Genomic DNA, 72,089 nt, shown 5'->3' with positions numbered 1-72,089 from the left:
GTTTTTTGGTTTATTATGATTGATCTGTTATGACTTATAAGTGATCTTGTTAGCACCTATATTTTTTTAGTAATGTTTACCTTTGATTGAAACTCTAGGTTGTCAAGGATTTGGACCTAAGAGAAAGACACATGGGGGATCTTCAAGGCCATCCTTATCGTGAATTAGCAACAACTAATCCCATAGGTTACGAGGCTTTGGAGTCTAAGAATGATGATCGAGAGCTCCCTGTAAGTACATTACAAGTCAAATGGTTAGCATTAAATTCCTAGATTGTACGTAATGAGATTTCTAGCTAGTAACAGCTGAAGAACATACTTTGGATTTGACTATCTATTTTTTTTTTTTTGAGAAATATGAAATGAGAGATGCTCGATTAGAGAACTCAAAATTATAGCTGCTTTAAGATCAATTAGATCATCATCCATTTGGAAAAAAAAAATGCTAAGATGAACTGTTATAAATATCTGTAATTGTGTGTAGAGTGATAGCAAAATTCAAATTATGTATGTTTCACTCATAAAAAAAATTATGTATGCTCTATGATTCTTTTTTATGTTTTTATTTATAAGATTTAAATTTAAAATTATATGTTTATTCTTTTTTATAAGATTCAATCTATAATATTTTTTATTAATTATTTTTAGATTAAAAATACTCCTAATTAATCAAGAGAGAGGATGTACTGACAAATCATTACTATTCCCATACCTAACTCTTCCTTCAATTTTGTTTATTTCTTCTTATAAGACTCTTTTTAAGTTATTTTTTTCATTAATTATTTTTTTATTTTATTATCCTTAGTTACTTTACAACAAATGTTATGTATTAAAAAAATAAATGAGTTATCTCTTGTCAAGAGTCCCAATAATTTTAAGAGTAATTTTGAAAAAATAACATCTATTGTTAATAAATTTAATGTTATTAATTATATTAATTAATTTTTTTAAAATGATGTGAATTAGTTAAAAGAGTTTTATATATATATCTAAGGAAAGAAGAGAGAGAAGAATATTAATGACAAAAGTTAGTTTTAGAAAAAAAATGTAAATTTAAGATAAATTTATTATTATCAACTAAATTAATTATTTTTCTTTATTGATGAATTAGATAATTGAGTTTTATAAATAAAAAGAAATAGAGGAAATATATAATTTAACGATATATATACCGTTACGTGCAGGGTGGTGGAGAAAGTTTTGTTCAACTGTTTGAACGCTGCAAATCTGCGTTGCTGAAAATTGGAAGAAAACATAAAGGTATATAGGCTACTCTACTAGTGACAATCCTTCCGCATATCATGACATTATGTTTTTGTGATTCTTTTATTTATTAGAAATGAGAGGATCAGATCCTTTTAGTATTTTTTTTTTATTTTGATCATGATATTGGTGTTAAGAATTCATTTGTTTATAGATGATTAATATGAAATTCTATTTTTAATCAAGTTTTTTTTAATTATATTTTTTTATCTAAAAACTTTAATTTAAGACTTTACTTAAATAAATTGAATCAAAATCACTCAAATCAATAATTTATTGATAGATCTTTTTATCCAATAAATATACAAAGATCAAGAAGATAGTTTATCCAGCTTTTATATTGAAGTAAAACTTTAATCGATTAAGTACCAATCATGAATCTGTCCCTTTTCCAAAGTCCTTCCACTTGCGCCATGAAAAATAAGAAAAGGTCCCTCCACTAACTGCTACATTAGGCTGATGCTATCATTATTAATTGCAGGGGAGCGAGTTGTTGTTGTCACTCATGGGGCATCCATCGAAACTCTTTACAGGTGGGCCAATGCAACAGGAAGGTATAAAGGGAAAATAGACAATGCATCCATCGCTGTTTTTCGCTTGTACGGTGAGGATAAATGGACCTTAAATATGAAGGGTGATGTTAGCCATCTGTGCCATAATGGATTTCTGCAACCTGGTTTTGAGGGTGACACAACTACTACTTAGGTTATAATTTGTGTAGTTTACCATCCAAAAAGTTAATAAAGTTTCATAGGATGGAGAAGAAAGGGATATCAGGAGGTGTTGCTACATATGGTTTTGGCTTATATCACGTGGGAAATTTGTTAAATTGATGAAAAAACATATCACAAAACAAAACAAAAAAATATCATAAGACCAGAGAAAAAATTACACAAATCTATTTAACGGATCATCATCATTATATCCACATAGTTATATTATCTTGTTAACACAATTCAAATCCTCAACCATACATTCATTACCTCAATTTGTTTAACATGATTTCAACTCTCATTTCTATATTCATAATCTCATTACAAGTTCTTTTGGCTAAACTTATAAGCTCTCCTTTCCCATGACCCCACTATCTAGGATCGATTATATTATGTCACCTCTTAAGCAGATAATAATATATATCTTGTAAAATCTAAACAAATATACATCATCACCGATAAAGAGAAGGATAAAGATTCCTAAACCACTTTCCAATCATTCACCTTAAAAAACTGTTTATGTTTTTTTTAATAATTACACTATCAATCTAAAACAAAAGTTTTATAAATACATTCATTCATTACATACTTAGTTAATTTAAATTTGATAGTTGGATAGGTAAATAATCATACCTTGTTAACTGAGATAACAAATATTTAAAATTAAAACTAAATAGATAATATTTTTCTATAATAGAGAAGTTTGAATTACACTACTCCTCTTTTGTAAGTGAATTGTGACATTCAAAGTTATTACAAAAATTCAGTAAATAATTTACTTAAATAGTATTGGACTTGATATTTTTAAGTTATATATAGTTAAAGATTTGAATTTAACTAACTAGAGTGTTGGGTGAAAATAGACTAGACTTTAATTAATCTGACTTACATTATAATTATTAATCCTATATTTAACCTATTTATTTATTACAATTTATTTTTTAGAAATTAACTTGATCTATTTAAAAGTTTGATTTGACCTCAAAATCATTTACATGACTGTTTTATTGAAGGTTCATAAAGAAGCCACTAAATCTATAGGTCTAAGTAGGCCAATGAACATAAATAAGCAAAGGAGCCTACCAAGCTTATTAATAATGTTGATATTAATAATATTATATATATATATATATATATATATATGTGTGTATATGGATTTTCTAACATATGTTAGTATCTAGCATCTTTTCTCTTAAAAACATAATTTTCTTTATTTAAGCCAATATAAATAAAAGGGTAATTATAATTCTATTTTTTTAAAAATAAAATTAATCCAAAATCTCTTTTTCTGTCTACAGTCATTACTCCTCACCATCCAAAATTCCCGTTAACGTTTCCATCTTCTTGTTGTTACGCTTCGCAGAGAAAACTTGAATTCAACGAATGCAGTCTCAGTGGGGCTTAAACGTTTCGACGATAGCATCGTGTGCAAAGAGAGGACCATATAACTAGAATCTCGTCTAGGTTCAACGCCAAACTCAATACCCGTGAGAGCAATTTTATTGAACGTTTCTAGATTGTGGAATAATTTTAAATCTGTTATTTTAGGGATATAATTCCTGACTCAGTTGGGCACTTGCATTGAAATTTTGAGCAGGTATAATATGTCTTTGAGATCCCTAGAGCAATGAGGGATTTTGATATAGGTTATTGGGCTCAAAAACTCTTCTTCACTAGATCTATCATTGTACATGTTTTGAAGATCTTTAGTATAGAGGTTGAGTTCCTCCTAAGAACTTTCAAGAATTACTTACATTTCAAAAAAATTAAAATTTTTTTAATGTCTCTTCTTAACTAATTGATAAAATATATTTAAGTAGAGTCCAATATAGAACCCACAAAAGTGACTCAAAAACTGAAAATACTACTAGAGAAAAAAAAAGAAAAAATTCTTATATCTTATTAATATGTAAACCCGTGCAATGCATGAGAAATTAACATCTTATTTTTATTTCAAGATATGTAATTTTATCTTGTTTAAGATAAATATAGAGTATCATTTATTAGTATGTAAATTTATTAATTATTTATTTTAATATGTATTATAAAAAAGTACTATATAAATTTTAATAATATTAGTGAAATTAAGTATGATGATGTTTATTTTCATGTTAATATTGTAGTGATATTTGTATTTATAGTATATACATATATATAAATCGATTGTTCAAATGATAATTTTTAAATATAAAAGTTGTATAAAAATATTAATGATTTTTACAAATAAGATTTGACTGTACAGTGGTGTGAACTGATCTTGTCTCATATAGTAGTCTCAAATAATAGTATCTCAAGAATATTTGTGAAAATTTCTTCAACTAAAATTTAAAAAAAAATAAAATAAAATTAAGAATTATTATATTAATATTGTATTGATATCACTTGAATATTATATTGAGCACTTAACATCTAAAAATATTTTTTTAGAGAAAATAATTGCTAACAACTACTTGAATTAATTAATAAACATTTTTAATACCATATTAAATAATTTTAATTATTAAAAAATAGACTTATTTTTTAATATAATAAATATTTATATTTCAGTTTTTTTTATAATAATAATAATAATAATAACCTATACCTATACCAATATATAAAGGAAATACAACTTTGAATAACTCTTTTGGGTCTCAACATTTTTTAGACCATTTTATCCTTAATAATATTAAAGTAGCAACAATAATTAATCATCTTTAATCTTTATTTTTTTGAAATCCTTATGTGTACCACCCTCTTACCACTCTCCACTATTTCAATTTATATCTTCTCTTTCATTTTGATTTACCCAACTATTTGTATGGCACAATTATCTATTTATACAAAGGGGATACAACTTTGTGTAACTGTTTTTGGTCTCCACATTTTTTAGACCATTTTATCCTTAATAACATTAAAGTAGTAACAATAATTAATTATTTTTAATATCTGTATTTTTTGGAATCCTTTTGCAGATTTACTGTTGCCTCTCACTTCTATCCTAATAAGTTAGTTTCTAAACCAACCGACTAACCAAAACCAGATAATCACCTACTAACTACTCTCCACTATTTTAATTATATCTCCTCTTTCATTTTGATTTATCCAACTAATTGTATGGTACAATTATGTATTTATACCCAAACGAGAAATTGGGAATGAGAATAATTAAAGAAGGGTTGTTGTGGAGGGGGGAGGGGGTGGACAGTTACCCAGTAGAGTTGACTTTTTATGCCATTACAAATGGTATAAGTACGGTACAAAGTCCCAAGGAATTAATTTTTATTCCCAGTTTTTTTAATTTTTTTTTTTATCTAAAGTGTGTCATTCATTGAATAAAATTTAGAAATTATAATTAAAAATTATTATAATATACTAATTTTTGACACAAATAAAATTTTTCATGTTTAAAAGTAATTTTATAAATATATAATAATATATGAATAATTTAATGAAAATCTTATAGGGTGATTCCTCCATCCAGGGTTGTATCTGTTGCTGGAGAGGTCATAATTGTTCTGCTGTGGTTGATTTTGCTGCTGAGGTTGAGGAGGTCTATTGTAAATATTTGCAGCATAAGCTTCAGGCTGCTCAATTGCTCCAGGTTGCTGCATGGAAGGGCAAAGGTCTGTATGGTGGTCAGTAGAGGAGCACAAACCACAAACCCTTGCGACAGGTACAGATTTCTGATTCAAGGCCAGCTGGGTTACCAAGTTAACCAATGCATCCAGTTTGCCTTCAAGCTTCTTAGTTTCAGATGATGCAGATGGGCTTGTAGCTACCTCATGCACTCCTCTAATGACTATGGCATCATTTCTGGCGCTAAACTGTTGGGAGTTGGAAGCCATCTTCTCAATTAAATTTCTGGCTTCAGCAGGAGTCATGTCTCCAAGGGCTCCACCACTAGCAGCATCTATCATACTTCTCTCCATATTGCTGAGTCCTTCATAAAAATATTGAAGAAGAAGCTGCTCCGAAATCTGATGGTGAGGGCAACTGGCACATAGTTTCTTAAATCGCTCCCAGTACTCATACAGGCTCTCTCCAGTGAGTTGTCTAATACCTGAGATATCTTTCCTGATGGTTGTGGTCCTGGAAGCAGGGAAAATTTTTTCTAAGAATACTCTCTTAAGGTCATCCCAGCTCGTGATGGACCTTGGAGCAAGGTAATACAGCCAGTCCTTTGCCACTCCCTCTAATGAATGAGGAAAAGCCTTCAGAAATATGTGATCCTCTTGGACATCTGGGGGTTTCATGGTGGAGCAGACAATATGAAATTCCTTCAAATGTTTGTGCGGGTCTTCACCTGCAAGGCCATGAAACTTTGGAAGCAAATGAATCAGTCCAGTTTTAAGAACATATGGGACATCCTCATCAGGGTATTGGATGCACAAGCTTTCGTAGGTGAAATTAGGTGCAGCCATTTCCCTTAGAGTCCTCTCACGGGGTGGAGGTTGTGCCATGTTCTCAGAATGTGCAAAATCAGAATGCTCATAATCAGAATGCTCAAAATTATAATGCTCAAGATCAGGATGTTCAAAATCACCAATAACAGAATGCACAGATTCACCAGTAATGGAATGCTCAGAATGATCAAAAGGTATAAAATGATGCCTAACTAATCTATGAAATGTCCTATCTATCTCAGGATCAAAGGGTTGTAAGTCAGATGGATTGCCTCTAGTCATACACTACATTCAGCATGCACACAACTAGTTGCCTTATCATGTAAATAAAGGTGTAGGTTTGAACTACAGCTACCCTCAAATGATATCCAAATGACTTGAAATTTTGTGAGAAACCTTATAAAATGGTGAGAAGATAGCACAAAAAATTTCAGACAAAAATTCAAAGTCTAACTATGAAAGCTAAAAATGGTAAGTTAAGAAAAATAAGTGAATAAAACTTGAAAAATAAAAAACTTTTGACAGAATCGCTTTTTTTGGACGATGGAGACCTCAGCGGGCCTATGGCCGGCTGCCATGGCGTAGGAAATTTTTTTCTACCCCAAATGCATATATAATATTTGCGATTCTGATAACCGGAGCAAAAGTTATGGCCGTTTGAAGTTTTGACAAACACAAAATTTGCTAGTTTTTTGGAACTTTCAAATCTGACCAAACTAAAGGCTCTAGCTATTTTTCCCACAAAATATGGATTAAAAGAAGTTACAACAAAAAAATTCAGCCAAAAATAACAACCCTAGCTACTAAAACGAAAAATCTCAAATAATTCAGCATGGGTGGTCGCTAAAATCCGTCTCTAATTGATTTCTACTACTACTCTGTTTTGCCGCAAGCACAATCTTCACAGCAAAACACCCAAGACTGAAACAGGGGAAACACTTAATGGGAAAATTGAAACAGAACACACATTAAACAAAATACCAGGACACTAAACAACACTAACACACATACTACCACAATACTAACAATTTAAACATAAAACACGAAAGGATTAAACACACAACACTAGCTAGCTATTATGAACCTTTGGACACTGCTCCCCGGCAACGGCGCCAAATTTGATCGAGGCCGTACCCGAATCAAATAAACATGAAAATGCAGTAACTAGGAAGTGATCCTAGGTCGTTTCCCAACGAGCAGTGACAACCCAAATGTTCATAATATACTTGCAGTAACAGTAACGATTGGTGGGGGGGTTTGGTTGTTTGGTAATTAAAGAGCAGAACAAGTAAACTGGAATACGAAACTACAAATATTAAAAATGGGTTGTTTCCTCTGATTCAGAAGCCATTCTCTTATCCTGGGTTATAGAGAATTCGTCCCTAACAGTCAACCACTTAATCCAGCCCTATTTCAATTTACTAAGCGAAAATCAACTTAGGGTTTTCAATACGTGATTAGGCACCACATACACCAGTTAGCCCTTCGTCCTTTAAGCATGAACGCAAGTTAGGCTCAGAGGAAATTAATCGAACACGGAGCGTGCACTGATTAATATTCACGAAATTGGGATAACTGGTGAAGGGAAAACTGCCAGGAAACCACATTACAAACGAAACCTCAAAGAGAGTTGGGCTTCGTCCTCAAAAGGAAACAACACCAGAAAATCTAGCCTTCCATGGATTCAAACAGAAAACGCAAATGAAACATGAAGCAGAAACGTAAATGAACAGAAACGTAAATGAACAGAAATGTAAATGAACAGAAATGTAAATAAACAGAAACTTAAATGAAAGTAGAAGAAGAAGCAAGAATGAACTCGTAATTAGAAGCAGAAAACGGAAATTTGCATTAAGAACGAAAACTGTAACAAGGGAACAGAAAAACGTGAAAACCTAAAGCCAAAGCTCTGAATAATGAAAATAGCATAATAGAATGCCTTGCACGAATCCCAAGGCTACTATTTAAAAAGAGTCACTCAAAGTCACTGGGCCCTATTACAATACTCTGGCCCAAAATGAAATAAACACTGAACAACATAAAATAAAATTGCGAAATTTCCTAATTAGAAATTAACTAAGGTAAGCGTTGCTTTATTTGCCCTCTTCAAGTCCATAACCAAAATCCGGATTAAGCCCAATGTTTCATTAATTCCTGAAATTAGATTAAAAACATCAAATTAGCTAAATGAGCCCAAATAATAAAACTGCCTGATTAATTGACAATTAAGACCAATCAGTAATTAAAATGGTGCAAAAAGGGTTTAGAAAATAGAAGAAAATGATGGCACATCATTCTTCCTTATCCCTCTTATCTTTCATAGTTAGTTGATCTTTGGCCACCTGTGAAGGTGTTTGAGGATGCAACACAAATTTAGTGCCAAGATGGGTGAAGGTAATCTCATTAGTTAGGCCATTGTAAATGATCTTCCTATCAAATTGCCACAGCCTTCCTAAAAGAATATGTCCTGCCTCCATGGGAACTATATCACAATTAACTTCATCCTTATATGTCCCAATGGAGAAAGGTACCTTCACTTGTTGGTTAACTATCATTTCCCCTTGCTCATTGAGCCATTGAAGTTTATAAGGTTTTGAGTGGGGAATGATAGTGAGGTTCAACTTGGAAACTAATCTTGTGCTACAACAATTGCAGCAAGATCCACTATCCACAATGAGAGAACAAGTTTTATCTAAAATTTTGCATCTTGTATGAAAGATGTTCTCTCTTTGGAATTGAAATAGATCACAAGATTGACCTCCAAGGAGCCTTCTAACCATAAAGAGGTCACCTTCTTCATGGGGGTAGACTTCCTCACTAGACTCTTCACCCCTTACTTCATCTTCACTTCCACTAGAGGAAGGGCAAGAAGTAGTCTCCTCTTGACTACTATAAATGTCTTGACCCCTCATGATCATGGTTTTCTTTGTGGGGCATTGAGAGGCAATGTGACCTCTCCCAAGACATTTGAAGCATTTAATGTTGCTTGTCCTTTCTTGGTAACTAGTCTTAGGGGTGTATTTCTCTATGGTCTTACCCTTATCTTCCTTGGGTTTTGAAGGTGCAGCCCCAAAAATTCCATGGGCTTGGTCCTTCCTTGGATAAGAGTGAGAGCCAAAAAGATTTTGAAGAAGGCTTTCTTTTAAGTTGTTGCTCCACTCTTATACAGAGTTGGACTAGCTCATCTAGGTCCCTATATGGAAGGAGTTATTTTCTCTCTTTCATCTTGACTTATTTCTTCCACTCTTTTTTTACCTTTTTCTTTTCTCTCTTGTTTTTCTTTCCACAACTTAAGGGATCTCAACTCATCTAATATCTAATACAAGGGGTCCTTAGGAGTAGAACCCTCACCATTAACACTAGATGAAGAATGAAGACTCATGTTGGTTCCTAAGCTATGGTTCTTTCTTGTTGCCTAAAATAAGAGTGTAAGAAATGAAGACTCATGTTGCAAGAAATTAAAGTGCAAGAAATGCAAACTAGGCAGATCCTAAGAGTGTTTGGATGACCTCATTTAAGGTTCCCAACAAAACACTCACTATCCTAAGGCAAAATTGCCTAAAATTATTACACACAAATGGAAGTAGGGTGACCTATTGGAGGCTCCCAACTTACTTCCAATGAAAGGCCATTTTGTTACAAAAGTTGAAAACAAAGCAAATTGTCAATTACAAAATTACAAAAAAAAAAAGTCCTTAATTGTGGTGGCTATTCTCTCTTTGGTGTTTAACTCAATTTGGAGTGCTTTTTAGTCCAATAGCTCTTAAGGTGGTTGGCCCCTTGCTTCTTGACTCAAATTCTTCAAGGTATGGCACTAATCCTCTTTTCCAATTCCCTATATGGCAACTCACAAGCAAGGAAACAAAGAGACAAGCAATAACCAAAGACAAAAAAAAAATGAAATGAAAGCTAAACCAATAGATTTTTAACAAGACAAATTTTAAAGGATTATTCAACAATTAAAGAAATGAAAAGCACACAAAATCAAGCTAGGACTCAAAGAGAAACCTAGAATGGCTCTAGAGTAGAGTAGAAAAACTAAAAAGAAAAAAAAAGACTCAAGAAACCTCTAGTTTTGGCACTTGTTTTCCCAATAATTTTCAATTGAAGTTTCAGAACTAGGATTGGTATAAAATAGGCACCAATTATAGAACAAATTTTGAGCCAAAACAACAAGCACACTTCCCTTTCACTTTTTTTTTCCTGGACACTGATTTTTCTGCCAACTTGTGTGATTTTTCTTATTTTTTACTTTAATCCAAATTGCTTGGTTCTTTTTTTATAATTTTGGTCCAGATGTCTAAAACATTCAGTAAATATTTCATCTCAAAAAATGTAGTGACCAATTCCCAGTAATTTATACAAGTTCGTATGTTCAAGCTGCCAACACCAGTGATTTCAACCTAGAAATCAAGAGTAGTGTTTATGTTGCTTAAGGCTTGGGTAGTTACAATTTGTGTTTGCTTATGCTCAATTATCTTGAATAACACAATTCAAGAGAGCTTAAGACTTATTTGATTCACAAATCCAGCCACAACTCAGCACTACAACTCAACTTCATCATAGGCATCATGTAGGAAACTCAGAAAAAAAAAAAAAAAAGTTCAACAACAAGACTACTTCTAGGAATTGATTTAGAACATGTTATGAACTAAATAACACGCATGAATTAGACTCAAAATTCAAAAGATAGGCTAATAATGACAAGAATACATGAACAAATGTATCTAGAATTCAATCAACAAAATAAAAATTCAACACAAACTTAGAACATAATGTGACAATTACTATGACTAAACATGACTCTAAGACAACATGAATTAAGTGATTTACACTTAGAATTTTGTGTTTTTTTTCTAATCAATATTTTGGAAGAAAATTTAGATCTAAGGTTCAACACAAGAATATTATGAATGAAAAATGATAGAACCTAAAATCAACACAAAAACATGATTCAAGAGTAGATCTACAAAATTTGAACCATAGAAATGCAAGAACAAGTGTAGATCTAAGATTTGATAGGTTTATTTTTTTGAATCTACTCTAAACAGCACCAAACCACAAGACAATGGAGGATATACTTGGAGACTAAGATGAAGAACAAGGACTTAAAGAGAATTCACCGAACAAAAAGATAGAGGAAGCAAAAGAGCATCACCTAGATGAAGATGCTCTTGATACCACATGATGTAAGCTCCATTGGAGCTTGTAGGCCTAGGATCTTCTTCATCAATGGATTCCTTTTCTTCTTGGAAGATGAATGGCAGCGGAATGGAGAATGAAGAGAGAGAGGAGATGCCACTTCAAGGAGAAGTTGTGTCTAGAAGATGCTCACCACCATAGGAGGCCATGAATAAGAGCTTAGAGGAAGAAGGAGATGAATGAAAGGAGAGGAAGAGAAGAGCACGAAATTTTGTGCTCTAAAAAAGCTCTGAAATCTGAAGTTTAATATTCAAATGATCAAAGTTCAAAAATTGCACACACATGACCTCTATTTATAGCCTAAGTGTCACACAAAATTGGAGGGAAATTTGAATTTCAATTCAAATTTCACTTGAATTTGTGGAGCCAAAATTTCACTAATTATGATTAGTGAATTTTAGTTATGGTTCAGCCCACTAATCCAAGATAAATTCCAAGATTCTCCACTAAGTGTGCTTAGGTGTCATAAGGCATGTAAAGCATGAAGGACATGCACAAAGTGTGACTATATGATGTGGCAATGGGGTGTAGTAAGCAAATGCTCACCTCCCCCTCTAAAATTTAATTGGATTGGGCTTCTACCAATTCAATTAAATTTTATTTCCCAACACACACATCAAATGTTCACTTAGTGCATGTGAAATTATAAAACTACCACTAATACATAAACTAGTCTAGGTGCCCTAAAATACAAGGGCTGAAAAATCCTATATTTCTAGGGTACCCTACCTACATTATGGAGCCCTAAATACAAGGATCAAATATAATGACATCCTAGTCTAATATGTAAAAAAATAATTGGTCCCAACCTTGGCCCATGGGCTCAAAAATATACCTTGAGGTTCATGAGAACCCTAGGGCCTTCTTCAGCAGCTTTAGCCCAATCCTCTTGGAGCCTCTTGCTCATGGCTCTAGTGACTGATCCCTTCCTAGGGAGGATTGCATCACTTCATGACTATTATGAAGGAAGACATAGGTCACATCTTAGACCTCACTCCCATAGGAGAGAAAATTAAAGAAAGCCTCAAGAGGCTAACATTAACCTCCCATACTTCCATAGGAAGCACAATGTAGAGGCTTACTTAGATTGGGAAATAAGGGTAGAGCAAAATCTTAAAAAAAAGTCTACTTTAAAATCTTATGGCTCTCATTCTTATCCAAAGAAAGACCAAGGTCTAGGCATCTTAGGGGCAGCACCTTTTAAGCCCAAAGATGATAAGGGGAAGACAACAGAAAAGCAACCCCCTAAGGCTAGTATGCAAGAAAAGACTAGCCCTATAAAGTGCTTGAAATGTCTTGGAAGAGGACACATTACTTCCCAATGCCCCACCAAGAAAACCATGATTATGAGGACTGAGGAGCCAAGACATTTATAGTAGCCAAGATGAGGCTACTACTTCACCTTCCTTTAGTGAAAGTGAAGAAGCAAAAGGGGAAGAATCTAGTGAAGAAAACTACCCCCAAGAAGAAGGACAACCTTTAATGGTTAAGGAGGAGTGTAAGGAGGTAAGTGTCTCCTCCAAGAGGTTACCTAAGAAGGAAAGGCATTTTGAAATAAAGACAAATATTAAAGAAATTTCTCCTCTTAGACAACCTCCACATTTTCTCCTTTGTAAAAAGACACTTGCTAGCATTGCCACACCTCTTGGGCTTGAGTTTATTCCTCAAGTAAAGGAGTTATTGGATGAGGGTTTGGTTCATAAGAGCTTAAATCCTTGTGCTTTGTTGGTGCCTAAAATAGGTATTATTAGGCACCAAATCCCTAAAATAGGTGATATGATGAGTGTGTTGAGCGGTGCAACCCTCTTTTGTAAAATCACTCATGCGCCCAACATCTTCAAGATTCGTGTAGATAGGGACTCATTAGGTAGGTTTGTTCTTATTTTTAGTTTCAATACAAACTTAGGTGCTCATATGGGACACCTTAGGTTTGGCGTACTTTTTGGTAGGAATAATCAACATGAAAATACAGAAAAGGGTATGTTTTATTGCATTATTTTCTTTAATTTTTTAAATAGTAATCAAGGGGTTCCCATGAAAATTAAGAGAATAAAGATCATTCCTGAGTGGCCCACTCCACCAAGTATAAGGAAAATTTAGGGCTTCCATGACTTAACAAAATTTTACAAAAGGTTTGTCCCATATTTTTCTATACTTGTAGCACCACTCATTGAGTTGGTGAGGAACTATGTTCCTTCATGGGAAGATGCCCAGGAAATGGGTTTTCAGACCTTACCTTACTTCAACATACCAAACACCACTAATATATATGTTTTGTTCTTTTTATAGGTGTTGATGAAAAAAGCCCAATAGAGTTTCAAGAACCTCGGGATTTGAGGTCAAATCCTTTTCAAGGGAGAGGGAATGATGCAATCCTATCTCGCAAGGGCATTGGATAGAAGACTCCAACTAGATTGACCCAAAGATGCAAGAGAAGGCACTAGGGTTCTCATGAGCCTTAGGGTAGATTTCGGGCCCATGGGCTAAGTATGAGCCCACGTATCTTTGTATATATTAGATTAAGGTTTCATTATTTTTGGGCCTTGTATTTAGGGCTCCATAATGTAGGTAGGGTACCCTAGAAATGTAGGATTTTTCAGCCCTTGTATTTTAGGGCACCTAGACTAGTTATTTTATTAAGGGTAGTTTTGTAATTTCACATGCATTAAGTGAATACTTGATGTGTGTGTTGGAAAATAAATTTAATTGAATTGGGAAAAGCCCAATCCAATTAAATTTCAGAGGAAGAGGTGAGCATTTGCTTGCTACACTCTATTGCCACATCATATAGTCACACTTTGTGCATGTCCTTCATGCTTTACATGCCTCATGACACCTAAGCACACTTATTGGCAAAGTTCGACTCCTCAAAACTAGTCCATGTACCAAGAGAATGGAACAATCGAGCAAATTTATTGGCAAAGTTATCTAGCATGAAAAAAGCAAGGAACAACATGCCAGTCATCCAGGAAACCATTAATGGTCCAAGAATTGATGACTTGGAGATATGTACGATTATAGAGGAAAAGTTATGGATGACTCCCATAAAGGCATATCTAGAAGAAAATGTGTTGCTTAAAGAGCATGATGAAGCAAAAAAACTTTGAATGGACGCAAGTCGATACACTGTTCTTAATGGCTGACTATTTCAGAGAGGATTCTCGTTCCCTTTACTCAAATGCCTAACAACACATGAGGTAGAATATGTCATCAGAGAAGTGCACGAAGGAGTTTGCAGTACTCACATTGGGGGGAGAGCTTTAGCAACCAAAGTTTCCAAGGTAGGATATTACTTGCCAACACTAAAGGGGGACTACATGGTATTTGTGAAAAATGCGACAATGTCAAAGATACGCCAACTTACACAAAGCATTGCCAAAGAACCTACATATGGTATCAAGCCCTTAGTCATTCCATATGTAGAGAGTGGATATCTTGGGTCATTTCCCTCCTACTTGGGACAAGTCAAGTTTTTTATAGTAGTTGTGGACTACTTTACCAAATGGGTAAAAGTGGAGCCAGTCACATCAATCTCAATAGGCAGGGTGAAAAAGTTTTACTGGAGGAAGATTATATGCAAATTTGGGATCCTTGTAGCAATTGTCTCAGATAATGGAACATAGTTTGCAACATCCCAAGTGGTAGACTTTTGTTCTCAATAAAAGATAAAGAAAATATTCACGTCAGTGTAGCATCCCCACACTAATGGGCAAACAGAGTCAACCAACAAAGTTGTGCTAGAGGGAATAAGGAAGCGCTTAGAAGAAGCTAAGGGGAGATGGGTTGAGGAACTTCCCCAAGTCCTATGGTCGTATCATACAACACCACAATCTTCTACTAGAGAAATTTCATTCCAGCTCTCATTCGGAGTTGATGTTGTGATATCAATAGAGATTGGGGAGCCATCCCCTAGGGTTGACTTCTGTCTACTAGAAAGAAATGAATAAATTTTACAGATCTAACTCGGTTACTGCAGGAAGAGAGAGAGATGGCCCATGTGCGGGAAAAAACCATTAAACAAAGAGCCGCCAAACGATACAACGGTCGACTAGTCTCAAGAAGCTTCAAGAAAGGCGATTTAATACTCAAAAGATTGTTAAAAGATGCCTCCACCAACAAGTTATCACCAAATTGGGAGGGTCCTTTTAGGATCCAAGAAGAGATTTGAAAAGGAAACAAGTCCCTGGAATCTGGAACTCAAAAAACCTCTGGCAATACTATAGTTGAGAAGCGCAATAGGATCCATTGTGACTTCTTTATTGTTAATTTTTTTTATCTTAATTTTCTATTTCTAGCCCAAAAAGATAGATGTATGGACCTAAAAGTGTCAGTTTCTTGTAAGCACTAATTTTGCAGGGACATAAACACCTAATGAAAAGGAATTTTAGGATAAAAAAGCAATTTTCCACCAACGATAAAGAGACCTATGCAAAATTTATAAACAACTCTTGGGAAACCCATAAAAAGGACCCACGAGTGTAGGTTGGCATTATTGCCTCCTCGAGCACCAATGATAAAATGATCCTGTGAAAGATATAAAAAACTCCCCGAAACCCTCCTGAAAAAGACCCGCACGAAAGTTATAACCAAATCTTGGGCACCATCCTTAAAAAGACCCGTGAGTGTAGGTTGACATTATGGCCTCCCCAAACACCAACAATAAAAAGACCCGTGCAAAAGTTATAAACAACTCTCGGGCACCCTCCTTAAAAAAACCCATGAGTGTAGGTCAACATTATGGCCTCCCTAGGCACCAACGAAAAAAAGGCCCACGCAAAAGTTATAAACAACTCTCAGGAACCCCTTTAAAAAGACTTGTGAGTGTAGGTTAGCATTACGACCTCCCTGAGCACCAAAGATAAAAAGACACGCACAAAAGTTATAACAAACTTTCGAGCACCCTCTTTTAAAAGACCCGTGAGTGTAGTTCGACATTATGGCCACCCTGGGCACCAATGATAAAAAGACCCATGTGAAAGTTATAAACAACTCTCGAGTACCCTCCTTAAAAAGACCCGCGAGTGTAGGTCGGCATTACAACCTCCCTAAGCACCAACGATAAAAAGACCTACACGAAAGTTACAAACAAACTCTAAAAGAAAACCAACTAAATCTTGTAAGCATTAATTCATTCACGTGTTCATTTTAGCAATGACTGATTTTATTAGAGAACAAGGAAACCAACTACGTCTCATAAGCAATAATTCATTCACAAGTTGATTTTAGCAAGGAGTGATTTTACTAGAGAACAAAGAAATCGAGTACGTCTTGTAACAGCCCGCCTCATCGCTACGATATCACCACTCTAAACCATGTAAATTTCAATGTTTTTAAATGAAAACTTTGTTAATTTGCTTATGAAAAATGAGAGTAAATTTTTTTCGCGATGTACATTCACCAAATAACACACAATTACTTAAATATATATATATATATATATATATATATATATATATATATATATATATGTATTAACTCATTACACATCATTCACATAACAGAAAGTAAATTAGTTCATACATATAATTAAATCTATGATATACACCCTCAATTAAAAAAAAAAGAATTATAGAACCAGCTACAGAGGAGTTAATTAACAAAACACAACTCTCTCCCAAAATAATCCCAACATCATCATGTTGGCTTGGTGGCTCCACAAAAGAATCTCACTTTGCATACTCTAATGTTGTTTGTCTGCTCCCATGAATGAAGGTTCGTGATCATCACAGGTACCAACCACACGGTACAAAAATTGCAAGGGTGAGTTTATTATAAAAGAAATTAACACAAAAATCAAATAACCACGATTAGTAAGAAAACATTAACAAATACCATAATCATACACAAACATCCATTACTCCAACATACACTCAACAAGTAGTCATCATTCGTCCATAGTTCCAATCAATCATGCTCAATATGATGCATGCACCTAACTTCAACTCTGAAATGAAATATGGTATCATTGGTCAAGAAATAGCCTAAGCGTGTCCACATGACACTCTCACTTAGGAACTAGGTAGTAAATGTCAAGGTCACCTTGTCATGCACAGGCAACTCCCCCTCCCCCTCCATGATGATCAGCCTAAGTCTCAAACTGAGTGGCATGCCCCAAGTACAAGTATTCCCCCTCATGAGAAACTACAAGTACATACTAACAATTTTTATACTATTTCCATGCAATATGAAGTGAAACATAGGCACCATCAATGCACTGACCGTGGATAATTAAAGATTTTAAGCCATCCCCCTTCAGAGATGCTTAAAACTCTTTAATCACTTTATTTCCCCCATCAGGGATATCCATCATGGTCACAGCACCCCCCATGTACATACACAACATACATTATCACAATGGCATTTTCAACATCTCATCTCAATGTCATTATCAACATCAACATCAACATCAACATCATCTCATCTCAATGTCATTATCAACATCAACATCATATCATCTCAATGACATTATCAACAACAATAACATAATCTCATATCAACATAATCGTCAATAACAACATCATCTCATATCAATTATTATCAATATCATCTTCAATAGCAACATCATACTCTATCAACATTATCATAAACATCAACGTCACCTCATATCAATTAATATCATCAATAAATCATATTCCGCACACACATACATGTATAGTTCATGCCTAAGATTCACACTCCTTAGGTCTTTAGACAACACAAGTCTAATAAGAATAATAATGTCATTTATCAATAACAAACGCATCGCATCCCATTAGTCAAAAATATTGTTTTTCTTGAAAACCATCATGCAACAGGGATAGGCATACATCCCTATAGTTTGGTTCCCTGACCCCAACTACGGTATCAAAAGCTGTAAATTATAATAAACTCTCATCATCTATCGTGAGCTCTCCGTTAGTTCTTCTTTCCGTCATTCAGAGACCTCTCTCCTTCATGTTCATCAATCCAAACGCAACGTTTTATATACCAAATCAAAGGAAATTTAGTATAGATTTCGAAAACAAGGTTAATAACAACATTCAGAGTCAATCACCCATGTCTAAACATAAAGGGCTAAAGGGTGTTTTGGATTCTACTAAAAGGAGACGTCATTTTGAAATTTTGATCACGCCAATGTGACCGGGGTTCAGTGAAAGTCACGAAGATAACCTCAATTTTATAAAAATATAACTTTTGCAATGTCTCATTTTCAAGGGTTTTTCAAAGGAAGTATAAAAACACCCTATTATAGTACCCAAAACACAAGAGACACTAAGAGAAACTCAAACTAACTAGGAGAAAGGCTTAGAAGTCAACATTACCTCAGAGAAGCTATGAAAGAAAGGATTGATGGATTTTTCTCCATCAAATCATTAAGGTGGATTCTAAGGATTCAACTCCAATTAAAATGTTCCTCTTGGTGTGGTGGTTCGGCGGCAAGCAACGACGGCTCGTGGTGGCCATCAGTGGTCGTGGGTGGTGGAGGAGGAGGTGTTAAGGCTTGGGTGGGTGTTTGGTGAGAAAAAGAGTGAAAAATTGTGTTTTTCACACTGAAGAACATATTTATAATCTGTAGATCTTGCTTAGCGAGCTCGTCTTGCTAAGTGGGAGTCCACTTTTGGCACTAAGTGCAACTTTCCACTTTTAGCACAATTCCTCTCGAGTTGGGATTTGCGTTGAGTGCAACAATTTGCACTGAACGCAATTCCTCTTGCGCTAAGGTGACAATTCACGCTCAACGCAATTCACTCTTAGGTTGGAATTGTGCTTAGTGCACTTCTCGTGCTAAACGAGAGGTCAAAAGTTGTCATTTTAAAAATCCCAATGGTCAAACCATGGGGACATATGTTAGGAATCTACAATAAAATTGTGAAGATGATCCAATGGTTAACGAATCTATGATCATAGTTTTACCGGAATTTGATGCAATCTTCCCTGGAAGGGACTAGTCACCAGAGCCATGAGCAAGAGGCTCCAAGAGGACTGGGCTAGAGCTGCTGAAGAAGTCCCTAGGGTTCTCATAAACCTCAAGGTAGATTTCTGAGCCCATGGGCCAAGGTTGAGTCCACTATTCTTTGTCAATATTAGAATAGGTTTTCCTTCTTTTGGGCCTTGTATTTTGGTCATTTTAGGTTTATAGGGTACTCTACCCTACAAGTTAAGGGTACCCTAGTAGTATAGGGTTTTAGCCTTGTATTTCAGGGCATTTTGAGTAGTCTTTGTAGTAGGGACTTTTTTTTGTATTTTCATGTATTTTGGCATAGGGGTGAGCTTAGCTATTGGAGGGGTGTGAGTAGCTAAGATTCATTTGGCCATCCTTTCTTCCTCCTAGGCCAAGCCCAACTTGTCTGCCTTCCTTCCCAAGGAAGAAGTGCAAGTTCCCCCCCCCCCCCCCTTCCCTCTTTCTCTAGCTTCTGAAGGAAGCTTTCTTCCTTGCTTCCCAAGGAACCTACCTTCCTTGCTTCTCAAGGAAGCTTCCCATGTGCTAGAATCACACCTTCCATGCTTGTGACATCTAAAGGGAATATGCTAAGATACATTTGACATATTCTTGGAATATTCCTTTTAGATTCACATGAAATGAAAATGAAATTCAAAAAGTTAGTGACCTAGGTTATAAATAGAAACATGTGTAACACTTGTCGCAACTTTGATGAATGAGAAACTTGTGAGACACACTTCAAAGTTCAACTTCTCTCCCTATTCTCCTTCAATTTCCACGCTACTATCCCCCCCCCTTTCTCTCATTCTCTTCCTCCATTGAAGCTTCCTATCCAAGGCCCTTTCTTGGTGGTGAAGCTTCTCCTTCCATGGCTTATTCTCTATTGGATGGCGCCTCCTCTCACCTTTTCTCCTTTATCTTCTGCTGGAATTCCATGGTTGAAATTCACCATTAAAGGACCTTACTAAAGTTCAAAGATCCAGCCTCCATAGAAGCTTTTCAAGCAAGCTTCCATCAGAATTGGTTTAGGTAAAATTTGAAATCTCATAATTTCAACTTAGGTCAATAAAACTCCACATAAGTCAACATCCACATCAAGCAAATCATACATGACTAGTTCACACCATACCTCAACACATTCAAGTTAATCATATAATCAAATAATACGATAAATACAATTAAACATTGATTTATAGTTAGCAAAATTTTAGGGCGTTACACATATCATAAGGAATAATTCATTCACAAGTTGATTTTAGTAAGGACTGATTTTATTAGAGAACAAGGAAACCAACTACATCTCATAAGCAATAATTCATTAACGAGTTGGCTTTAGCAAGTACCAACTTTACTAGAGAACAAGGAAATTGACTACGTCTTATAAGCAATAATTCATTCACGAGTTGATTTTAGCAAGGATCGATTTTATCATAGAACAAGGAAACCCACTACGTCTCAAAAGCAATAATTCATTCACAAGTTGATTTTAGTAAGGACCAATTTTATTAGAGAACAAGGAAACTAACTATGTCTCATAAGCAATAATTTTTCCACAAGTTGATTTTAGTAAGGACTGATTTTATTAGAGAACAAGGAAACCTACTATGCCTTGCAAGCGATAAATCATCCATAAGATGATTTTTAACAAAGACCAATTTTATCAAGAAACCGACTAGGTCTCATAATGATATTAAACTCTTGCGAACACAAACATAAAAAAGAGAATGGGACATTGGCGCAAATGCATAAATAAATTAGATTTTATTTTATATAATGGACAAGGATATGTTACTCAACTAAATTACAAATTGATCAAGCCTACAAGAGTTCCATTCTTAGGAACTATAGGATGAAACCATAAAGGATGAGCAAGATGGATTGTCTAATCAAGTCTGCTAGAGCTGTCACAACCCCAACCGCCATCCTCGATCAAGCTTATAAGAGAAGGAGAGAGCACAACAACAGCAATGATGTGGTTGAACTTAGTCGGCCAAGCTATAGAGCAAGTTGGTCATGCCATCAACACAGTCAAACAAGTGCAAGAGCAGGATTAGTGTGTTGGATAAGGATGACTTCCAAGAACCTTATGTGAGGTTCGCTTCCTGATTTCATCCATTCACACCAATCCAGCATGCTCCCGAGTTTTTCCAGCCCTACCTTCCCTTCCCAGAAGTTGCCTCCTTCGTCAACTCCAAGTTGCTTCCACTTTAGCCTCTCAACTCAGTTAAGATGACGTTGCAGCCTTCCAAGCAAAGCAACAGACCCCCGCTATTACATCTCGAAACCATTCAGATTGTCAAAGGGTCTGCACAAAGAAGGATAACAATGCTGACTCAACCCCACCACACTGAAAAGTACCAAGAAGGGCAGATCCTCTAGTCCATGAGGAATCTCTCACAACCCACGGACTACCACTGACAACCCTAGGATTGTGGTGGACCACCACCTTGCACGACTGCTTATAACCTCTCAACGCAATTATGCATGGAGATTGCTTCCAATGTTAGCCACTCAACCAGTTAAGGGGTTAGCAAACATCCATACCCTTAATTGATTCGAGAGACTAACTTTGATAACCACCTCTGGTCTACCACACCACTCATGACACCATAAAAGAGTATGGTAGAAAGACTGAGGAAGAAATGGGAACAAGAGGCACACTACGATTTATATGCCCTAGTGAACAAAGGTTACCTAAATACGCCAACAATCTCGCCCAATAATGGCCAACCCATATTTATGGGGCAATAAATGTGCATTCAGGATAATGGTCAAACCATACAAAATGCACAAGAAAAACATCAAGAAAAATTAATTTTATTGTCAAATTGTATATACAAAAGAATAGCAAGGAAGCGCGAGCTAACCAATCAGGATGACATAAACTTTGTAAGTATATAAAAGCGAGAAAACTACTAGTTGGAGGTGCTCACAAGCCCACATTTGTACATAGGTGATACAACTTACATGCAATAACATAATTTAAATTATCATAGTCATAATTGTTCAAATTCAACACTTATACATCAATGGCATAAATATGCAAAAAAGACACATAATAGTCACGATAAAGAAAAAACAAAGGAAACTACAAAAATTGTTTTGGGGAGTTGGAGGGGGAGTGTATTCCTTAACCAATTGGTCGTCAAAGACTTTGTTGAAAATCTTGACACACGAGACATCTAAGTTAGCGTAAATGTCTCATATCTGTGACATGTTAGAGATAGGGGGAGCAACATGAACAACTTGAAGACTAAAGCTTGAAGCATGGAGAAAAGCTTGAAGATGTTTTGTCTTTTGCATGCCCAACTCCTTTGAGTGGCATTTGTATTGGTTATTATATTGAATGTTGCATCTTTGTCCATATCATATCTTTTGTGCATCATGCATCATCATGAGTAAGTGAGAAGAAAAATTTCTAAGTTAGAAAAGTTTCTTCAGAAGGAAAAACTCTCCATTTTAATCGATTGCAGCCTTATCATAATCGATTACACGAGTTGCCTGAAGCTTGTAGAGTTATGTCTCGTATCAGTTTAATTGATTACAACCTTATCATAATCGATTACACAGTTATTTTTGAGACAATGACTGATTTATTTTGGAGTCTCTGCTTTAATCGATTACCGTGTGATATAATCAATTACTTCTCTTTCTATAAGTGTTTCAGAAGTGAACAAGAACACTTTAATCTATTACTTTGAGTATCTAATTGATTACATTGTTCTTGAGTTGTTTCTAGGTTTTGGGAAGAACACTTTAATCGATTAAAAAGATAATCTAATCATTTATTCATTGAATTAATCGATTACCTTGAAGATTTAATCGATTACAGGCGGTTATAACTGTTTTCTCTATAAATAACCACACTGTGTTCTCTTCATAACATAACAAAATAAGCTTCTAAGTGAGCTAAGATCATGTGTTGTTATTAGTTAAAGAAAGAAGAGAATAAGAGTGCTTAGAAAAAGTAGCCCACACCTTCTTTTGATTGTGAAGATCTTTTGTGATAAGTGAGTTGTGTCACTTTCTTGAGTTCAAGAAGAACACCTCTTCAGTCAAACAAGGTTTTGCGGAAAGGATTGATCAGGTTGTGTCTATCTTTACTCTTGGTTTTCGTGTATGGTTTTACACATCTTTTTGTTTGTGCATGAATCACTTAAGGCATGCTAGAATAGGTGTTTCTAGTTTAGGCTGAGGGTAGGTTTCTCTTAGGCTCTTATTCACAAAGGACCATAGTGTTGGGTGCCTAAGTCTCTAATTCCAAGGTGGGAACTATAGATTGGTTGTGATTGCCTGTAAGGATTCTATATGTATAGTGAAAATCTAATTTTGGTTTTGAATTAGATAATTGGATTAGCTTCTCTAGTGATAGAGAGTGAACCAACATAAAAAGGTTGTGTACTCCTTTTCTTGATGTGATATTTATCTCTCATTCTAGTCTTAATCAGTTTTTGAAAAGGTTCAAGAATATATCTTTGTGAAAGAAAAAACTTTAATGAAGGATCTCGTGTAAAGGATGGATTGATTAAGTATTGATTGAGTTCGATTTATTGAAGTTTTGTGATACAATCCATACAAAAGAAGTTAACTCTGGTTTTAAAAGTTCATTTTGTTTTGAAAACCAATTCATCCTCCTCCCCCTCTTGGTTTGTTCAGTACCATAATCTTTTTCATGAAATGGCTCACTCAAACCCCATTTAAAACTGCTCAAAGGTCATCACACCAATATCCGACTCCCATTTCTCCAACATGGCTTTTAGTGCTTCCACTTCTTTGTTGTACTCCCTAGCCTACAATTCAAAGCCATTCAGGTCCTTTGTTTGAGTTTCCAAGGATGTCTTATAATTCTCCAAAAGCATCAGCTAAGACTTCACATCCTCCAAGTCTTTTTCGATAACTCCCTTAGCCACCAGGGTTTGTTCCAACTTCTTAATCAAATCAGTGATTGACCCTTCCTTCTTGATTAACTATGACTTCACCAAACCTACATCTTTCTTGGCTTGATCCATAAATCCAACCAATTTCCTTTTTTGGTCGTCCCAAGGGCTATACTCTTTCTCAATCCAACACGACCTATTAGCTGACATGGTACTAAAAAATTCTAAACCTTTGCAAGTGTAACGACCCGCCTCGTCGCTACGGTATCCACACTCTAATATTAGATAATTTCAATTTTATTTATTTATTTATTTATTTATTTATAAAAAGAACTCCCTTAATTTTTGCTTATGAAAATAGAAGTGATTTTGTCACAACATAAATTCATCTAACAACACGCAATTACTTAAGTGAATATGCATAATTACATAGAAACAATAATTTGGTACATGTCATACACATAATGAAAATTAAATATGTTCATATATATAATTAAAATTCCAGTTTTACATCTTTAACTCAACAAAATAAAACTTAAAAACCAACTACGGGGGAGTTGATTAAAAAACACAACTCTCTCCCAAAATAACGCCAACGTCATCACGTCGGCTCGGCGGCTCCTCACCAGAATCTTACTCCCTACACCCTGCCACTGCCATTCTGCTCCCACGAACAAGGTTCGTGATCATCACAGGTATCAACCACACGATACAAAATTGCAAGGGTGAGTTTATTATAAAAGAACCAATACCAATTCCAAATAACCACAATTAGCAAGGAACATAGGCAAACATGATAAGCATACACAACAATCATTATTCAACACTCATATCCAACAAATATTCATCATTCACATCCAACAATTACTCATCATCCATCCATGGACCCAATCAAGACTGCACAAAATGATGCATGCACCTGACTCAACACTCAGATGCAATGTGGTACGTACCAACAACAACCAAATATCAGGAAATAGCCTAAGTGTGTCCACACGACACTCTCACTTAGGGAACTGTGCTGAGTTTGTCGAGACCACCCAGTTGTGCACGTAACAGCCCCCCTCCCATAGGTGATCAGCTTGGGAGCCCAAAGGTGTTCCCTACCAGGTGACAGCCCCCTAGTACAAAGTACACTTGGCCACAGTTACTCTATTACGGCCAAAAGTAAGTGTCAAAGACCATGGACCAATTAAAGCACCTAAGCATCCCCTTAGGAATGCTTAGATTCTCTAACCACGCTAGTTACCCACGTCTGGGCCATCCGACAAGGTCAATGCACTCTACCCCCCAGGACATACACTTCATACGACGTATGATCGTGGCCAAAAGCTAGTGCCAAAGACCCTGGAAGGTCAGTGCACAGTGCCCCCCACGATCATACACAACATCCAACGTATGAACGTGGCCAAAAGCTAGTGCCAAAGACCCTGAAAGGTCAGTGCACAGTGCCCCCCACGAACATACACAACATGCACATGCCAATGCATTTCCAACATCAATCAACAAATCGTATTTCCATGTCATTCACAACATAAATATCATCTCATCTCAATGACGTTATCAACAACAACAACAACCTCATTTCATATTCACATATTCATCAATAATAACAATTCATGTTGACATGGTCTTTATTAACAATGTCATCTCAAATCAATATCATCATAATTATCATTATCATCAAATATCAATTAAAATCCTCAATAGCAACATCAACAACAATTCAAACAAACACAACAATATCATTTCCACACGCACGGTCTTCAAACAACACATTTCAAACAACCAAAACAATATCATTCATCACAATACACAAACACACACACACACACACACACACACACACACACACACACACACACACACACACACACACACACACACACATATATATATATATATATATATATATATATATATCGCATCCCATTAGTTAAAACATAATTTTCTTTGAAGAAAAATCAGCATGCAACAGGGACAGGCAGATATCCTCGTAGCTAGGTTCCCTAACCCTAACTATGGTGTTAAAACGGTAAATTTTATAATAAACTCCCCTTACCTATTGTGAGCTACCCCGCGGATTCCTTGTCGCGTCACTTGAAGATTCCTTTTTGTCCTTGCTCGTCGATTCCACGCAAGCCTCTACTATGCCAAAACGAAGGAGACTTAGTATGGATTTCAGAAAACAAAGCTAGTAACAGTGCTCTGGGTCAAACACCCACATCACTACATGAAAGAGCTGAGAGCATTTAGGGTTTTACAAAGGAACATCATTTGGAAATTCCGACCACGCCAATGTCACCGGGGTTCAGTGTAGGTTACGAAAATAACATGCATTTCATGAAAGGATAACGTTTACAAAGTCTCTTTCTCTAAGGTTTTTCAAAGGAAGCATAAGACATACAATGGCGGTTCCAAAGTCAGAAAAGATGCAAAGACAAGATAAAACTAACAAGAAACAAGCGTAGAACCATGGTTACCTCGAAAGAAAACGAAAGGTCAGATTAGGGTTTTGTTCTCTACCGAAACCGCAAGCCAAGTTGGAAGATTCCGCTTCGGTTGAAGGGTTCCTCTCGGTGTGGAGAACAACGATGGCTTGTGGTGGCTAATGGTGGCTGTGGGTGATGGAGAAAGTGCTTGGAACTTTAGAAATGGATTTGGAAGAAAGAAAAAAGAAGAAATGGCGTTTTTCCTAAGCTACACGAAAGCAAAGGCTGAAATGCTTAAATAAGAGATGCTCCCGGGAACGGAAGCTTCTAGCACACTCCAGACATCTTCTAAAAGATCGCAACGGTTAGATCATGGAAAATTGTCTTGTGAAGTTGAAAACCAAATTTCGAGAAGATCCAACGGTTAACGAAGGCTGGGAAGCGTTTTTACGGAGAAGATCCTCTAGAAGCTTCATTAAGAGACTTCTTTGAGAAGCTAGATCCTTATCTATCCACACCCCTCTTTTAACTAAATTAACCTCCTTAAAAATAATTACGGATGAAAATAACGCAAAAAATAATCAAACATCAAACATAATTACTAATAATATATAGATCTATATATCAGGGTGTTACAGCAAGCCCCCATAAGACTAATCTTCTTCAGTTGTTCTTCATCACTAACAGTGGTAAAGTACTCATCTATCACCTTTTCTCGGGGAAATTTCATACTGGAAACTAATTTCATCTCTTCCTTGAGTGACACTTGGTACAGGACGTCAAACACCTCAATTAGAGATGACACAGGTGGAACTGAAGGGAAGAAAAGTTGGGTTTGAACTAGATTAGGAGTAGATTGATCGATAGTCAAGTCAATGTCTATGAGACCTATTCTTAAGTCCTTCTTTGTACACTTGGGTAGCTAATTCTCAAAAAGAGGCTTAGGGGCCATAAAAGCTGGTTTTGAAGCGTTGTCAGGTGAAAAAGGAGCAGAAGACCCAATCGAAGCAGCCTTCTCAACTTCTTGAGTCATCAGTTAATAGCATAGGACAGGACAACCTTTCATGCCTTTAACATGAAAGAATCGATCTTTCAATGATTTGATGTTGTCGGAATAAGCCACCAATAGACCTTGGTGCAGACAACCACTTAGAGACACCTAACCCACTTTAGGATTTTAACGAATGGAAAAGTAATAGAAAAATACGTTAATAGTTGAAGCCCTATCCAAACCCTCACAAAAAAGCTCAAAAGATCGGACAAATGCCTAATCGTTGGGACGAAGTTGGGTTGAGGCACAATTAAGAGAAGATAGGACAAAACATTAAAAGTCACTTAAAGGAAAAACTATTTGTATCCTCTTAGGATTAATGTACATGGATTAAACCCTTAAAACCTTCTTGTCAACCCAACTATAACCATGGCCATCCAAGACCAGCGTCACACCCCCGTCATTCTCCCCACCATTTGCCCCGACTTCCAAGTCAGACAAACTGTCCTCATCTCCAAAATGCATGACTCCCAGAATGCAGTCTTTGTCAATGTCGACATCGTCATCATGACTTCAACTTCACCATCGAAAGCATTAGTGACACCATTAGACACAAACTCTCAGTCATCCTTATCCACCCTTATCTCCAGAAAAGCATAGTCAGATTTATGTGTCTAGCACATTCTGAAAACACAAAGAAGCGAAGAAGAAAAAGGGAGAAACACTAGTGAGTAGAACAAGATAGCAGACAAGACCCACATATGAAAACCAATAAATAATGGAAAAAACGATTAAAAATAGCATGGAACATTACCTATAGAGGACTTCTTCATATTCTCTTGAGCAACAGAAAGAATTGAACTTAAACTCAAAAGCTTCGCAACAATAACAACATACATAAAGTGGTGGATGAAGAAGAAGAAGCAATAATTACCCTTTTTTTTTATAGCTCAAAGCGATAGCAAGTCTAACAACAAAACATATGAGGAAATCTAATGGTCACGAATAGATTCGACAAAACAATCCAACGGTTGGGGAAGAGACAATAGATGATCGTATGACACTATTAATCATTACATCACATATTTTCACACCAATGTGGCGCATGAGGCACACACATAACAAAGCAGCACGCTGCGCACTTCGTTGCCAACTCAAATCGTGAGGCGACGTAATCAATAAGGATGTGACATACTCTAGGACAGGACATATTGGTACACTTAACATGTTCAAGAAAAGTGAGCCTAGCCGATCAACCCCTCTTAACTCAAAATGACATGACTCCTACAAAATACCACAACTCATACAATGCGACATAACCTCCCTACTTCCAATGAGACAGTAAAAAAAGTTGTACATTGGCTATGATAGATGTCTTGGTAACATCGATTAGGCGACTCGTTCTTAAGCATTTACACCATTTGGCTCAATGCTTGAAGGGTTGTAAAATGTCCCAGATAGATGTCCCGATAACAACGAAATGAAGTCATTGGATGACTTGCTCTTAAGCATTTATGCTATTAGGCTCCATGCTTGAAGGGCCGAATACTATTTGAAATGGGAATCCCAAGATGCTTTCCTTAGCAAAAGGACACTTATGTTTGCCTATGCCACAAAAGATTCGGGATGGCTAGCTAGTCATGACTCTCGTCACTACCAAGTAAATGAAGTGATACTCGACTCGTGCTATGATCAAGAAAGCGGACGATGGAAAGTACAGTGCAGGGTAGCACCGTAGAGATGTGGTGACAAGGTTAGGGGATACCCGCGATCTGACTTGTCAAGGGTATGAAGGGGACCAGATTGAGGATGCACAGAGGCGTGGCAAAAAAAGGACTAATGAGCTAGTCACACGTGGACAACAATGTTAGAGGACATTGTGCATAAATAGAGATGAGCTGCATGGCTCACCTTAGGTTTATGGTTAGACAAAACTAGGGGAAACGTTGATGTTGGCTTTGAGCTAGAGCTTTTCACCCTCTCTCCCTGGTGTTCTTTGACGTGAACAACCTCCATTGTGAAAGATTTGTGGATTTTGAAACTACCATTGATAGATCATTGTAAAATGTAAGCCAAGATTTTAGAATAATCCATTTGATAGCAATGCTATTGGTTTGAAACATATGATTAACCATTTAGCTCAAATCAAAGCAAATCATTTGATTTGAAATGTATAAGTAAAAAAATGTTTGGCTATTAGATGTATGCATAAAAGATATAACAAATCAACAATTAAAATAAAGAAAAAAAAATTTAATATTGGGAGATTTTGTTGGAGATCTATTATAATAAATTGAATTTAATGATGAGAGAATTTCTACGAGAAGATCTTAGCTTATATTCCCAATCAGTAGGGGTGGGTAAGCGGGCCAACCCGCCCCGCATAAGGCCCGCCCGCATAAGCCCGCATTGGTAGTGGACCGGTCCAATCCGCCCCGCTTCTTACACGGACCAAATAAATTGGTCCGTCCCCACCCCATGGACCCCGCGGGTCAAACGGGCCGGTCTGCGGGCCTAGTTTTAAAAGAATTTTAATTTTAATAAAAATATAATACAATCAAATTAAGTTCAATACAAATGTATATAAAATCTCAATAATTAGTCAATTACATCAATAAAATAAATAATGTCTTAACAAAAGAAAATCCAAGCAATAAATCTAAAATATGAAATTTAAACATCTCCAACAACAAATGATTTTATATTTGAAGTAGCTTGAGCCTTCTCCATCTCCATATTTTCATCTTCTTTTTCTAAAACTCGAAATAATAATAAATATTATAATAAAATCAAGTAAAGTGATTAAAAGACAATAATTGTTACATATTATTTACCCTGCATATCAAATACTAGTAACCAATTTTTAGTATATATTGTCAACAAGAAGCCTAGTTCGATATTTGTTAAGCACACGTGAGGAGAAAAAAATGTTCTTAGCCTGCTACAACTACTAAATATGATATGAGCTATTTTTTATAATAAAAATATATTGAAATATCTTTAAAAATATTTATTTAACAATTATTTTTTGGCTTAAATGATAAGAATTGATATTTTTTATTTATGACTTTCAGATATGAAAATGATAGATTAAAAGAGAAAAAGATCGAGAAAATATCAAAAAAGAAGATTTTTAGTGAGTTATCACTTATCTTTTTTATCTTAATCTTTTATTTTTGTTATCTTTTATTTTTCTTATCTTATCCTTTTTTATCTTTATCATCTTTTAATTTAAATCTTTTATTTTTATCTTTATATCTTTATCTTACCTAATATATTTCTTTATCTGTTATCTTAAAAAAAAGTTTAAAGTGAAAAAGAGAAAATCAAACCTAATATAACTGGATCAAGATTACACAAATTAAACCTAATGCGGGCTACGGATAGCCCGCGGACCTCACGGGCCAAACCCGCAAGTCTGCAGGTTAAGCGGGACAGACCCAAAAATATGACATAACCATGGATCGTTTAAAAAAATTGGTCCGTAACTCACGCGGACCGCGGCTCCGCTGGTCAGTCCATAGACCTGAGCCCGTTTACTCATCCCTACCCATCAGTCTCTAATTATAAGAACCTTTGAACTAATTCATGTCTCTTAAGAAAAATAGTTAATTGAGATAATCATGTTAAATCTGTCAATAATTATGCTATCATTTCAAAATTACTTTTTTCTTATCTTTCTATCCACTTAATTTTTTTAATTAATATTTGGAGAGAGAATAAGTAAATAACCATGTGTAGGAAAAAAAATAATGAATGGATCTAAAAATTAGAAAAAAAATAGGGACAAACAAATTTTAAAAAATAATCTTATAATTAGGGACAAAAGAAGTATATAAATATAAGAGGAATGCTGATGACTCATTTTTAATAAATTGAAAGAAGTAAAATCTACCAAAATTTGATAAAATAATTCATTTAATAAATTCAGGAGAGAGAAACATTACTAAAACCTATCAAACTATGTGAACCAAATAACCAATCGTATTAAAGGAGTGTTGTTATCACTCCTCTAAATATAAAGATCAGCGAAAACAAGCGCAGCTTCATTGTTTGACTCTGACTCACTCGCTCGCTCCCTCCCTCAGAAACCATGGCCGAATTTGCCATCAACAACAACAACAACGGTTCCCATTCCAGGTTCCCTCCTCAACTCTTCCTTCGATTCTTCATGTCCATGCTTATGATTCTAAACACGAAAAATAAAATAATTACTCATTTACAGTATCAACATTCCCAATTGAACGAATTTCTCACTTTTCTAACCATTCATTCTCAAATTAATTGGTAACCTTATGATGTTGCTTATAGCATTAACAGCCCCCATCCTGATTATGCGGAGATTGTTGTGGTGCGTCATGGCGAAACAGCTTGGAATGCTACTGCAAAAATCCAGGTGCTTTTTCTCTCCCACCAAATTGCATTTGTTCCATACAACAGAAATTCAAGGATTTAGGTTTTCTAATGAAATGCTTTTTGCAAAGGAAAGTAGAGTAGCATTTCCGTGTGATGACTGAATTACACTTCTAGATATAGAATGGAAAAAGCAATTCATGATTTTCATGTGAAATGGAATATGTTTCTTACTTCAATATGAATTTTGGTGATGTTAAGTGTTGTACCTAATTTGTGTTTGCTATGGTTTTTTTGGCTTCTGCAGTATGTGTTTTAGTAGTTTAAGTGCCTTTTTCTCTAAATAATTTAATGTAATGGATAAAATATTTATTAAACTCCAACACCTATGGTGGTTTTTCCATTACACTAAGGCAATTTAGTATATTCATTAGATATGCATATCCCATCTGTGGGACTAATTTCTGATGACTACTTGGGTTGGGGTTAACTTCAATATAACCTGGACAGTAAAAAGATGATTTACCATTTCTAAAAGCGTTGGTGAAATTGAAACGGGGTGTACCTGGCTTCACACTAGCACAGCTCATTCACTTTTGGATCTGGCTTCTCTGTTGTCCCTTTCCAAGCTATCCCTGTGCTGCCCATTCAAAATGACGTCGCATAACAGTTGTGTTAATATTTAATATGTGATTCAATTTTAAAAATCATGAAAATGGTATTGTTTCAAAAGGGCAGCACAGGGACAGCAGAGAAGCCAAGTCGTTCACTTTTATGGTATAGATGGAGTAAAAATACTTTAAATTGAAGGAATAAAAAATCTATCTTTGCTGTAAAAATACTGTCTTCCCTGTAATTTCCATCACTTAGCTTTAAGACTCCTTCTAGGCTTAGTTTTGCATGATTAAGATTCTCGTATAGGGGCTTACTGCAGTACATTATTGAGAAGGTGCTATATGGGTAGCTTATTGAAAACATTATCCAAATTCCAAACAAATTATAAACTTCTGGTGTTTATCAAAAAGATCTTGTATTTTTTTTTTGTCCTGAAAATTATGTAAGCTGTCCTAAAAACAAAGATACAGTGTTTATATCCTAAAGTTACAAACTTCTGCATTTGTAGGGAACAATCAAAGTTACATGCTTGTAAATAACTTTTTAAGATAAAATTATAACTTTTTGAACTAGTATTGTGAGTAACTTGTGGATGTGCCATAGTAATGACAATATGCTTTCTAAGTCTCCTAATCCTTCTACAGTGATATAAATATCTGTCACCTATGTGTTTATATTTCATAAATTTTTTTCTTGTGCATTATTTCTAATATATGTGGTGTGGCTCCTTTTGGAGTTTTCAGCCTTGGTATGTTCAAATTTCGCTCATATGTAAACAGGGGCACCTGGATGTTGAATTAAATGAAAATGGAAGACAGCAAGCAGCTGTAGTAAGTTGTGCTTTTTGCATTCTTTCATTTCTATATACAATTCAAGACAGTGACCTTACATTACAGTTTTTGTTTTCATTTACATTACATTTCTATTTATGCCCTTGTGATCCTAATTTCTGTAAATTTTACAATTGAGGTGGCTGATAGACTATCCAGGGAACCTAAGGCCTCTGTTATATATTCTTCTGACTTGAAACGGGCTTTTGAAACAGCACTGATAGTTGCATCCAAGTGTGGAGGGATCGAGGTTTGAACTTAAATCCTTCTTCGTGTTGCATATTATTGATTCAACTGTAATACGTTAAGAGCATATTAATGGTTTCCTTTTTACCATGTTCATAGCTTAAAGTCATTTGCTCATTTGGTTTATAGGTTTGCAAACTTTTTTTGTCTTTTATCAGTAACTGGACTAGAGGTTGACTATGCTTGAAGTAATCTTGTTGTCGCTTAGTAACTATGAAGTAGTACACAGAGATGAGTTATTCCTTTTCCTTACATGGTGTTGAAATTATTGGGTTGAGATAACTGGATTTGACTTATCTAAATTGACATTGTGTAATGTGAGAAAGTAAGGGAATATCCACCCTTGATTTGAAGTGGATTAAATTTGTGTGGTACTTTAGTTCACATCAAGGGTGAATACACCCTTTTACACTTTGCACATTTTCTCACTTTAGAAGAGTTAAATCCTAGATAGGGAAGGAGGAAAAGTGAATAATGATTCTGAATAATAGGATGTGTGATTGAGACATAGTGTGTTATGATATGATATAAAATACTATTCTGGTGGTTCTGTTTTTACTCATAATTTGATCAAGTCTTGGTGTAGTATTACTAGTACATGACCAAACTCACTAATACAATAAGGTTGCAAATCTTAATTAAATAAGAAAATAGGTCAGGAAACATAATGAATAGGGAACAACCCCTAAAGTTGCCATGTCAATTAGATTACTAATTGATTCCACTATATAAAGATCTACTAAGATGTTGTATACTTTAAAGATATTTTAAAATATTCTTTGATTCTTTGATATATACTAAGGAAATGCTGAGATGTTTTGTAGACATTCTAACTGATAGCAGCAAAAATACTTAATTATACTGTAATTGAATATTTGGGAGAGAGAGGGAAAGAGTATCTCATTTTTTAGAACTGAATCAAAAGGAAGAGATCTTGGAGCTCTCATTTTTTTCTATTCTTACTGTAATTTAATATTTGGTAGAGAGGGAAAGAATATCTCATTTTGTTGAACTGAGTGAAAGGGAGAGATCACGGGGCTCTCAAAACTCCCCTAGGCAATTTCTGTATTCAGTATTCATTCTTCTCCAAGTTCTGGTACAACTCTGAACTGCAATTGGGTTCTTGAATAAAATTCATTTTTTTTTTCTATTCTACTGGTTCTGGTGTTTATCCATTTCTTAATTCTACTCATTATAGCATTTTTGACCTATCATGTATTTTTTTTCCTAACAATATTTTCCTTTGGTTGAAATTTTAGGTTGTCAAGGATTCTGACCTACGGGAGAGACACCTAGGGGATCTTCAAGGCCATGTTTTTCATGAAATAGCAAAAACTAATCCCACAGCTTACAAGGCTTTTGTGTCTAAGAACGAAGATCAAGAAATACCAGTAAGTTTCATAGAAACCAACTTGTATGCATGGAATTCCTTGACAATAAAGTACTAATGTAAAGAGTGTAAATTTGGAGTAGGCTACCTAGGAAAATTCTTCAAGTTCAGTTGGGCTTGTCCAAAGAATTTGGAAGAAGACGAGTATAACTGATGGCTCCCTGAAATTGCATATATTTGGCTGCATATGGAACTTGAAAAAGCAGCCGAAAGATGTCATATACCATATGGCATAGTAAAATAAGAACAATAAATACTTGGGGTAGAGAACTCAAGCAATGATTGTTTAAATAATGGTTAGATCATCCATTTTAAAAACTCTAGACATGCTAGGAAATCTTGTGAAGTTTGCTTTTATATTTAGATGTAGAACTTGCTTATTTATCCATCTTCTAATTGCTTTATTTGTTTCATATCGTAAATATATCTTTGCCAAGTAGTCTTGCTTGTACAGTTGTATCTTGGAATGACCTTTCATCACGGATGTTTTCCTGTTCAGATGTGTCATGAACTAAGTTATGAGTTACAAATAGAGAGAATTGAGATTATAAAGGTAAAGGCTAGGCTCAGTTTATTTTAGAGAAATAATCACTTATTTTTATCAACTCGCTAAGAGAGCTTTTAAAAAAGAGAAATGCTAGGAACACACTTTTTTTTAACACATTTTCTTATTGGTTGGAATTAAAATGATAAAAATTTGTGGATCCCACATCATATTTAATGATTTTCTCTCATGATTTTGTAATTTTCAATAAATTATAACCAATCAGAAAGTGTGTGTTGGAAGGAGTATGTTAGATAGTGTGTTCTTAACATCCTCTTTAAAAAAGAAGTGGTTATTTCTCTAAATTAATCACCAAACATGGGCTAATACCTGTTGCTTAATCCAGAAACAGAGATACATATATGTAGATAATTGCTTCTTAAGACTTGATGTTTGTCATTCAGTTTATGACTTTGGCTCTGTTTGTTTTCTTTGCTTAACGGAGTTTCACATTTCACAAGGTAGAGTCACAATTTTCAAGTCAATCTTTCCTAATGCAAAAATTCCCTCCAGTGGGCAAACTTCGTTTGACTCCTGATGCAAACAGATACTTTATAAATACATTGAATGCCTTAAATTTTGCATATACATAACATTGATCCATATACAAATGTGCAGGGTGGTGGAGAAAGTCTTGTTCAACTTTATGATCGCAGCACATCTGCATTGCTTAAAATTGGCTTAAAGCATAAAGGTAGGCTACCAGTGAAAGTCCTTCCATCATGACATATCATGGACGTTATGTTTTCCTAATTTATCATTGGTTTGATCTGAGATCTTTTTAGCTCATGCAATAACCTCATTTAGATAACATAGGGATCAAAATCCTCTCCATTTCTTCCATTACTATAGTTTTGGGAAAATAAATGAAATGGAGATATGTCACACATAATAATGGAGAGTATCATTTATTTCCCGAAAGCATGGTAGTGGAAGAAATGGAGAGGATCTGTTTCCATAACATAGGCATAACGTGTTTTTTTTTTTGTAGATGTTGTATCTCTTTTCAAAGTCCACTAACTGCTACATTAGGCTGATGTTAGCCGTGTTAATTGCAGGGGAGCGAGTAATTGTTGTCTCTCATGGAGGATTCATCAGAGCCCTTTACAAGTGGGCATGCCCAAATGGTAAGCCTGGGAAGGTACTCAATACATGTGTTAGTGTTTTTCACTTGTACGGTGAGGACAAATGGACCTTAAAAGTGTGGGGTGATGTCAGTCATCTGAACGAAACTGGATTTCTAGAGTCTGGTTTTGGAGGTGATAGAAATTCTGGTTAGGCCATTGTTTCCTATTTAAGGTAATAAAGGTTTGATTGTTTCCCATCCGAAGTTAATAAAAGATTAGAGAAAGAGCAGAAAATGGATATTAATCAGTGGTGCTAAATATGATTTTGGCCCCTATTTATGTTTTGTATCTTAGCATGCAAATATATGGTCACCATGTAAGGATATGCCTAAACTATTTAATTTTGTGGAGGTGATGTCAATCTCCTTTATAGAATTGTTTCTTTTAAAATCTTTTCGAAGCTTTCATGGAGTGATGAATGTAATGATACACTTTTCATGTTAGTATTTTTAATTTGTATATATCGGTAAGCCTTTTAAACATCCATAGCATGCATGACTACAAACGATAGAAGTTTGAAGGCTCGTCAATGTCATACACAAGATATTGTCTATTTTGATTCTGATGGGTTTTCATGATTTTATCCTTTAAAAAGCGTCTAAATGGGAAAGAGAATAGTGTTTATAAATTATTTTTGGACTCAATTTCTATTTAATGTGAGATTTTTTGTGGAATGGAATAGCCTCTCAATGGAGGCTAAGGGACCAGAGGGTCTTACAGCCTAATGTGTGGCTTAGGTTCAGTTTTAAATTCTAGGGTTCATGTTCTGCCTATGTTTATTGCATTGTTAGGCTCATACATTTGAGGTTTCTGATTTGGCTTTCACGAACTTTCATGGTTTTTTTCCTTTTAAAAGACGTATTGGTGGATTGAAAAGGGAGTGTTTATAAATTACGTTCAATTTACCACTTTTGGTGAGATGAAATAATTTTAAAATATAATTTGCAAGCTATTACTTTTGTAGTGATTCATTGAATGAATTTGTAATCCCTGTTCATAAGTGAGTGAAAAATATATCCTAATAATATTATGCAAAAATTATAGTAAGCAATTCCCAGTAGTCTTAACTTTGCATGTTAAATTCCTACCAAGTTTTTTAATTCTGGACAACGCTCCCTAGTAAGCTTGTTGGACTGAAAAAAAGGATCTAGCTAGTGTACGAACTGGGAAAATTCAAGTGGGTCCAATCTGTTCATGTATATAAGTAGATATGACAATGGGACGGACTAGGGATGAGTCTTGTCTCCCCAATCTTCAATCCTGACTCTCCAACATATTCTCATACTCGTACCCGATACCCGACGGGTTAAAATTTATTATCTCATCCCCGTATCCGTTGAGTATCGGGTATCCCCGACCTCGTCCCATACTCTATTCAAATTAGAAAAATAATTTTTTTTGTGAAGAAAATATTAAAAATTTGATTTTAGAAAAAATAAATTGATTGTTAAACATTTATTTTTAACTACTTATATATCAATAAATTTATAATAGCGCATGTGTCTACAAAAATCATTAAGAAAAGAATATTAAATTGTGTAAAAATTCTAAAATAAAATTAACTAGTAATAAAAATTATAGGCATTTTGATTAATTATGCAAAAATTCTAAAATTTTTAAGTGGCGGGGCGGGTTTGGGTTCAGGGTTGGGACAAATGTAGAAATCCCATACCCGTACCCATATCTGACTTTTGTATATCGGAAAAATCTAAACCCAAACTCATACCCGATCAACTTAGGTATTACCTGTCAAAATCGAGACGAATTCGAACAGGTATACACGGGTACGAGTTTTCTTGCTATGTCTATATATAAGTCAATGAGGAGAAGTCATATGCAAGGACCCAAGCAAATAAGGTCTATATGCTGATTTCAACCAAAAACAAAATCGTGAAGTCTTGAAGTACTATACACCAAAAAAAAAAAGGCAAATTTCCTGCATGGGGTTACTTTTAGAAACATTTTCTCGAAATGGGTCTGTTTCTAAAGTAATCCCTGCATGGTGCTCTTTTTTACGTAGAGACCATGCAAATCGCAGGAGGGATTGGCGCTTTCGTTCTCGACGCGACAGCTGGCCATGGTGTCGCCAGCTTCAATGGCGTGTTGCAGGAGCTTGGACTCGCCAGTTTGACTGGCGAGTTGAGGGGTGCGCAGTTCCTAGGTGCAGGCTATTTCCAACGCTGCAGTCTGCAACCTGCGACGTGCAGTTCCTAGGTGCAGGGTGTCGCCAGCTCCAATGGCGTTTTGGTTGGACAAAAGCGCCAGCACGAGCAGCGATTTGCGTTGCTTGGGGTTTTTAAATCACCCCTCCCCCGTAGACCATTCACGCGAGAAAAAGATAGAGAAGAGAGAAGCTTGGTGGTGCGCTTGCTGGTGTTGTGAAGAAGGATTGTTGCTGTTGTGGTGTTTGTGTTTGAACAAATTTCTTCAATTCTAATTTTTCAGTAAGTTTATTTAATTATTTTTTTATTTTATTTGTATGCTGATGATAATTATAATTTTATTAATATGTGTTATTAGTATTTTTATCTTAAGTTAGTTTTAGTTAGAATTTATAATTATAATTTTATTAATATGTGTTATAGTTTTTTTATGTTAAGTTAGTTTTAGTTAGAAATGATAACTTTAATTTAATTTGATAATTTAATATGTGTTATTAGTTTTTTTTATCTTAAGTTAGTTTTAGTTAGAATTGATAATTATAATTTTATGAATATGTGTTATTAGTTTTTTTTTATGTTAAATTAGTTTTAGTTAGAAATGATAAATTTAATTTAATTTGATAATTTAATATGTGTTATTAGTTTTTTTTTATCTTAAGTTAGTTTTAGTTAGAATTTATAATTATAATTTTATGAATATGTGTTATTAGCTTTTTTATCTTAAGTTAGTTTTAGTTAGAAATGATAAATTTAATTTAATTTGATAATTTAATATGTGTTATTAGTTTTTTTTATCTTAAGTTAGTTTTAGTTAGAATTGATAATTATAATTTTATGAATATGTGTTATTAGTTTTTTTATGTTAAATTAGTTTTAGTTAGAAATGATAAATTTAATTTAATTTGATAATTTAATATGTGTTATTAGTTTTTTTTTATCTGAAGTTAGTTTTAGTTAGAATTTATAATTATAATTTTATGAATATGTGTTATTAGTTTTTTTTTATGTTAAATTAGTTTTAGTTAGAAATGATAAATTTAATTTAATTTGATAATTCAATGTGTGTTATTAGTTTTTTTTTTATCTTAAGTTAGTTTTAGTTAGAATTTATAATTATAATTTTATGAATATGTGTTATTAGCTTTTTTATCTTAAGTTAGTTTTAGTTAGAAATGATAAATTTAATTTAATTTGATAATTTAATATGTGTTATTCGTTTTTTTTATCTTAAGTTAGTTTTAGTTAGAATTGATAATTATAATTTTATGAATATGTGTTATTAGTTTTTTTTTTTTTTATCTTAAGTTAGTTTTAGTTAGAATTGATAATTATAATTTTATGAATATGTGTTATTATTTTTTTTATCTTAAGTTAGTTTTAGGTAGAATTGATAATTATAATATTTGTTATTTATTTGAAATTTGGAGACTATGTGTAATTTTTATTATTAATTTTATTGTATTATATTTTATTGTGTAGGATCAATGGCATCTTCGTCATCATGCGCATCAAGTATACAAACGAGGTCTGGTCCAATTGAGGGTGACGTTTTGTGGATGCAACCCGAGCATGTTTCAGAACATGTTTGGAATGGAGAAGCAGACAAAAAACTACACATCAGACGAGCAGTGCCGATGTATCAAGGTGAAGAACAAATACCAGAGGAAATTGTTCCTCTGCTTCGGCAATGTGAGTTTTATTGGATAATTAAGATGGGATACCTAAAGATAAATGCGGCCTTAATTAGTGCGTTCGTTGAAAGATGGAGGCCAGAAACCCACACGTTTCACCTGAGATGCGGAGAGGCTACCATTACTCTCCAAGATGTGTCAGTCTTATTAGGTCTTCGTACTGACGGGACACCACTAATTGGTTCAACAAATCTTGATTGGGCCGACTTATGTGAAGAATTATTAGGAGTCCGACCACAGGAAGGCAAACTTGAAGGCAGTGTCGTCAAATTAAGTTGGCTGACTCACCATTTTTCTCGCATAAATATTGATGAGGGTAACGTTGAACAATTACAAAGGTTTACCCGTGCGTGGATCCTTCGATTCATAGGAGGTGTCCTCTTTGTTAACAAAAGTAGTAGCAGAGTTTCCTTAAGGTACCTACAATTTTTACGTGACTTTGAACAGTGCAGCACGTATGCGTGGGGACCTGCCGTGCTTGCGTATTTATATAGAGAGATGTGCAGCGCCACCGATTACAAAGTTAAATCAATCGGAGGTATGTGCATCTTAATCCAAATGTGGGCATGGGAACGATGTACCACTTTAGCTCCAAAGAGGACGCCTCCCGTCATAGAAAATAAACCACTCGAACACAGGTTTGTCATTTAAAAAATTAGATTTGAATTAAAAATATTTAATGATGGAACGTGTTGACAATGATGATTTCATTTTTATTGTAGGTGGCTGCGACGTGGAAATCAGCATATTGGCAATGATGATCTTAGAGTTTTTCGTCGCAAATTGGATATGATGAAATGACATGAGGTAAGAACATCGTAATGTAATGGTTAAATGAAATTTTAATATGTAGCCACTTGACTGAAAATTGACAAGTGTGTTGTTATATGCAGTTTGTCTGGGACCCATACACAGCAACTGTGATGGCAGTGTTGCCTCCAATTTGTGTGGTTGGAAGTGTAGCCTGGTTTGCGGTGGTGCCACTGATTTGTTTCCATGTTGTTGAGTGGCACCAACCCGATAGAGTTTTACGACAATTTGGATTGCAACAACTCATTCCCGGGTGTCCTTCGCAACCGCAGAATCTCCATGGCATAACACTCAAAGGAAAACAAGATGAGAATTGGTTCCACCTGTTGGCCCCAATCATTGGTCAGTGGAACAATCAAGCAGAGTTTAGGGTCGACGTTTATCCTCGACAGGAGGGCCTACTGGGTTATAACTCGGACTACATGGTGTGGTATAGGCGTAAAACAAAGATATTTGTCGACCCAAACAATGCAAACACAACTGCATTGGTATTTATCTGTTTTTCAATGTTTAACTTTTAATTAATTTCTTAAGCATGAGCAATAATTTGTTGAGTCTACTAGTTGCAGGGTGAAGTTGTGGAGACTTTACAATATATGGTGTCACCACAAGGGAGGAACACGTGGACGGTTGATGATCTTGTGCCTTACGTCGATAAGTTAGCGATTATATCTGAAGAGCAAGAGAGAATCACTGAGCCAGTGTCACATGGTCCAGCATCAGAGCGTGAATTCCCAGCCCCAGAGTTTCACATTCTTCAGTCAAGTGTTGAAACTCGGGGCATAGGCAGACGAAGGGAGCCTGTTGAAGCCGAACAATATTCCCAACAAATGATGGAGCGTGGTCATGGAATGTATTACACGCCAGCAACATTTTCCGAATATCCTTCACAGATGTATCAGTATCCTTTTGCAGGTCATCATACTGATACTTCTGAGACCTCACATTCGTTCGGTGGTGTTGCGGAAACACAACCTCATTTTTCATGGCCCACTATGACTCCTTCATAGCAGCACGATGCCCCCATGGCAACACCTAACGCCCCATTTACTCCGCAATGGAATGTACCCGGAGCAATACCTTATATGGGCGACTTATTAGGTGTTGATTTGCGTAAGGAGTTTTCTGCAGAGGCTGAGCAAGCAGAAGCGGGGAGACAACGCGGCGGCAGAAGAAATCCTGATCGTCAAGCGCGAAGATGGGATCGACCATGTGGCACATCCTCACGACATCACGGACACCATAATGACTGATTTTGATGTATCTGTGTAATTTTGTTGTTGTTTGTAAGACATTTGATTTTGACAATTAATCTATCGCATTTGATTTATTATGCCTTACTAATGTATAGAGTTTATGTGGCGCATCAAACTATAATAATAAACTAAGTTTACAAATAAAACTAAAGTACACAAATGAAATAATAAACTAAGTTTACAAATAATAAACTATAATAAGTTTACAATAAATTTTATGTGGCGCATCAAACTATAATAATAAACTAAGTTCACAAATAATAAAACTAAATTTACGTTAGGGTTAGGTTTTATGGATTATGGTTAGTTTTTAGGGTTAGGGTTGATGGATTAGGGTTAGGGTGTAGGGTTTAGGGGTAGGTTAAGAGATTAGGGTTAGGGTTTAGGGTTAGGTGTTATGGTTTAGGGTTGATGGATATGTTTTAATGTTAGGGTTTATGGATTATGGTAAAGGTTTAGGTTTAGGGATTAGGTTTTTGAGTTAAGGCAAGGGGTTAGGGTTAGGTTTTATGCATTAGGGTTAGGTTTTAGGGTTAGGTTTTGGGGTTAGGGTTAGAGGATTGGGGTTTAAGGGATAGGGTTGGGTTGCTTGGGTTTGGGTTAGGGTTAGGGTTAGAGGTTAGGGGTTTGAGGGATTAGGGGTTGGATTAGGGGTTAGGGTTAGATGATTGGGGTTTAAGGGATAGGGTTGGGTTGCTTGGGTTAGGGTTAGTGTTAGGGTTAGAGGTTAGGGGTTTAATGGATTAGGGGTTAGGGTTAGAGGTTAGGGGTTTAAGGGATTAGGGGTTAGGGTTAGAGGTTAGGGATTTAAGGGTTGGGTTGCTTGGGTTTGGGTTAGGGTTAGGGTTAGAGGTTAGGGGTTTAAGGGTTAAGGGTTGGGTTAGGGGTTAGGGTTAAAGGTTAGGGGTTTAAGGGATTAGGGGTTGGATTAGGGGTTAGGGTTAGAGGTTAGGGGTTTAAGGGTGAAGGGTTGGGTTGCTTGGGTTTGGGTTAGGGTTAGAGGTTAGGGGTTTAAGGGTTAAGGGTTGGGTTAGGGGTTAGGGTTAGAGGTTAGGGGTTTAAGGGATTAGGGGTTGGATTAGGGTTTAGGGTTAGAGGTTAGGGGTTTAAAGGTTAAGGGTTGGGTTGCTTGGGTTTGGGTTAGGGTTAGGGTTAGAGGTTAGGGGTTTAAGGGTTAAGGGTTGGGTTAGGGGTTAGGGTTAGAGGTTAGGGGTTTAAGGGATTAGGGGTTGGATTAGGGTTTAGGGTTAGAGGTTAGGGGTTTAAAGGTTAAGGGTTGGGTAGCTTGGGTTTGGGTTAGGGTTAGGGTTAGAGGTTAGGAGTTTAAGGGTTAAGGGTTGGGTTAGGGGTTAGGGTTAGAGGTTAGGGGTTTAAGGGATTGGGGGTTAGGGTTAGAGGTTAGGGGTTTAAGGGTTGGGTTGCTTGGGTTTGGGTTAGGGTTAGGGTTATGGGTTTAATGGATTAGGGGTGTTTCCTAGTGCTTGGGGTTAGGGTTTATGGATGTGTTTTTAAGTAACGAATTCATTGAAACCCACAAATAGGTAATGTACACAAACCAAAATAAGTAATGTTTTTAACTAACAAATTTATTCAACCCCACAAATTCAATACATTGAATAGAACTTAAACAAATACAAGTCACTCGACTAACATACATAAATCAATGATTTGAACAACTCCCATGCTCAGATTGCATTGGACAGCGACGCCTGTTATGCCCTTCGGCTCCACATCTACTGCATTTTTGTCGGTGGTCAGATGGTTCGACCCAATCCATCTCATTCCTTATCCTTGTTAATTTTGGCCGACCTTTCGCACGAATTGAAGTTGGGTCAGGGATTAGTGTCCATGCGTCATTAGAGGGAGGAATAGCCGCTTCATTCCCAAGAGGCCACCATTGTGGGGAGTAAGCTTTTAAGATGTGCTCATTTGTATAAACAACATCTATATATTGGTAGTAGTTCAGACTCACGTAACCACAAGCTGCAATAATATGTGAACATGGATAGTGAAGCGCAGAATACCTTCCGCATTGACAATAATGACCATTCAAGTTAACTGCCCATTTTTGTCCGCCACGTTGCGTAATAGGATTGAAGGTCTCCTCTACTTCAAACCTTGTGGAGTGGATGTCATACACGCGAACGATGTGCGAACACGCTTGTTCTTGATTTTTTCTAAGTTCTTTAACAAGCTTTGAACAATAAACTTGCCCTTCATTTAACTGTCTCTGCGCTTGGCGGCCACGCTCAACAAAGTACTTTCGACACCTACTGTACGTTGATTTGACCAATGCTGTTATGGGAATGTTGCGACAATCCTTCAAAACCTTGTTGATACATTCTGAGAGGTTGGTTGTCATGTGACCATATCGACGTCCTTCTCTATCATAAGCCATCGTCCATTTTTCCTTTGAAATGCGATCAATCCATGTTGCTACAGCTGGACTCAGTTCACGAAATTTTTCTAAATTTTGATCAAAAATGTGCTTGCAAGGAGTGTAGGCTGCATAAAATTAGTTATGAATAACGTGGATAAGTATATATGAAAGGTAAATAAACGGGACCATCAAATATGAAATCTTACCCAATTTCTTCAACATTTCTTTTTGTTTTGCATTATTGAATTTTCGATTGAAGTTGCTTGCTATGTGTCGCACGCAGTAGACATGATAACCGTGGGGAGGTTGCCAACCAAGTGCTTCGTTAGCGACAATGGACTTTATACTCGCGTGTCGATCAAATATCAGACAAATACCATTTTTATCTGTGACGTGTTCACGCAAGTGCGCCAAAAACCATGACCACGCTGTCAACGTCTCACCTTCAACCACCGCGAATGCTAGAGGAAGGACACCACCATTTCCATCTTGTGATGTGGCCATTAAGAGGGTCCTACGGTATTTGCCGTACAAATGTGTGCCGTCAACTTGTATGATTGGCTTACAGTACTTGAAAGCCTCTTTACATTGGCCAAAAGTCCAAAAAACTCTATGAAACTAACGGTGTTCGCGACTAACCGTATTCCCAACGATAAAATCGTCATGTAGTACTTGAAAATATGATCCAGGAGAATGATTTTGCATGTGTGTTAGCCACGACGAAAGTTTTGCATATGACTCATCCCAATCGCCATATTCAATTGCAATGGCTTTCTGTTTCGCCAACCACGCTTTTTTGTATGACACCTTGTACGCAAATTCACTATTAATCCTCTCTTGAATCAAAGAAATTTTTATTGATGGATCTTCTCTGACCATGCCTGTCAATAACATAACAAAATTTAAATGACAATTAACAAAAAATTAACATAATATGAACATAAAATACGTACCTACTACACAAGTGGCAATTAAATCTGAATCAAGTTTTTCGTGATCTTGTGTCATGGTCATATTCATACATGTGTGTGGTCCACCCCATTGTGTGACTTTCCACGTATTTGTTTTTTTGGATAAAATTGCCCTCATATAGAAAGGGCAAGGACACTCTGCATTTTTATTCAAGCAACAAACCACATACTTGTTCGATTTGCTTTCAACAACTTTGAAACTTTGATGCACCTTCATAACATATTGTTTGAGTGCATTTTTTACCGCATCTTTACTATCAAATTCCATGCCAACATATAATTCTTGGTCAACATTAAAGGTCGACGGCATCTCCAAACCGCAAATGTCCTCCTCATCAGGATAACTCTAGTTGATATTGTTATAATGTAAAGCATCATTCCAAAATGGATTTTCAATTCGTTGTGCACCTAACAGTTCAAAAAAAATAATTCAAATAATGCTTATTTAGCATTAAATTCAATTGACATCAAATAATAAATGTATTGTCTAATTTTTTAATTGAGCAAATTATACCTTCTGCTGGGTGAACAATTCTTACTGGTTGAGGAATGTCGATGACTTCATCGTCTGTATCAGAGATACCGTCAACGCTGTCATCTTCGTCTAAAGACTCTTCAACCTATGAGTTAGACACAAGATAATCATCATCATCATGATCATCATCTTCGTCAAGATTTAAATTGCTCATATTTGTTGGCGGTTGTGTGTCATCGTTAGATACATAATTTCCACATGATGTAAGGGAATTTGCAGAATGAAACATTGAACCACCAGCCACATCCTTTTCTATGTACAATTCTAGAACTGACATTTCTTGTTGTTGTTTAAAACTTTCCAGCATCGTCTCAACGTCTTCGTCATCACAAATTTGCAAGGCAGTATATTTTCCTGACACTAAAAATCTACAGCTGATAGCAGAAATAATTTCATTATTTAGTAACTTTACCTTATCTCCAATTTTTTTCTTCAAAGCATTGAAACTAATTCCACGTTTAATTTGAATCGCTTTTTTATTGCCTTCAAATATTACACCATCATTTTCTTCATATACCCTTCCATTGAAATACAACACTGTTATAATCGAATTCATCGTGTACCTACAAAAACAATATTTTAACACGTCAAATAAATTATAAAATGGGACACACTTAAATCAAATGAATAATTTCAAACTAATAAAATCTAATCACAAAAGGTCCCTTTATTGGAATTTCACATTAAATTTGTCTTTTAAAATAATTTAATTAACTTGAAATAAATTTCATGGGACACACTTAAAAAAAATGAATAATTTCAAACTAATAAAATCTAATCACAAAAGGTCCCTTTATTGGAATTTCACATTAAATTTGTCTTTTAAAATAATTTAATTAACTTGAAATAAATTTCATGGGACACACTTAAAAAAAATGAATAATTTCAAACTAATAAAATCTAATCACAAAAGGTCCCTTTATTGGAATTTCACATTCAATTTTTCTTTTAAAATAATTTAATTAACTTGAAATAAATTTCATGGGACACACTTAAAAAAAAATGAATAATTTCAAACTAATAAATTTTAAAGACAAAATAAAAAAAATTCATGAACGAAATTAATAATATAAATAATTAATCTTAACAATAATAACTTCAAAATGAAAAAACGGTAATTACAAAATTACTACAAATATATTCAAATAAATATGATACGAGAAACAACAAAGCATTGTCAAATAAATTATTATGCTGTCTTTCGTTAAATGATTTAACGGAAAAAAATATAACAAAAATTTAAACGTATTGTTATGGTGTCTGTAATTTGTAAGTGTCTAAATATCAATAGCATCAATCATTTGTACAATATCTCAATTAGGCGGACATATAAATAGTTAATCTTCACAATAATAACTTCAAAATAAAAATAGGTAATTACAAAATTATTACTACAAATATATTAAAATAAATAACACTTTCAACTTCAACGCATATAAATTTTTAACACACCAACAAATGAACCTAATCTAATTTAATTTAAAAAATACTATAACTTCATCTTAAAAAAACACCAACATAAACACACTTCAAAGAACACTCATAAATTTTTAAGACACTAATAAAACATAAACACCAACACCAACTTAATATAATTATAAAATAACTATAAACTTCATATTCAATACAATTTTTTTTACACCAACACCAACTTAATATAATTAAAAAATAACTATACACATTTGAACTTTTATACCTTAAAGCTGTACCTTAAACCTGCCTTCAACAACGTTTTTAGGATTCAACACAAAATAGGATAATAAACAATTTGAAACTCACTATTTTTTAGAAAAGGCACATAAAATATCAGCTCTCAGATGATTTCAAGAAACGCACATGAAATGGGCGGAGCTGTGGTTTATAAAGGAGCTGAAATCGCCATTGGGAATGGCTACTTCAAGCTCAAATCGCCAGTGCTACTGGCTACTCCTAACTGCAGCACAAATCGCTAGTAGCACTGGCGCTTTCCACTGCCAAAAAGCTGTCCCTCCCTCCTGCAACGCTGCTGCACGTAGTCTGAGGACAACAGTCCCCTACCCTCAACTCGCCAGTCAAACTGGCGAGTCCAGGCCTGCAACACGCCATTGAAGCTGGCGACACCATGGCCAGCTGTCGCGTCGAGAACGAAAGCGCCAATCCCTCCTGCGATTTGCATGGTCTCTACGTAAAAAAGAGCACCATGCAGGGATTACTTTAGAAACAGACCCATTTCGGAAAAATGTTTCTAAAAGTAACCCCATGCAGGAAATTTGCCAAAAAAATAAGTCTTGAAGTTACTCACTGTGCCGAATTGGTAACCTCGCATTACTAAAAAAAAAAAGAAAAAATATTTTTTTAGTTATATACTTTATAAAAGAAATTGATTTGTCTTTCTACTTTACTATTTGATCCATGAAATAAGTGTTTTTAGTTCTTAAGGGGAAACAATGGTTAACTCCGTTTCCTACATGGCATTTATTCTCAAGGATTAAAAATACTGATTTTTAAAATTTAGGAATCAAAATGTTCAATGGTAAAATATAGGACTAAAACCAAAAATTTTACAAACTACGGGAATTAAAAACATATGTTAAGAACTCACTTGAAAAAGACAAAGATAACCACTTGTGCTTTTTTTATAATGATAAATTATTAAGACGCGACTTATAATCTTTTTATATATTATGAACTCAATACGAAAGTTCTAAATTTAGAATCGTATTTAAATCAATATCAAGCGTACATATACTTTTCGATTATTGATGCTGATTGGTCATAAGAAAGAAATAATTTTAAATCTAAAATGAATAATGACAAAGAATGATATTGATCATGCTTTCAGTTTTCTCCATTTAACATCTCAAATATACATTTTTGTCACTTTTGTCTAACGCAGGATGCATGGAGAGAGAGAAGAAGAAGAAATGGTGGTTGTGGTTGCGGGTGCAGTATTTATTATTACGTTTCTTTCGTGGTGTGTTGTTGGGGACTGAGAGAAAGCATGATCTTTAATAGTGGGGCGTTTCATAGGTGGCACTTTTGGCCATTGCCAAGTTGCAAATGGCCATAGGCATTAGCATGAAGGTGTGAGTTGCATGGAGGGCATGGTCTACTTCATATATGCTCACCTCAGTTTTCCTTTAGGTTACCTAATTCTTGTCACCTTTCAATTTCATCCAAGATTTCTGAGTTGGATCTTAGCCTCATGATTACAACAACTTTTTTGTTTTATGCTTGCATCATTGTGGTTTAAAAAGTCAACCTTTTATTTAACTAAGCTAAAGTGAATTAAAATATTATAAAGCCAATACTAATTTTAGTGTTGTATATATAATCTATCGATTATATTGATTATTTGGTATGAATTAAATTAACATTATATTGATAAAAATATCATTGGACTAATGATTTCGAAATGTAAATATGATTGTTAATTTTAAGTTTTAAAAATTAAAATCAGTTATTTTAATTTAATTTTTTGTAATTTCTTTAATTTTAAGACTAGATATTAAATGTAAACTATATATATTATTGCTTTTATTTTTATTTAGGTTTGGTTTGATTCTCCATATCTTGTTCCTGTTTTTTCTTTTTGTTAATATAGTGTCAAACAAAATCAAAGCGAATCTCAAATGGTTCCTTGAGGGGAACCGTAACACTGCATACTTCTATAGAGTGGCTAAGCAAAGAAGAATCACTTTCAGTATCACCCTCTTTAAAGAGGGGGATCGGATTCTTCAGTCTAAGGATCAAATTCAGTAACATGTCCTAAGTATTTCTCTAGAAATACGCTCTTGAAGGTTTCCCAGGTCATAGCTTGACCTTCAGCCTCCAAGTATTGGTGAGTGTTCTCCCACCAATACTCAGCTTCTTCTAACAGAGTGTATGTGCCAAAAGCAACCTTCTGCTCCTCTAGATACGCCATCACTCGTAAGATTTTCTCAACCTCCCGTATCTAGTTTTGAGCACCATTAGGGTTATAACCTCCATTGAAAGAAGGTGGATTGTTTTGTTGGAAGCGATCCAACCCTTCATACTCAACATCACTATTTTGATTCCCCATAGCCTGGGATAAGGCTTGGAAAGCATCAGCTATCACACGATCATTCCGTCTAGCCATCACTCCCTATGCACACCAGGAAGTGAGAACATGGAAGGAATAAACACAAGAAAAAGAATAGGACAATATCATATCTATCTCAAGTCCCTACTAAGTTTCTCTTGAGAGTTGATGCCTCAAGAAATCACTCCTCTACAATAGTTCTCTCTCAAGACATCAACACTCATTTTTATTCCTGGCCGCTTGGCATAGCGTCCCATTACACTTCACAAATTATCCAGATGGTCAGTCTGATAACTCATGATAAGGCATTGAAACTCATGGTATATCATACACTAGGGATACAAACATGTTATGACCACACCAACAAATCTTTATAACCCACGGAAAACAACAATGTGAGTAAGTTTCAAACACAAACAACCTAAACAACTACGAAACAATCAAGTACTCAAACATCAGACTTCAACAAGGCAACCACAGAATGCACAAAGAAACACAATAGACTTAAAACTCACTAGCCGAAAGGTTCAACCTGCTCTGATACCACTAATATAATGACTCATCTTGTCGCTATGATATTACTAACTCTAAAATGTGGCATTTCTTTTTTTAAGTGAAAACTCCATTAATTTGATTATGAAAAATGAGGCTAGATTTTTTGCGATATACATTTACCAAACAATGCATAAATTCTTACATATGTGTGTGTGTGTGTGTGTGTGTGTGTGTGTGTGTGTGTGTGTGTGTGTGTGTGTGTGTGTGTGTGTGTGTGTGTGTGTGTGTGATGACAATGGTTAGCAAGACAACAATAATAGTAACCATAATCATTTTCGATATCCCATCAATTCAACATACACTTAACAAACTAGTCACCAAATTTTCCACAATTCAATAAATTATGCTCAGAATGATGCATGCACCCAACTCAACTCTCAAATGCAATGTGGTACCATGGTATCCACATGACACTCTCATTTAGGAAAACTAGGCTGCAAGTGTCGAGGTCATCCCGTCATGCACATGTAACTTTCCCCTAATGGTGATCAACCTAAGTCTCAAGGATGTTCCAAACCGAGTGACATGCCCCCAAGTACAAGTATTTTTCCTCATGAAAACTACAAGTACTTACTGACAAAGTTTATACAACTTCCATGCAATTATGAAGTATGAAACATGGGCACCATCAATGCATTGACTGTGGATAGTTAAAAATTCTAAGCAATCCCTTTCCCTCTCCAGGGATGCTTAAAATTCTTTAACCACTTTATTTCCCCCTCCTGGGATATCCAACATGGTCACTGCATCCCTCATGTACATAGACAACATACATCCATCATAATGACATCATCAAAATCAGCATAATCTCATCTCAATATCATCATTAACATCGACATCATCTCGTATCAACATTATTATAAACATCAACATCATTTCATATCAACATTATCATAAACATCAACATTATCTCATCTCAATGTCATCAACATTATTAGTAATCACATTCCGCTTATATACATATAAATTTCAAGTGTGGGATTCACATTCCTCAGGTCTTTAGACAACACAAGTCTCGTACAACAACAAATATCATTCACAATTTCATTTATTAATAACAACTATATCACATCCCATTAGTCAAAAACTCAATTTTTCTTGAAAACCAACATACACAGGGATAGGCATACATCCCCATAGTTGGGTTCCCTGACCCCAACTATGGTATCAAAAGCCGTAAACCAATAATAAACTCCCCTCACCTATTGATATCTTTCTGTTAGCTCCTCTCTGCATCACTCGGAGGTCTTTCATGTTCACGATCATCGATCCAAACGCAGAGCTGTATATACCAAATCGAAGACAATGTAGTATAGATTTTAAGGACAAGGTTAATATCAACATTTGGGGTCAAATACCCATCCAAATTAAAAATGGGTTTAAGGGGTGTTTTGGGGTCTACATGATGCAATCCTACCCCCCAAGGGCATTGGATAGAAGACTCTAAGAAGATTGGGCCAAAGATGCAAGAGAAGGTCCTAGGGTTCTCATGAGCCTTAGGGTAGATTTTAGATCCATGGGCTAAGTATGAGCCCACTTATCTTTGTACATATTAGATTAAGGTTTCATTAATTTTGGGTCTTGTATTTAGGGCTCCATAATATAGGTAGGGTACCCTACAAATATAGGATTTTCTAGCCCTTGTATTTTAGGGCACCTAGACTAGTTTTTGTATTAGGGGTAGTTTTGTAATTTCACATGCACTAAGTGAATATTTGATATGTGTGGTTGGAAATAAATTTAATTGAATTGGTAGAAGCCCAATCCAATTAAATTTTAGAGGGGGAGGTGAGCATTTGCTTACTACACCCCATTGCCACATCATATAGTCACACTTTGTGCATGTCCTTCATGCTTTACATGCCTCATGACACCTAAGCACACTTAGTGGAGAATCTTGGAATTGATCTTGGATTAGTGGGCTAAATCATAACTAAAATTCACTAATCATAATTAGTGAAATTTTGGCTCCAAAGTTTGGCTCCACAAATTCAATTTCAAATTCAAGTGAAATTTGAATGAAATTCAAATTTCCCTCCAATTTTGTATGACACTTAGGCTATAAATAGAGGTCATGTGTGTGCATTTTTTTTAAAACTTTGATCATTTGAATATTAACTTCAGATTTCAGAGCTCTTTTAGAGCACAAAATTTCGTGCTCTTCTCTCCCTCTCCCTTCATTCATCTCCTTCTTCCTCCATGCTCTTATCCATGGCCTCCTATGGTGGTGAGCTTCTTCTAGACTCATCTTCTCCTGGAAGTGGTGTCTCCTCTCTCTCTTCCTTCTCCATTCCGCTGCCATTCATCTTCCAAGAAGCAAAGGAATCCATTGATGAAGAAGATCCTAGGCCTACAAGCTCCAATGGAGCTTACATCACTACATCAAACATACATTATTTTGAAATTCCGGCCACGCCAATGTAATTAGGGTTCAATGAAGGTCACAAAAACAACATCAATTTTATAAAAGGGTAACTTCTACAAAGTCTCATTTTCAAAGGTTTTTCAAAGTGTGAAAACATCCTATTATGGTTTCCAAATCACAAGAGATACTAAGAGATGCTCAAACTAACTAGGAGAAAACAAGAGAGTCATGGTTACCTTGAAGAAACCACATAAGAAGGGCTAAGAGCTCTGTTCTCTACAAAGTCCTCAAGGTGGATTTTGAAGATTCCGCTCCGATTAAAGTGTTCTTCCCTGTGCGGTGATCTGATGACAAGCAACAGCGGTTCGTGGCGGCCACCGGTGGTCGTGAGTGATAAAGAAAGAGATGTTAGGGTTTTTGGACGAGAATTTTGGAGAGAGAGATGAAAATGTGTATTTTTATGCTATTGTACATATTTATAATATGTAGATCTCGCTTAGGGAGCTCATCTCGCTAACCGAAACTCCAATTTTGGTGCTGAGCGCAACATTTTGTGTTGAGCAAATTACCTCCTCAGGAATTGCGCTTAGCGCACTTGTCTTTCTAAGCGAATTCTCCTCTCAAGTTGGAATTGTGCTTGGCATGTTTGTCTCGCTAAGCAAATTTCCCTCTCGGGTTGGAATTGTGCTTAGTGCACTTGTCTCGTTATGCGAATTTCTCTCTCGGGTTGGAATTGCGCTTAGCGCGCTTGTCTCGCTAAGCAATTTTCCCTCTTGGGTTGGAATTGCACTTAGCGTGCTTGTCTCGCTAAGCAAGCTATCCAAAGATGTTATTTGGAAAATCGCAATGGTCAAAACATGTAGTCATGAGTCATGAACCTATAGTTCAAGCTTGAAGGAGATCCAACGATTAATGAGATTGGGATTGTGGTTTTACAAAAATAGGTTTTTGGGTCAAATTGGAAATCTCACATTTCCAACACAGGTAAATCAAACTCCACATAACCTAACATCCACACCAAGAAATCAAACATAGATAATTCACACAACACCTCAACTCATCCAAATTAATCAAATAATGTAAGAATTACATCAAACACCTATTTTTAGTTATCAAAATTTCAGGGCATTACATCTACTACTAGTAAAATTGAGCAATTTAGACCTATCGCCATGGAAAACTTCTAGTTTAAGGTTATCTTCAAAATCTTGGTTGACAGGCTTGCAACGGTTGCCCTTAAAATCATCTCCACTCAACAGAAGGGATCCATTAAAGAAAGGTCCATTTCTGATTGTATCAGTGTTGCGTGTGAAGTATTCAACATGATCAACTATAGATCTTTTAGGGGTTAATGTTGCAAAAAAGTTTGATGTCAAGAAAGCTTTTCACACTCGTGATTGGAAATTTCTCTTGAAGGTTTTATCTTTATTTGGCTTTGACCCCAAGTTCTGTGGTTGGATTTCTACCATCCTAAGTTTAGTTCATCTTTCTTTCTCTTTCAATGGCTCTCTGTGAGGATACCTTGCAAAATGGGGGTGAGGTAGGGTGATCCGCTCTCCCCGTTACTTTTCTATCTTGCTGAAGACGTTCTTAGTAGGGGCATTTGTCGATTGGTGTGCTCCAACTAGTTCTCCCCTATGACTAGTTCCAGGAACTACCCTACTCTTACTCATGTCCTCTACGTCGATGATATATTGGTGTTTTATAGAAAAACTAAAAGGAACCTCTCCTCTTTGATGGACCTCTTTCAGTCTTATGGGAATGTCTCTGACCAAATTATTAATCCGAACAAATGCTTGCTATTTTCCAGTTCCATGACTCCTTACATAATGTTGGAAATTGAATCCCTCTTGGGTTTCAAGGTGGGGAACCTCTCTTTTTCCTACCTTGGAGTCCCAATTTTCGTAGGTAAGCCTTGACTCTACCATTTATTCCTAGGACAAAATCAAATCTAAAATTTATTCCTAGAAAACTTCCTTTCTTTCCTTCATGGGGAAAGTTCAATTGATCAACTCGATCATTAATGGTATGGTGATAAATTCTTTCCACATTTATTCTTGGCCATGAAAGCTTCTTAAAGATGTGGATTTCTGGCTTCGTAATTTTGTTTGGGCTGGTGATCTTGATAATTAGAAGCTTGTCACTATTGAATGGGATTTTGTGTGTCATCCCATTAAAGAAAGAGGTCTCGGGCTTAGGTCTATTGTTCTTATCAATAATGCGGCCTCCCTTAAACTTTGCTAAAATTTTGTCCATGCAGATGAGGAATGGACGCATTTTCTGCAGGCCAATTTTCTCAAAAACACAAACCATCTATCCTTTTACAAGAAATCCTCGCTTTGGCCTTCCCTCAATAGGCACTTTGAGGAGGTTTGTTCCAATATTGGTTGGGTCCTTAGTGCAGGAGCTTTAACTAACTTTTGGAACAATTATTGGTGCTCGCTCTCTCCTTTGTTTGCAGCTCTTTAACCTCCCCCCCCTCGGTCAGCAAGTTGTTATCCTCCTCGATACAGGATTTTAGATTAGAAAGAAGTTGGAATATCCCGCCTATTATTTTAGCCAAGCTTCCTGCCATTCAGGAGGCCATCAATAATGTGGCTTTCTCTCTTCACAATCATAAGGGCATCCCTATTTAGAGCCTTACAACCATCTTTCATTCCTTGACCACCCTCTGCATAGGAAAAGTTGATCTGGTCCCCTACCATCCCTCCTTCTAAATCTTTCTTGGCATGGAGGATATGCCATTACAGAATGTCCACCAATGAGCACTTAAGGAGAAGAGGTTTCACTTTTGTTTCTATGTGCCATTTATGTGGAAACTTTGAGGGGTCTTCCTCCCATTTATTCCTCCAATGTGCTGTCACTAAAAAAAATGGTTTTGGGTTCAATCTAAAATTTATGCTTCTCTTGACAGTACTTCTTGCTTCCTTGTCCTAAACATTTTACAAGTTAAGCATAGTGGCCAAGAGAAAGACACCCTTTTTTTGCTTATTGTTCAAGTTAGGTTTTCACAATAAGCCTACTGACTTCCATTCTGCTTTCATTCAAATCTCTGTGTCCATTACTTTGGCTGGGATGCTTTCTAAAGGCTTTTTGTCCTACTCTATGCTTGAATTCTCCTTTCTGAAATCTTTTGATGTGGACATTCACCCCCCTAAACCGCATCTAATTAAAAGGGTGGACTGCTGTCCTCCTCTTGCAGGTACCATTAAATGCAATGAGGATGGCTTGGCTAAAGGTGCTCTTGGTCATGCTAGGAGTGGGGGCATCTTTTCAGTTCTCATGGTAGCTTCTTGGGTTGCTTCTCCTCTTATGTAGGGGTCGGTCACACATCTATGATGAGTTCTTTGCCATTATCATGGACATTGAGATTGCCATTAAGCGTAATTGGAAGCTTCTTTGGATAGAATTTGATTATTTGATTGTCGTTCAAGGCATCAAAGACCATTCTCTTGTCCCTTGGAGCATTTAGCAACATTGGGAAAATTGGTTTTTGGCTTGTATAGATCATAGTATAATTTTGTTTCCATCTCATATTTTTAGAAAAGGGAATTCTTGTGCAGATTCATTAGCTAACCATGGGGCAAACTTTACTTCTAGTTTTACTTGGTGGGACCATATTCTTAATTTTGTTTAGCATGCACTACTAAAAAAGTTGTGATTTACGATGCACACTCAACAACGATTGTCCCAAAACCGTTGTCGTTGAGCGTGTGGTGGCATTTTTGTAAATATCACTAACATTTCAAAGACAATTTTCGGGAAACCATCTTTGAATTTGAAAAATTTTAAAAATTAAATGTGGCCATTCCTCTCCTCTCGCATGCTCTCTTCTATTCCCAATACCCTGCTCTCTTCATTCCCCAATAAACTAAAACCGTCTGTCTCCATTCCTAATACTGTACTCACTCCACTCTTTCAATTTCTCGTTCCTTCATTTCCATTCATCGTGATTCTTCTCTGTAGTTGCAAGCAGTACCAATTCCAAACCTCTTTCTGTTGACATTACCGTCAATCCTATTGACCTCGATTCTAAGCAAGGTATAGATCATCCACGTGCTGCCTCTAGAGACCCTCGAAGTCGAGCCTCTCGCTCGGTGACCTCGTCTTTGTGGTCTCCATCTCCATGCGCAACTCTAACATTGTCTCCATTGCGAGGCCCTGTGGCATGTTGTGCGTGGACACAGTCGAGGTGTTTCTCTTCAGCATGAGTTGCGATGGCACCGTTTTGAGGGAAGGGGTGGAAGAGGTGAGGATGGCGTGGAACATGGTGTTGAGAGGGTGGAAAGGGGTTTTCACGATGATGGAGCGCATGGGGAAGATGGGGTTTAGGCTCGATGGTGAGGGGTGGTTCTCGCAGGAGTTGCCAGCACTAGGGTGTTGCTTCGGTGCAATGGAGAGTGCAGTGGTGGTAGATTTGAAAGTGGGGATGTGCGAAGGGGAGGGTGAGAATCTGAATGGGGTTAGGGTGAACGAAGTGAGTGTGGGGATTTTGAGTGTTGTGGATTGGAGGTACGCTAGTGTTGAAGATAGGCTTAGGTACTTGCAACATTTTCTTCTCACTAACTATGCAAACTAATTAGCAAGGGAGGAAGTGAGAAACCAAAAAATAATGTAACAATGTAAGTTTGTAGAAAATTAATAGAGTAAAGTATATCCAAAGGATTTTGAGTTTTCTAATGTCTAGTTTCTTTTGACATTTATTTTGTATCTTTTCCTTTTCTTCCTTTTCTTTCTTTTTCTCTATTTTTTTAATCTTTAGTTTTAAAATTGATCTTTGAATATTTCCATGTTTTCTGTTCGTGTGAAGAATTGGGCTTGTTAGGTGCCAATTAGATTATCCAAACAAATAGGCTTGAATCTAGATATATATGCTTCTTGCTATAATAATAATAATAATAATTGGATATGATTTTCTCACCTGAGTATTCATATCTTGGTTTTATGAGCTTGATTTTATTTTTCCAATGGTGCATTGGTAAGCGATCTATTTATGTTGCTTTGCAAGATCCTTCCATAACAATTCTTAGAAAATTGCTCAAGAAGGTTGAAATCATAAAATATTGCTTTATAAGTTTGAAATGTTTTTATTTTTGTGTGTATTTCTATTTATGATTCATTGTTTTCTAAACAAACTGCAGAATGATTGGAATGTTGCGAAACGAGGGTGGGATGCTCAAGTTCTTGGTGAAGCCCCTTATAAGTTTACAAATGCTCTTGAAGCTATCACAAAGCTAAGGGCAGAACCAAAGGCCAACAACCAATATTTGCCTCCTTTTGATAGGACTTCTGGTGAATATTTTGTGTATAATGGTATTCAGACTTTTGCTTGCAGGTTGTCATACCTTAATTTCGTCCGAGGATTATTATTTGATGACATACAACCTTTGATTGGCCGCTTCGAGATACTTGGCACCCTTTGTTGCACAATATGTGAAGTCTCGAGACGTGCCGAAAATCAAAAGGAAGCAGGCTTACGCGATCCGTGAAAATTCCGTAATGTGACAGAAATCGAAAGGAGGTGTTTTTCGCAATCCGTGAGTTTTCGTAACTTCTTCGAAAGCTAAAAAAAAGTAAATACATAATTCGTAAGGATTCGTAACCTTGAGGAAGGAAAATAAGTATCGTTACGAAATTCGTAAAGTTTCGTAACGTTACGGAAAAGAATTACCAAAAAAAAAGTAGAAGGGGGTGCATTTAGTAAAAAGGGGGTACAAATAGCAATCAGACCCACTTGGGCCTTCCAGATTCTTCCTCCAGAAGGCTGTTGCTTCTGGAGGAAGCAACCTTGCTCGCCTGGGCGAGCTGGGTGGCAAGCTCCTCCCCTATTTTGCTATAAATAGGGGGAGGAGTGAAGGGAGAAGGGGTTCAGCCTTCTTGACACTTCTTATTCTCTCGAAATTGCTGAGGAAAATTATTTCCGTGAAGAAAATCGAAGCCGAGGCGCTTCCGTAACGTTTCCGTGAGTAATTACGCGAAGATTCTCGACCGTTCTTCAACATTCATCATTCGTTCTTCATTTTCTTCAGTCTTCAACGGGTAAGTACTTCAAACCGAGCTTTTCAATTCATTCTATGTACCCGTGGTGGTCCACATTTTGTTTCATGTATTTTTATTCTCGTTTTCATTCGCTTTCTATACCCCCTTTTGACGTGCTTAAGTCATTTATTTAAGTCATTTCTCGCCTAATCTAAAAATAAAATAAATTTCCACCGATCATTTGAATTGTAGTATTCGTTAATTTCTGTTAAAATGAATTCCGACCGTTCGGTCGTGCCGTAACCACGTTGGAAATAAAAAAAGAGGTAAAATAATAATATAATAATCAAAAAATACCTTTTAGTAAAATAAAGCGAAAAATCAATCGGACGTTTTCTCTTTGGGATTTCTCATTCTTAATTGAATTGACTAATAACTAAAGTGAAACCAAGGCTAAAATCAACTCGCCTAGTCAAACTCGTCCACAAAAAATAGGGTTTTGAAAGTTTATCATTTTAGTTTCTTACCAAGTAAAATGGATCATTTTTAAGGTCCAACGCCTTAAAATGATCACCCTTCAAGTAAAAAGAATCACTTGATTCACGCATAAAAAAGAACTATGTAGGTCTGATTTCCTCTTCGATGGAGGGTACGTAGGAGCAAAAGCCCCGCTTTTGTCGACCTCAAAAAACAAAAAGAAATAAAAGTTAAGGTAACACAATTTCCACAATTCTAAAAAATAGGCTGTTGTCCTGTGAGACAAACGTAAGAGGTGCTAATACCTTCCTCAAACGTAAATACAACTCCCGAACTTAGAATTTTCATTTTGACCGGTTTCCTTCGGTTTTTCCGATGTTTTCCACAAATAGACGTTGGTGGTGACTCCGCGCATCTTTCCTCCTTTGGAAAGCGCACCCGTGAGCCTCGCCTTCGCTCGCCCGCAAAAGGGCACGTTGCGACAGTTGGTGACTCCACTGGGGACTTTTTTTGTGAGTTAGGCCTATTTTAAGGAATTGTGGATTTGTGAAACTTCGTGTGTGCATTTGTTGAACTGTGTAAAATGTAAATAATTGTTGTCTATTCCGCATTCTTTACACTGCATTCTAAGCACCCACAGGTTTGAGTAAAAAAGGGGCCCTATACCCGGGTTCATGGGAATTTAAGGAGTGGAGGTGAATCTATCATCATGCTAGGTCTCCGGCTTGCTTGATAATAGTGAAACCTCGTCTAGAGCTTTCTCTCTTTATAATGTGTTGTCGCTGGTATTCCATACCGCCACAATATTATTATCTTGAGTGATGATACCTCTAGAAAACAGCCGTGTGAGTTATGAATTGTTGGGGAGTAGTTATTAGAGACCCCTAGATATTGTCCTATAGGTTCCCGAATAGGGGCAAAGAGCAAACACGCTCCGTGCCATTCGTTCTCATGCATTTTTTGGTAAATAGCACTAGTTTATAGTTTTGCTAGTGATGTTTGGTTTCTTTAGAGTAATACGTAACCTTTTTAATACTACGTTGAGGCGCCATCATGCCCAAAACGTAGCATTAAAGTTGGATCTCTGCAGTTTCGTATGTGTGAATTACCCCTTTGTGTTGTTTTCTTTCTGTTTCATGCATGCGCATCTGCATCATACCGTCACACATGCGCTGTATGTGGGTCTCGTCTTTTGTCATGGGAAGCCGGAAGATCCATATCATCTTCTTAACTGCACACATGGGACACTGCGCCCCCCAAATGCGCAATAAGGAGAGATAATTTTCCGGGCTCTCGTGTCCGTAAATGCATTCATATCATGCACCGCATAAACATCTCTTCAGCATCATAATGAACATATCGTTCTTGCATTTGTCCGTTATTACATTCCCTTTTGCATGAGTCATTGCATCATCATGCATATGCGTTCAACATACTTTTTGTTCTACATGTTTGCTCATACATGATCCTTGTATTTTCCTCTACAAAACAAAAACAAAAAAAAAGGGGAAGCATGAAAATTCTTGATGCATTCTTAGTTGCATGTGTTAGGTACCATGAGCCAACTATGTTGGGATCATAAACCCATTTCTAAAATGAAAAAAACACAAACAACAAAACAAAATGATTGAGCATGGTACCTAATGTGTGGTTAATTAAGAAAGGATGTCTCTTCGGGCATCTCAATCTCATAATTACATTTTCCATGCATAGCATGCGTATTCTCGAGTCTTTCATCCCTATGAAATGTTGTTGAAGTATTGGCGTTCAAAATTGCCATTCTCTGGGTTATGGGGTTGAACCAAGCTCGTGCTTTTACAAAAAGGTTCATCGAGTCAAGTTGAAGTATGGAAGTAACCATCTTGCAAAAAATTAGGGCAAAAGATGGATCATGTTACATCGCTCCTTCGTCTACTGCCAAACACATTTAGGGCTGTCGATGTCCCTGTTACTTCCAGTTTCACCTTGACGGAGATGTCATGGACCATGTTGAAAATCTAAATTGATTCAACCCTATATCCTGTGTAAAAATTCACAATACTTCAATTGTGCATCATTCGCATACATCCATGTTGTTCATTGGTTGCATTGCTCATTGCATTCTTTCCTTGAAAAGAAAAAGAGAACCTAATCATTGTTATAAAAAAGAAAAAAAAAACATGCTTTGCGGTGCCCTCACCGAACCTGTGCTAGAGCTAGAGTAATGGGTAAAGCGGAGGAGGTACAAGAGTAGATGGAGGCCGACATGGAGGCCATGAAAGAGAAAATGGCCGCAATGATGGAGGCCATGATGAGCGTGAAGAAGATAATGGAAGCCAATGCGGTTGCAATTGCCGCTACCAGCGTTGTTGCTAAGGTGAACCCGACATCCCCATCTGGCCTCAACCAAATGAATCATTCGACCTTAGATATGGTAGGCAAAGATTTGGGAAGTAGGGATGGCCTCCATGATGTGCAAAATCCAAACAAGCACGCCTTCCCGCCACAAGGCCTGCCTCCCAACTATACACCACCCAATATGGCGTACACTCTCAATGAGGATGTCAATAACTCCACTCCTATACCCATTGAGAGCCGACAACCCCAAACTGTTCATGCACATGTCTCTCAACCCATGGGTGAGACACATGAAATTCCCTATCATAATCTAGCCGACTTCGAGCCTTGGCTCGGATATGCCACTGAAGGGCAAGCAGTTGGTGGTATACCCCTTGAAAACACTTCGGAAGGTCCTCAGTATCACCCACAACTACACCTCTTGCATTCCACGACAAGTAAAAACCCTCATGCTATGGCAGAAATGGGAAAGCTGGATCATCTAGAGGAAAGGCTCATGGCCATTGAAGGAGGTGAAGATTATGCTTTTGCTAACCTAGAAGAGTTGTTCCTAGTACCCAATATCATCACCCCTCTCAAGTTCAAGGTGCTGGACTTTGACAAGTACAAGGGGACTACTTGCCCAAGAACCATCTAAAGATGTATTGTCGGAAGATGGGGGCATACGTAAAAGATGAGGAATTGTTGATACATTTCTTCCAAGAAAGTCTTACTGGGGTAGCTGTTACCTGGTACACTAACTTTGAACCTTCCCGAGTCCATTCTTGGAAGGACCTAGTGGTTTCCTTCGTTAGGCAGTGTCAGTATAATGTCTTCGGATAGGATGCAACTACAGAACATGTGCAAAAAGGGGGGCACGAATCTTTCAAAAGAATACGCCCAAAGGTGGAGAGACCTGGCAGCTCAAGTGGCACCTCAATGACGAAAAAAAATGATGACAATGATAGTAGACACATTACCAGTATTCTACTATGAAAAGATGGTGGGTTACACACCTTCAAGCTTCGCTGATTTAGTTTTCATCAACGAAAGGATCAAAGCAAGTATGAAAAGAGGCAAATCTGATCATCATGCTTTGATAAATGCAAAAAAAAAAAACAACTAGGGCAAACAAAGAGGGTGAGAGTAAGGGAGAAGCCCATGCTGTGACTGCCATTCCTATACAACCAAGTTGCCCACCAACCCAACAATGTCATTACTCAGCCAATAAAAAGCCTTCTCCTTAACCACCACCCAGTTATCCACAAAGGCCATCCCTAAATCAACCACAAAGCCTACCTACCGCACTTCCAATGACAAACACCACCTTTAGCATGAACCAAAACACCAACCAAGAAATGGATTTTGCAGTGAAAAAACCTGTAGAATTCACCCCAATTCCAGTGTCCTATGCTGACTTGCTCCTATATCTACATGATAATGTAGTGGTAGCCATAAACCCTGCTAGGTTTCCTCAATCTCCATTTTTTTGAGGATACGACTCGAACGCAACGTGTGCTTGTCATGGAGAAGCCCCGGGGCATTCCATTGAGCATTGTAGGGGCCTGAAGCGTAAGGTGCAAGGTCTGATTGATGCGGGCTGGCTGAAATTTGAGGAGAATCGCATGTAAATCCTGACATTAACAAGAGATGCCGCACATGGGGCAATTTTGAAAGCTGTTGTTAGATGTCTCTAATGACCCATTAGGATTTTCAAGTTTGTACCATTATTGTAAACCACAGTTACAATGTTAAATGAAATGGATAAAGTTGATATCTTTGTTCCTCATCCTCTCACAAATGCATCTTTGCTTATTCAACTTTCACCGGAATGTGGGGGCAAGCCATTGGTCTGTTTGATCAAGCGACCTGTGCTCCTGAGTTTGGACTTCCAAGACCGTTCAATCAGAGATTACTCGTCTTGCACGTTGGTGGGGCTGCCGTAAAACAACAAGTAAAGTTCAAAATAAAAAAAAAAGGGTTCAAAAAGAAAAAGAAAAAAAAAGCATTTGATTGGCTGTGTTTTCAAGACGTTCATGTGACCTCATTTTATCATTCCGGAAAGTTTGTCTTTTTAGAGAGAAGTGAGTTATCAAGAATAGGATGTTGGACAAATGGTCTCAGTTAACTTAAGAAAAATGGGGGTTGAATTAAGATACAAAAACTATTCCCCAATTAAACTTTCACTCTCTCTTTTTGGATTAACAATGCACCCTTAACATGAATTACTCAAAAGACAATTCAAAATAAACTTCTTTAAAGCAAAAGATAAATAGCAATAAATAAAAGAAGTTTAAGGGAAGAGAGGAATGCAAACTTGATTTATACTGGTTCGGCCACTTCCCGTGCCTACATCCAGCCCTCAAGCAACTCACTTGAGATTTTCCACTCTCTTTGTAAAACTCCTTTTACAAAGTCTGAACCACACAGGGATAACCCTTCCCTTGTGTTAGGGAATCCTCTACGACTAGAGACCCCTGGTCTTTTAATCCCTTTTCAGAAATAAGAAGAAGAGAAGAAGAAATCTCTCTTAAAAGAGATAGAATGTACAATGAAGATCAATCAAAATTCCTTATTGAATATGCAAGTGGTTGACCAAGGAATCTTTTTGAGAGGATAAGACATTTCAGTTCAGAAAAACTCTTAATCTTTCGAGAGGATAAAACTGTTTGGGCAATGAAAACTCTCTTTAAAACATTTGAATGGCCATTCATAAAACATTTGAATAGATATGTCTCTTGGAAATTATTTTCTGAAAATCCCCTCTGGTAATCAATTACAATACTTATGTAATCGATTACAGGTTTTAAAAATTTGAATTAAAACATTTTCAACTGCTGGTAATCGATTACCAGAGAGCAAATCTCAATTTGAAATGATAGAATTCGTTGGTCAAACCTTTTGTTTGTTTTCAATTTGGAAACTTCTTCCTAAAGATTCTAGAGATCAACTTGATCATATATCTTGATTTTCTTGGATTCTTGTCTTGAATAAAACTTAGAAGCACTTGATCCTTTAGCATCATCAAGACATCAAAACATCTTGCTTCTACATAGGAGTCATTTGACTTAATCCATCAACTGAAAAATCCTTCAACTATTTCTCGTCCTTGGAAAATTCTTTTTGCAAGAATCAATTGCTTCTTTCATTCTTCCTCACTACTAGGTTGTGAAGACAAGACAACAATTGGTACCTCAAAGCCTTACACTGGGGCAATGAAAGGTACCATGCAAAAACCTCAAGTGAGCCTAGGGGCAGATTAGAAGTTCTCACCCGATAGGTTCCCAGCTACAAGGTCATGACGAAAGACAACAATTGGTACCTCAAAGCCTTACACTGGGGCAATGAAAGGTACCATGCAAAAACCTCAAGCAAACCTAGGGGCAGATTAGAAGTTTTCACCCAATAGGTTCCCAGCTACAAGGTCATGACGAAAGATAACAATTGGTACCTCAAAGTCTTACACTGGGGCAATGAGGGGCATCGTGCATGACCCTCAAGTGAATATAGGGGCAGATCAAAAGTCCTCACCCGTCGATGTTTTTAAATAAAAAAAGGGGGAGGGGGGAGACAAACCCTGGAATTTCAATAGATTGATTAAACGTCAAACGACTCCATTGCCGTCACTCCAAAATGGTCAAGTGACTAAAATCAAACAGAACACACACTCTGAGGGAGTTCCCGGAGAGGTTTGCAAAAGATAGGATAAGGTTGCATGAATTATCACCTTTTTCAAAAGGACAGTCAATCTGTGTTTTCCAAAAAGATTAAATCAAAATTAAAATCACAAAATAGGGAAAGAAGGTCATGAACATTGTACAACTTTCCATTGCATTGCATTGTTTCATATGAGGTCAGCGTTACCAAGTTTCACAACAAAGGTTGCATGCGTCTACATCCCTAAAAATCATGTTAACTGCATAGATTTCCTACATCTCATGTCCAATCTTTTTGGATGACCTGCCCTCTCGATGAGTCGATCTCTTGCTTTCTCATAAAGGTGGACCCTTGGGTACTAGTACCTATCACCTTTAGAGGACTATATGTCCTCGCCTGCAGAGGGCTGCACGCCCTCGCCTTTAGAGGGCTACGCGTCCTCATTTTCAGTGTGCTCCATATCCACACCTTAAGAGAATATAAGGTCCTTTGCCCTTAGATGCTTAACCGAGACTTGCGCTCCCGGTTAAGGGGCCAGTAGTTTCCTTTTATCAGTTCCTGGGCCACCCCCTGATATTAGAGGGCGACCAACTGTGCGAGCACATCCAGAGAGGGAGGCTATCACGCATCTACTATGCATACCGGGGCAAGATATCACCCGTGCCACTGCAAAAAGACGAGCACGGATCATGCGCACCAACATGACCACCCTTACATGGATATAGATGACGTTGCTATTTAGCAACATTCTGCCCAGTGACCACAATGCCAATCTCCCCCTGCAGATGTATCGGTTGGTCTGTGCCGTCATGACATAGGTAAGTATGCACATGGTTCAATTGATTTCTGATGTCATCTATTGTTTGCAGGGATCGCGCCCACAAGTCGCCCAGCGGGCCCGAAGTAGTCCTACAGGGTGCCCGTTTCCCCCGGCAAGGTCACGTCATCATAGGTAAGTATGCACATCGCTCGACTGATTTCTGATTTCATCTATTGTTTGTAGGGATCGCGCCTGCAAAACACCCAGTGGACCCGAAGAAGTCCAACAGGGTCTTGGAATTGTCAACTCTAATTACGGGTCTCTGTCAGTTCTACGGAGTGCCTGTCACCTCCAGCAAGGGCATTAGGCCCCCTACTAATCGAGCTTTCATCAAGAAGTACTGCGTCTCCAGGCAGGCGCAGGGTGAAACACCACAGCAGCCTGGGGATGGCCGGCAGCGGGCAACAGACGCACCGCCATCACCTCTAGAGTTCACCTCAGCTCATCCACAAAAAGGTTAGAGCGTTGCTTACGACCCATGGCCAACCAATAGGCGACCAAGTCCAAAGCCAAAGGTAAGCAAAGTACTAGGTCCGTGACCGACAAGCCATCACGCGTCCAGCTCAAGACGTTAAAGAAGCGCTACTAGGAGGCAACCTAGTACCTTTTAAATCTCTGCTTGTTATTTGATCACTTTTGTTTCTCAAGTCATAGTAGGACACACCTAGTTGCTCATGATCCTAGGAATTTAAATAAAACAAGCACAAGCTCGGAAGGTAGTCATACCTCACAAAATATATATATGTATGATTAGGTAGTGAAAATACCTAAGATATGCATGTATGTAAACAAAAATACTTCACAAAATATATATATGTATGTTTAGATATGCATGTATGTAGCAAAAAGATATCTCACAAAGTATATATATGTATGTTTAGGTAGCAAGATTCCTTGGATATGCATGTATATAGCAAAAATATCTCACAAAACATATATATGTATGTTTAGGTAGCAAGATACCTTGGACACACATGTATATAGCAAAATGTCTCACAAAAATATACATATGTTTAGGTAGCAAATACCTCATGGAAAACAAACAAGAAAAAGAAATAAACAAATGATAAAAAAAAGAGAGAAAAAAGAAAGATAAGTTGTCTAGCTGAAAAACCAACATGCTTTTAAAAAGAGATGACTTCCAACTTTTCTTTGAAAAAATTCACTGATCATGACTAGTTTTTGAAAAAATGTGTATACACCTTAAGAGTGAATGTAGTGAAAATTTTCCGAACGCCCAAGATAGACTCGGATGAATGCACAAATTGATAGAAGAACATATTTTGGAAATGCTGGGTTGACTTAAAATAGGGAAAATGAATCCTGAGCCCTAGTGTCACATGACCATAAAAACTTGATGCTTGAGTGTCCACATGGGTGCATGCATGACCAGTTTTGCATAAAATTTCCTAATCATCATTGTTGCATGTGTATCATCCCCTTTATCCCCGAACCGCTAGCCAAACCCTGACATATATCATGACCAGCCGTTCTACAAGCCTTGAGCCAAAATCCCAACTTACCATAAACCTTGACCCAGGGTGAGAATGTCAATCCTTGCCCTCGGAAGAAAACGCAAAGAGAAGGAAAATTCCCAATCCAAGAAAGGGAGAAGACACAAAAAGAAAAGAAAATTCCCAAACCAAGAAAGGGAGGAGACACAAAAAAGAAAGAAAATTCCCAATAAAAGAGTGGGAGAAAGTAAAAAAAAAAAGAAAGAAAATTTCTCGATCAAGGATTGGAAGAAAAAGAAATATGCAGAAAGGTCTTTGGACCAGACAATATCTGAACAATACAGAATTGTCACCAAGTAAACAAAAAAGAAAGGAAACCACGACCCAAAGGGGCCCTCTCCCTTTGATTGCCAACCAAAATCCTGTGCGCTAGCAACTTTCTCGCCACGCACTAACAAAAACAGAAAAGGAAAAGGCAAAAACACTCAAAGCCAAATTCCCCACCTAAAAACCATTCCCAAAATAAGTCCTATTGATCCATGATCACGCATGTAATCTTTGATTTGATAGGAAATGATTTGCAAAATCAAGTCATGACATATCTATGGTTCGGAATTAGGATAAAACACTTACCTGTGTGAGATTGATACACTTTGAGTGATTTTCTCCTATCTTTGTTGGACCCAGTGTTTCCTCTAAATGGTCATTTAGAAACGAAATGTAAACATCCAAAATCTTATTTACGGTTATGAGAAAATTTCATCAGCATACTCTCCTTCCCCGATAGACACATTATTTTTCATCCAAAAAGCATATGTTGCTTTGATCAGTTGGAAGTTTTGTCTCTTTACTAAAGCATGTTTGCATTTTGGTGAAGAAAACACTGAGACTATTTTTAGTCTCACAGTTGTCAAGAACTACGTAGGTCTGAGTTCCTCATCACAAATTGAGGATACGTAGGAGCAAAAGCCTTGCTTTTGTCGACCACCCCACTTTTTGTTACCGTGTCCCAAGAGACCGGTGGCATGCGGAGCCACATGACCGTGGGATCCGCAGATTCATGTTCTTTTATGTTTCGTCCTTTATCATTTACATGACTTGAGGGACTAACGTTTGTTTTTTGATGTCGCGATTGTCATTTGTTTTGTGCATATATTTTGTTTGGACTATTGCGTTAGTGCTTACTTCGTTGTTGTCAATAGTGTTTGTTGAAATTCCAGAACCGTGTAGAGTTTTTCATTTAGGAACATCGTCCTAAAAATAAAATGAACCAAAAAACCTAATAAAAAGAAAGAAGAGTTGTGAATAAAATGTCTGCGTATACAAAGAAAAAGAAAAGTGTGTATAAAAGGATTTTTTGTGTGTAAATGATGCGTGGAAAGGAATTCTTGTGTGTTTGAGCAACGAGTGTATATGAAGAAACTTTTGTATGAACCATAAGTGTGTGTTGGGAAAAATGGAAAAATCTTTGAACGTAAATAGGGTTTGTATATAGACCGTGTGACGTAAAGAGAAAGAGTTCCAATGCGTGTACAGAAAAAGTTTGTCATGTATAAGAATATAGATGTACAAAGAAAGGTTTTCCTCATAAAGGACCACAGGTGTATAATTTTGTGAATGAAACAAAAAGTAAAAAGAAAGAAAGACCGCGAAGGTCGACATGTTATAGTTAAGAAGTATAAATCATTCATAAAGAGCAAACATATCTTCTGGAAACAAGGGACTCATGCTAAGAGTTTATTTTCCGGAATAATCGAGATAAGGATGGATGAATTCATTGAACTGATAAAAGAACATAATTGGGAAGCGTTGGGTCTGTTTGTGTAAATTCCCAACCGTAGTATCACAATGCCATAAACGGGATGCTTGAGTGCCCACCTGGCTGTAGTCATGACTAATTTTGCACGTTGTTTTCAAATCATCATTGTCACGCGTGCCTTGTGGAGTAGTATAGGAGTTCGGCCCGAGACCGACACCTTGACACCCAAATTTGTTTTGCCCCAGATATCAAGATCGGGTTCCCACGATAAAAGACCCCATTGAAACACAACCTTAGACTTTTTTGAACCTTGGCCTATCAAAAGAATCCTCATTCTTTCCCCCGAAGCAAAGGACAGCGGAATCTCCTCAAGGGAGAGCAAATAGAATGCTGAAACCCGATTTCCCAAAGAAAGGAAAGGAGGAAGTGGAAAGAAAAGGAAGAAATGAAAAGAAAAGAAAGAAAAAGAACAATAAAAAAGAAAGAAAAAGAAGGATTCTCGATCGAAGATCGAAAGGAAGTGAAAATGGAAAAGATCGGAGGAAAACAGAGTAATTCTCGATCAATGAAAGAAAGGGAATGGAAAATCTTCAGACCAGATAAATTTTCGGCAAAATAAGTGACTGTCGGCAAAGGAAAACCCATTTTTTGGTGTCTCTTCCTTTCGAATTGCCATTCAGAGTCATTCTCGACTGGTGATATCCCACCCCACATGAACACAGAGGAAAAGACCGAAACACCCAGCTTCCTCTCCAAAAAACACTACCCTCGAGAAAATCCTATTGGTCCATGATCGTACGTTTGATCTTTGATTCGATAGGAAGTCATGTGCAAAATAGAATCATGGTGCAGTTATGGTTTGGGAATAGGATAAAACACTCGCCTTGTGAGTTTTATACACCATGAGTGATTTATTTTCAGCTTAGCCCGATGTTTCCCCTGCATGTTCATTTAAAAGCTAAAAGTTGACGTCCTGGCCTTCATTCTCGGTTACAAGGAAGATTACCCTTGGCACAAGTATATTATTTCTCTAAGATATGGTGCTCTCGCGAATGATTTATTTTTCATTACAAAAAGCATGTTTGCCTTTCAGGTGGAAAAACCCGGTGGACCGTTCGGTCCTGCAACCCACTTTTTTCGGAGCCCCATGAATGTCATTGCCTAGCGCTGTTCATGTGTCCTCCACCTTCGAGTTTGGAACTATGCTTCATGATTGCCTAAGTGTAGACCCTCAAGTGCAATCCTCCATTCCCCTTTTTTTTTTCGGAGCCCCATGAATGTCATTGCCTAGCGCTGTTCATGTGTCCTCCACCTTCGAGTTTGGAGCAATGCTTCATGATTGCCTAAGTGTGGACCCTCAAGGCAATCCTCCATTCTTCCCCTTTTTTTCGGAGCCCCATGAATGTTATTGCCAAGCGCTGTTCATGTGTCCTCCACCTTCGAATTTGGAGCTATGTTTCATGATTGCCTAAGTGTGGACCCTCAAGTGCAATCCTCCATTCTCCCCTTTTTTTCGGAGCCCCATGAATGTCATTGCCTAGCGCTGTTCATGTGTCCTCCACCTTCGAGTTTGGAGCTATCTTTCATGATTGCCTAAGTGTGGACCCTCAAGTGCAATCCTCCATTCTCCACTTTTTTCGGAGCCCCATGAATGTCATTGCCTAGGGCTGTTCATGTGTCCTCCACCTTCGAGTTTGGAGCTATGCTTCATGATTGCCTAAGTGTGGACCCCCAAGTGCAATCCTCCATTCTCCACTTTTTTTCGGAGCCCCATGAATGTCATTGCCTAGCGCTGTTCATGTGTCCTCCACCTTCGAGTTTGGAGCTATGCTTCATGATTGCCTAAGTGTGGACCCTCAAGTGCAATCCTCCATTCTCCATTTTTTTCGGAGCCCCATGAATGTCATTGCCTAGTGCTGTTCATGTGTCCTCCACGTTCGAGTTTGGAGCTATGTTTCATGATTGCCTAAGT

The 72,089-nt window shown here is 36.6% G+C and overlaps 4 protein-coding genes and 1 non-coding gene across 11 annotated transcripts in view; all 5 read left to right on the top strand.

The window, feature by feature from the left end:
• LOC114412367 (phosphoglycerate mutase-like protein 4) overlaps positions 1-2,259 on the top strand; it is a 9,890-nt gene extending 7,631 nt beyond the window's left edge. Inside the window, exons 5-7 of the mRNA XM_028376224.1 lie at positions 99-230; positions 1,184-1,259; positions 1,744-2,259. Coding sequence (XP_028232025.1) covers positions 99-230; positions 1,184-1,259; positions 1,744-1,967 — 432 coding nt within the window. The 3' untranslated portion in view covers positions 1,968-2,259. The remainder of the gene's footprint in view (positions 1-98; positions 231-1,183; positions 1,260-1,743) is intronic.
• A 3,673-nt stretch (positions 2,260-5,932) lies between these two features.
• Positions 5,933-6,039, top strand: LOC114413858. The gene has a single exon (XR_003667003.1). It is a non-coding gene; the product is annotated as a small nucleolar RNA R71 (small nucleolar RNA).
• A 25,737-nt stretch (positions 6,040-31,776) lies between these two features.
• Positions 31,777-37,351, top strand: LOC114412366 (phosphoglycerate mutase-like protein 4). 4 transcript variants are annotated; one of them, XM_028376222.1, is made up of 7 exons: positions 31,777-31,923; positions 32,095-32,179; positions 33,531-33,581; positions 33,721-33,831; positions 35,087-35,218; positions 36,380-36,455; positions 36,820-37,351. In XM_028376222.1, exons 1-7 carry the CDS (start codon positions 31,877-31,879, stop codon positions 37,038-37,040), a joined length of 723 nt encoding a protein of 240 aa, XP_028232023.1. In that variant the 5' UTR covers positions 31,777-31,876; the 3' UTR covers positions 37,041-37,351. The 4 variants fall into 4 exon arrangements, with proteins under 4 accessions (XP_028232023.1, XP_028232020.1, XP_028232022.1 ...); XM_028376219.1 differs by having other exon boundaries at positions 33,495-33,581; XM_028376221.1 differs by having other exon boundaries at positions 31,794-31,923; positions 32,104-32,179; positions 33,495-33,581.
• A 3,178-nt stretch (positions 37,352-40,529) lies between these two features.
• On the top strand, positions 40,530-42,881 carry LOC114412365. Of its 4 annotated transcripts, none has more exons than XM_028376218.1 (4): positions 40,530-41,379; positions 41,464-41,548; positions 41,635-42,039; positions 42,121-42,881. In XM_028376218.1, exons 3-4 carry the CDS (start codon positions 41,665-41,667, stop codon positions 42,559-42,561), a joined length of 816 nt encoding a protein of 271 aa, XP_028232019.1. In that variant the 5' UTR covers positions 40,530-41,379; positions 41,464-41,548; positions 41,635-41,664; the 3' UTR covers positions 42,562-42,881. The 4 variants fall into 2 exon arrangements, 2 of the variants coding, with proteins under 2 accessions (XP_028232019.1, XP_028232018.1); XR_003666695.1 differs by having other exon boundaries at positions 42,115-42,881.
• A 12,411-nt stretch (positions 42,882-55,292) lies between these two features.
• Positions 55,293-58,234, top strand: LOC114411173. Its single transcript, XM_028374929.1, has 3 exons — positions 55,293-55,563; positions 56,858-56,940; positions 57,725-58,234. The coding sequence occupies exons 1-3, from the start codon at positions 55,293-55,295 to the stop codon at positions 58,232-58,234; spliced, it is 864 nt and encodes a 287-aa protein (XP_028230730.1).
• The last annotated feature ends 13,855 nt before the right edge of the window (positions 58,235-72,089 follow it).

The sequence above is a fragment of the Glycine soja genome, chromosome 5, assembly GCF_004193775.1.
Source record: "Glycine soja cultivar W05 chromosome 5, ASM419377v2, whole genome shotgun sequence".
NCBI classification, from domain to species: Eukaryota; Viridiplantae; Streptophyta; class Magnoliopsida; order Fabales; family Fabaceae; genus Glycine; species Glycine soja.
This window is presented reverse-complemented; position numbering and strand designations above follow the sequence as displayed.

What these genes read in the sequence shown, in the direction of transcription:
- LOC114412366 (XM_028376219.1), top strand. Translation starts at nt 31,877, where the DNA reads ATGGCCGAATTTGCCATCAACAACAACAACAACGGTTCCCATTCCAG. An exon ending in GAAGACAGCAAGCAGCTGTA is followed by an intron (nt 33,582 to 33,720) that starts GTAAGTTGTGCT and finishes TTTACAATTGAG; the next exon opens with GTGGCTGATAGACTATCCAG. An exon ending in ACGAAGATCAAGAAATACCA is followed by an intron (nt 35,219 to 36,379) that starts GTAAGTTTCATA and finishes ACAAATGTGCAG; the next exon opens with GGTGGTGGAGAAAGTCTTGT.
- LOC114412365 (XM_028376217.1), top strand. Translation starts at nt 41,665, where the DNA reads ATGGCAGTGTTGCCTCCAATTTGTGTGGTTGGAAGTGTAGCCTGGTTT. An exon ending in ATGCAAACACAACTGCATTG is followed by an intron (nt 42,040 to 42,114) that starts GTATTTATCTGT and finishes TGAGTCTACTAG; the next exon opens with TTGCAGGGTGAAGTTGTGGA.
- LOC114411173 (XM_028374929.1), top strand. Translation starts at nt 55,293, where the DNA reads ATGACTAGTTCCAGGAACTACCCTACTCTTACTCATGTCCTCTACGTC. An exon ending in TGGAGTCCCAATTTTCGTAG is followed by an intron (nt 55,564 to 56,857) that starts GTAAGCCTTGAC and finishes CTCCTCTTGCAG; the next exon opens with GTACCATTAAATGCAATGAG. An exon ending in GCATCTTTTCAGTTCTCATG is followed by an intron (nt 56,941 to 57,724) that starts GTAGCTTCTTGG and finishes TGCTGCCTCTAG; the next exon opens with AGACCCTCGAAGTCGAGCCT.